The 60,948-nt window shown below is 33.7% G+C and overlaps 1 protein-coding gene and 1 pseudogene across 1 annotated transcript; one reads left to right on the top strand and one right to left on the bottom strand.

Annotated features, from left to right (window-relative positions):
- Nucleotides 1-464: 464 nt before the first annotated feature.
- LOC108487769 (phenylacetaldehyde oxime monooxygenase CYP71AN24-like) lies at nt 465-9,312 on the bottom strand (annotated as a pseudogene).
- Nucleotides 9,313-16,689: 7,377 nt separating this feature from the next.
- LOC108487770 (cytochrome P450 71A1-like) lies at nt 16,690-25,528 on the top strand. The gene is made up of 5 exons (XM_017792131.1): nt 16,690-17,327; nt 17,382-17,598; nt 17,691-18,275; nt 25,096-25,159; nt 25,449-25,528. The coding sequence occupies exons 1-5, from the start codon at nt 16,690-16,692 to the stop codon at nt 25,526-25,528; spliced, it is 1,584 nt and encodes a 527-aa protein (XP_017647620.1).
- The last annotated feature ends 35,420 nt before the right edge of the window (nt 25,529-60,948 follow it).

Genomic DNA, 60,948 nt, shown 5'->3' with positions numbered 1-60,948 from the left:
GGTTGTTATTAACCCTTTTTAAATCCTTTTTGCATGAAACTGATCTCTACGTATTAATAATATTTGTCTTGCACTTCCTATGTTGATACATCCCTTCATACGGGAAACTCGTTACCTTAAATATGCAACGTATGTTCAAGCGTGTAAACATCATCAATATATTATTCGGCATTCAAATTGTAGGTAATACAATGCAACCACATGCGCACACGGGTACCACATAAACTAAACCCTGAAAAGTTTAAATCACACCCAAGTATCCCAACACCATATTGATAAGAGTTTGGTTGGTCAGCACACAGACAACATAAATCCTCTCTAAAACCAAATCATGTTTCAACCAAAGGATTCTAGTGACATATTTATTGAGTACTTGCACGATCTAGATTTCTTGAGCATTATTGAAGTAACAAGAACCAACAATAACATATATATAATATCTAAAGGGAGAAATGAGATATAGGTTAAACATGAAGAGGAGTTTTCTTGATGACTGTGAGGCCGTAGAGTTCAGCAATGTCCATGTTCTCAGTAGTTTCACCAGCAGGCAACTTCCAATCAAACCAATAGAGAAGGTTGGCCATCACAAACTCAATGGAAGCAACTCCAAATGCTATCCCAGGACATCTTCTTTTTTCGAAACCAAATGGGTTGAGTTGGAAATCTTGACCTTTGAAATCAATGGAACTGTTTTCGAACCTCTCTGGGATGAACTCTTCTGGGTTTTCCCACCATTTGGGATCTTTCTGAATGGCCCATGCATTAATCAGAACTTTGGTATTGGAAGGAATGTCATAACCTTCCAATTTAACACTTGAAGATGTTTGTCAATGGAGCAAAAGAGGACCAGCCGGATGTAGTCTTAAAGTTTCTTTGAGTACACACTTTAAGTATTTCATTTTACTAACATCTTCTGCATCCACCTTTATCTTGTTTCCCACCACATTTTTCACCTTTTCTTGGACCTTTTTCATTGCATTTGGATGCTTTAAAAGCTCAGCCATCATCCACTCATTTGTGGTTGTAGAGTTATCAATTCCTACTACAAACATATATGTCCTGAGATTATCAAAAGTGAAAACTTCAGGCCAAGGCACCAAAAAGGGGGAAAAAAAGTAAAAGAAAGGAAACAGTATTAAAATTTTTTCTTTTTTTTTTGCTTCAATCAAACTATTTTGTTTAAAAGTAACAGAACAATAGTTCCAGTTAAACAATACAATTGCCACAAAAGCTAATATAACATGAAAACAAAACATTCCAATCACCAATCTAACATTCACCACCACGCCTTGAACATAACTCTACGATTAATACCTACTGAAGCTAATGTTTCTGCCATTTCATTGCTATGTTGCTTTGCTTTTGAAAATGCTACCTCACCCACACAGCTTAGTCTCCTTTCCAAATCTGTGAATGTAATTTGTTGTGACCAAGGTCCTGTCTTTGTTCAATAACTAATTATACACCACCAGTGACCCAATTTCAACAATAATCAGACCAGTTCCCCTCCACCCTATATGAATTATTACATCCAACGTAGTAATTATTGCTCCTAATTCAGCTGAATATGCATTAATGGCATCACATGGTCCTGAGAATAAAGCTATTACATTTCCTTCCTTATTTCTAAGAACATCTCCATAGCCCATAGCTTCCTTAGTTGTCATTCCGCTTACGTTAAACTTCAGCCACCCATAAGAATGATAATGCCAACCCAATGTAACAGGTTTGGAATCGAACCTGCACTTAGATGGACTTAACCACCATAATCTCTTTTGTACCATACACTCATCAAAAGCAGCTTCTACCCATAACAATGCTCTCATCTTAGAATGAAATATCAACGTATCCATATACAATACCTTTCTTTCAAACACCATCTCGGTTCTTGCGAGCCAAACAGACCAATATGATGCCGCTATTACTATTAACCAAAGACTTTTGCTAGTACCATGTAACTTCACATTAAAACATCACTACAGGAAAACAGGGCTTTAGCGGCATTTTTAGCGACGTTTTATCAAAAAACGCCACAAAAATTGTAAAACATAGAGCAATAGCGGCTTTTTACCAAAAACGCCGCTAAAAACTAGAACAATAGCGGCGTTTTCAGTAAAACGCCGCTAAAAACCAGAGTATTAGCGTCGCTTTCTGTAAAACGCCGCTAAAAGTCATATAACCCCAAACCCTAAAAAATCATAGACATTAATCTATAACCCTTAAAACACTAAACCCTAAACACTAAACTATAACCTCTAAAACTTTAAACCCCAAAAAACATCACGTGGATGTTGATGTATATCATATGTTAAATATTTTCTTATATAATTGTAAAAGAGATAGTATTAATTTTAAAATATTTAAATAATTATTATTATAGTTTAGGGTTTTACGATTTAGGGCATATGTTGAGGGTTTAAGGTTTATGAGTTACTATTTTAAGTCTTATGGATTATGGGTTTAGGGATTATGGTTTAAAGGTTGGGGTTTAAGGTTTAGGGGTTAGGGGTTAGGGGTCTAGGATTAAGAGTTTATATTTTAAGATTTAGGGTTTATGGGTTAAGGGTTAAGGGTTAGGAGTTTAAGGTTTAGTTAATTAGTGTTTTTAATTTATATGATAAATATTTTCTTATATAATTGTAAAAGATATAATATTAATTTAAAAATATTGAATCAATTAATCATTATAGTTTAGGGTTTACGATTTAGGGTGTATAGTTAAGGGTTTAAGGTTTATGAATTACTATTTTAAGGTTTATGTATTATGGTTTAAGGGTTGGGGTTTAAGGTTTAAGGGTTATGGGTTATGGGTTATGGGTTATGGGTTCAGGGTTAATGATTTATATTTTAAGATTTTAGGCTTAAGAGTTTAGGGATTTAGGGTTTAGATTAATGCTTTTATTTTGAAAAATATTTAATCTAAACCATTTGATATATTTAAATATTAGATTTAAAAAATTGATAAATAAATAAAACATTGATAATAAATAAAAACATTGATAACAAATAAAATGAAATACAAAAATAAAAATGAAATATGGGTTTATGGATTATGGGTTTAGGGATTATGATTTATGGTTTAAGGGTTGGGGTTTAAGGCTTAGGGGGGGGTTAAGTGTTAGGTTTTAGGGTTTATAGATTATGCTTATGATTTAGGGTTTAGATTAATTAGTGTTTTTAATTTATAAATTAAATAATTTTTATATAATTGTAAAAGATATAATATTAATTTTAATATATTAAAATTATGACTATCGTTTAAATTATTTAGCGATAATAGATAAATTTTATAAATATTAAATGATTTAGAATTTAAGGTTTACTTAAGATTAATTTGTTAAATGATGAAATTTTAGACAATCAATTAATGCTTTTATATTTAAAATATTTAATCTAAACCATTTCATATATTGAGTATATGATTGATTATTTTGAATTTTAAAATATTTAATCAATTAAAAACTATTATTTAAAATAATTTTAAAGTTTTATTATTTAAAATTTAAAATTTTATCTAATTCTTTTAAATATTACTTGAATTGTTAAAAATATTTATTTAAAATTGATATGAAAGAGATAATAATTTAATATAAAATTATAAAAAGTCAAATATTATTGGTGTTTATGGTAAAAACGTTACAAAAAGTAAACAATAGCAGCGTTTATGATAAAAAACGCCACAAAAAATTAATTTATTATAAAGAAAACGGTGCCTAAAGTAATATCTTTTTTCTTGTATGTTCTATGCCTAAAGTAATATCTAATTTTGCCTTTGTTCTATCTTTCCTGAATCTCTAGGTTTAAAAAAAACAACAAGAACAAAATTCTTTCCCTAGTTCATTTAATTGCTCAGTGATACTTACAACAACCAGTCTTTTTTTTCATTGAAGCCATTGTCCTATTCTTTTTTTTTTTTCATTGAAGGTTCCCATCTCAGGGTTTTATGTTGCTTATTGTTGCCTGCTGTACAACTTCTTATTGGAATTAGTCATCCCTCTTGGGCATCTTTACCATTTTTTATTTGTAGTAGTATTGGACTTATTGATTGGTCTTTAACAAGCGACTTTCTTGGCCTTTTCAGGCAAGCATCTTATAATTCCTACGGCTAGAGATCAGATTACAATTACAGTTTATTAGCATTTAATGTTATCTCGGTTTCTTGATTGATTTATATTTTTGGTCCGGTTTCAAAGATCTTGACGGTACCTTTTGTTGTATCTTTGGCTTGAACATTGTCTTACTCTACATATACCAACTCCCGTCGAGTATTCGGGATCTTTAAGTGGCTAGCTGATTTTATTGGACTCTATAAGATATCGCTAAATCGGATGGTCGTAAATTTGTTCGGTCTTTCTCTTATAGTCTTTTACATCATTGTGAGTATAACTTATCGCTAAACTTCAAAGTCGTTGTTTCCTTCATTTTTTATTATCGCTAGCCTTTCTGTAACTCTTAATTCTTTTTCAGCTATCTTGGATTAGATGTGATCTTATGGAAATGGATTTCATCATGTCGGCAAGTGCAAGCAGCTTGACTAGGCAACTTCTTCCTTCAAAGCATTCATTATTTATTCGTGAATCAAGGTATTTAATTGGGGAGGTTTTCCAAATTGACTAACTTGTAGTTTATTTTGATTTTTTCAGCACATTTTAGTTGGTTTTGGTATTGAAAATTTAATGGAACAGCAAAACATGGAACCATGCACACCTTGTATTTATAAGTTTGGTATTCAACATGATATAAGGTTGTTTTTATATTTATCATTGCATAACATGATAGGATTTGCATTGATATCTACAATTTTAACATCTCTCTCTCTCTCCCTGTGGAAAATGCTTTGCAGATCTGGTGTTAGGCACACTAATATTTTGTTAAGAGGACCTATTTTGTTAAGAGGACCAATCTTACTGACTTTCGGCATTAACTATTTTACTTATGGTTTTCCGGTAAGTATACTACATTTCTTTTACTTTATAGAACTCTCATCCCTTGTGTATTAATTGTGTTTACAATCATAATGTCTCTGGAACTACATACAGATGTGAACTAATGCAAATTCTATGCCATAAAATAGTAATAATAAGAGTAATAAAACCATAAAAAATTATAGATATGTCCCATGAGAACTATTTTTTTTTTCCAATCATTACTGGCTATAGTAGGGACATCAATGGATCATAGGGTCAGTAGTCATGTTTTCCTTTTAATCTATCTTGTATGTCCAACAGGAACCAAAGGGTTGGAGTGAACCTTTAGGTAATTTCTTTTCTTCAGACATATGGATCGAATTTGTCTTACCTTCATAGAAGTTGTTTTGTGTTCTTAAGATTATTTCCTATTGAATATGTCAGATTTCCTTGCTTGCTCTTTCCTTTTGGAGTTTCCACTTTGCGAGTCTCTATGCATTTGGACTTCTTGCGTATGTTCGCTATATTCTGTATGTCTTTCCCTCAATGTATCACTTGCATCGATTGAATGGCTTGCTTCTCATTTTAATTGCTCAATGTATCTCAATGTATCACTTGCATCGATTGAACTTGCTCAGGTGACAATTGAGCTAATTGCTGTAAGTATCCTTACCTGCTACTTGAGACTGGTTGCATTTTGCAATCTGTTAAAGGGTATTTTCTTCTACTGCAATGTCATGCCCGTTGCCTAGATGATTAGAATAGCATATTTTAAACGCTGTTCTTATCATCTTCTCGTCTCGATTCGTAAATGATAGTGGCACAGAGTTGCTGGTTTCCAACCTGGTTTACTTCAATAGGAGGTTAAAACTTAACGAAAGGATTGCTAAATTGCTTGGGTTTCTTTGCAATACATTAAGTAATATTTTCTTTCTTGGAACTGAATTTGATTCTTAGATAATAGTATGTTTCTTCTTAATAAATATTAGAAATCATCCCCTAAGAACTATTTTTCCTTTAATTTGTCTTGCTATGGAGATGAAGACAGGATGTTTGGCCCTAGTTTTATGTTTAAATATTAGTGTTGATCCACGATGTAATAAAAATATCTCCTTGCAAGAATGGAGTCTTGATGGTATGTTTTTGAGTCAATTCTCTCTTATTTTTGCATTTTTGCTGTTTAATAGTTATTGAAGCTTTAATGCTCATGATTATTCCTCAAGAAATCTTTAATAAGTTTCGTGTTATTTTAATATATGACTGAACTAAATGCTTGTTGATTTGTTGAGCATGCATGAAATAGTTTGTGCTTATATTTTGTTTGAAGTGTTGAATTCTGAAATAGTTCATGTATAATATATATACAGTTTAAGTATTGGTCTCAGGTCAGGATCTTTATTTTGTTTTTAATTCATTTTTTACCCTTTAGTGTCACTTGGTTGGTTTTGCTAGTTTACAGATTTTCTTCAGGGAAACTATTAGGGATTGAAACACAGTGTTTCAAGCCTTTCTTGGTCTTTGTCACATAAAATGCTAGTGTGAGGATCTCGGTTCTTTGAACAGATCTTTTGGTGAGCTTTTCGTGGTCTTTGTCACATAAAATGCTCAATCCTTGGTGGTTTAATCTTGCTGTTTCGGGTTGGAAGAACTGTATGAAAGAAATCAGTTAAACTGCTGCTGTTAATGAGGTCCGAAAGTGAGTAAATTGATGTTTGAAATATCTTTGTGTGGTGGATTGAATGCTGCAATATATTTTTGCTCATTACCGAATTAATGCTGAAACTAAGCTAATTAAATGGTGGATAATTTGCTGTCGATTATGATGGAAATGGCTATTAAATGTTTAAAATTCCTCTTATTTAATTGATGGTTGCTGCTGTTTAAATGCTGTAAATAGAAGTGTTTAAATGCTGTAAATTGAAGTGTTTAAATGTTGTAAACTAAAGTATTTAAATGCTGTAAATTAAAGTGTTTAAATGTTCTTTGTGTAGCATTTTAAGAACTTCAAAGCTCACAGATGATTTCTTATACTCTATATGAGTTCATTGATTCTATGTTTTTGCAATTTTAGATATGATCATGGGTGCAGCAGCTTCAACCGACAAGACTTGTGCAGGTCTGGAGCAGGTCAATCAAGAAGCTCTGCTGGAATTAAACTGACAAGTAATTGTAGTATGCTTGTAGTTGAAGTTTCTTATAGTGAACATCATGTTGTTTATTCGGCAGAAGTTTCAAAGATTTTACTTTTTAGAAGAAAGTGTATTGTAGTCATTAGATTGGGTTTTCAAAGATTGATTATGTTAACATTTTGATCAAATGAAAAGTTCTCTTATTAATGTTTTTGAACTCAAAAACAATTTAAAAATGTTTCCATTGTTAGGTTATTTAAAATTTGTATGATCATTTAAGGTAAGAATGTAAATGAGATGATTAAAAAGTAAGTTGAAATATATATGGTCTTTAGCGGCGTTTTTGGGGAAAGCGTTGATAAAGGTTATATTTTTAGCGGCGTTCTTGGGGAAAGTGCCGTTAAAGGTCACGTTTTTAGCAGCGTTTTTGGGGAAAGCGCCGCTAAAGGTCACAATCTCTAGCGGCGTTTTTGAAAAAAATCCATAAAATCTTGTAGCTTGCTATAGCGACGTTTTTTGCGGCGTTTGTGAAAATACAGATAATAGTTCTAGCGGCGCCTTTAAGCGCCGCTAAAGGTAAAAAAAAAAACGCCGCTAAAAATCTGTTCTCCGCAGAATAAAATTCTTCAAAACTGCTCACCATTTTCCAGCCAACTTCCCACCAATTAAATATCATTCTCCAAAAACCCACAATAAAATTGCATTTAAAGAACAAATGGTCCGCTCTCTCTTGTTCACGTTGACAACATGTGCATACATCCATTATGTTTTGCAGATGCACCCCTCTTCACTAAGAAATCCTTTGTTGGAATTCTATTGATTGCTATCATCCATAGGAAGTTTCACACCTTAGGAGGGACTTTTAATTTCCAGATTTTATGAAAAGCAAAATTGATGTCATCCCCTTCTCCCTCGATTAGTAAATTAGTTAACTTCTTCACCAAAACTCTTCCGTATTATCGTGCGCCTAATCCTCCAAATCTGGGACCAGGACCACACTTTTCACCCTTTCAGTAAGTCAGCTAAGAATTCCCAATTCTCTATCCAACAATGGCTTTATAAATAGATCTTCCCATTTAACTTTACTAAAACTACTATTGTTTGAATAATCAAATACCATCCCATTTTTGAGTTTTGCTAATCGAAACAGTATAGGAAATTCCAATTTTAATGGACTATTTCCACACCATATATCCACCCAAAACATCATCGACTTTCCATTTCCAGTCTTCCGTCTAAAATCCTTATTCCCCATTGAATAACCAGTAAGCTTTGATGTTTTCTTGTGCGAGGTCCATCTCAAAGGTGCCATTCTTTTGGAGTTGCATGATGATAGAAAGGAAGCTCTTTTTAACGTGGCTTTCAAGAGCTTTATGCTCCTGAATTACTTGATCAAGGAATGCATCCAATTCCGCAGATACTGCTTTCATACTTGGAATAAGTCCAGTAAGCACATCAACCCACCTCAAGTAAGGAAACATATCGCCTACACATAAGCTGTTGAAGAGAATCAATAGCCTTTTACCCAGCTCCCCAAGCTTGCTGCGCCCATCTTCTTCACTTTTGTGACTAAGAACACATCGAGAAACTATGTTACTCAAAACGGACATAAGCATGTCTATTAGATAAATAGACTCTCCTTTCAAACAAACACTGCGGATTTTGTTGATAAGAAGTTCAACTTCTTCGTCTCTGATAAACTGAAATGATTGCACACTTTGGTAGCTGAAATTAATGCTGAACAAAACTCATCTTCTTAACTTGTCTCCAATAGTCATCGTAGGGTGCGCAAGCCATATCCTTGCATTTGTAGAAAAAGATTTTGCAGCAGTGGTCCTTGATCTGTCTATCACGTGACCATTTATGGCTTCTTTTTTATTAATAACAATTTCTCTCGTCATTCCTTGTCTCACCCTTTCTTGGATACATGTATATATAGGCTGAGAAGCTTGATATTAATAACATTTGTAGAAAACGATGTCATGGTTCTTCACAATTTCTCTAACCATGTCAGCTGATGAAACCAATAACGTTGGATTATAGCCTAACTGCAGAAGCAAGAGAGAACCGTATTTCTTAGAGAGGTCTCGGAGAGAACGGTGAGGAAGTTTGCCAAGTTGATGGATGTCGCCAATAAGTGGTAGCTTTGGGGGTGATGGAGGCAAATTCAGGGTTTTCCTTTTTTCTAGTTGAAGCCAAACTAAAAGGGAGAAAAGGAGAATCAGAGATAGAAACAATGGATTGGTGGAAAGTTGAGCTACATTCAGCAGCTCCATTTGCAAAACCTAATGATGAAATACATTCACCACATAAGCTTTTTTATAGCCCTATGCAGGTTCCTTCGTCATGGAATCTTGTATGGTTTGAGTTTTTTCAACAAAAAGTCGAATTCAAAATCTCCAATTATGTTTATTTTTGATGCTGTCCCACGACAATATCATTGAAATTTCATACGCTCAGCCAATCAAGCAAACGGCTTTACGGGTAAGATAACATTATTGAAATATCGATAAGATAATCGAAGCAAAGTACGTAGCAATGACTTTTCTATTGCAGACAGTGCAGATAGTTTTAATTTTACAAATTCTCTAACATTTGACATCAACTGTCCAACATTTAAACATGTAACACAAATTTACTACTGTATTAGAATTTAAAACTACATTTAATACCTACTGTCTAACATTTAAACGTGTGAAACAAATTTAGCACATTATTTTCAATTTTCATGTCTAATTTATTTTATAATATTATTAATTAATTTAAATAGTTAATATTGTTAACTTTTTAATTAAAATGTTACGTAGTTATATATAATTTAAAAAGATGATTTTTAAATAAAAAATAGAGTGATCAAATTCTTGAAAATAAAAGTATGACTAAATTTGTAAATACTTAGAATCATGGTTGTTTGATCCGGATTAGATTTGTTGAGATACTAATTCGGAAAGAGACATCAAATCAGTTGACCTTTGAATCAGTATAATCAATTGAACCAGGCTAAAAAGCCAATTAAAAAAATCTCAACTTATAACATGATGTTATTATATTCAATAATTATTATTTTAAGACTTTATGTAAATAAGTTTTTTTTAGTGGATGTAAATAAGTTTGAGATTGACGATTTAGTAGCTTGATTAACATGGGTATCATTATTGTCAATACAGGAGGATGTAGGTTCGAGTGCGTTGAAGCATATTATCCTCCTATTTATGGATTGGGGAGGGCTTATAACTAATTTTAAACTTTATGCATTGAAGCATATTAACATGGACATGGATTTTAACTTGACCGGTGAGTAAATATATAAACCAATGCTTTTAAATACACAATCTATAATCATATATTAAAATTTAATGAAATAAAAAATAAGTAGTAAATTTTTTTCTTTAAATCAAATTATTATAAAAATAATTAATTAAATTTAAATTAAATAATTATGGACTATGAATTTAAATGTAATTTTATTTTTCAAAATGAATTACGGTACAACCATTCAAGAAATTGGCAGATAACACAAACATAACATAGATAAGTAATTAAAATATAATATCAAACAATAAATTAAAATAGTACATAATGATGTGTTATTACTAGAAACATACGTATGAAATTTAAAATAGATTAAAATGTAAATTTGCCACTATATTATTATGGTGAATATTGAAAGCATAAGTTTTTTTTTGTATGATTTAATTTTATCACTAAATTTTGAATTTTACTGAATGTATTGTTAATTTTGATTTTTAATTAAATTTTAAGGAATAATTTACTTTAAGATTATTCTAAAATTGAATTTTTAGGCACTAATAAAATTTTGCCACATCATCAAATTTTGAAGAAATTAAATTATTATTATTACACTCATCTATAGAGAAATTATTTTATGAATCCTTTCCACCATATTATTCATGGCCCCTTTTAATAATTTTTTACTCTAAATCCTAAATATAAAATCTTGAACCTTAAACCCTAAACTCAAATTCATAACTCCAAATCCTTAAACCCTAAACTCAAACCTCAAGCCCTTAAACTTTAAACTCAACCCTAAATCTAAAATCCTTAAACCCTCGACCTAAACCTTAAAACCCAAACCTTAAACCTTAAATTTAGAACCTAAACCTTGAGGTTCAAGGTAAAATGATTACTAAAATTATATGCCAATGACATGGGAAATTGCACAAAATTACTAATTTTTTAAAAATTGGTTGCACAAAAATAAAAAATATTAACTTATGAAATAAAAACAAAAAATTAAAATTTGTAAAAAAGAAAAGATGTTTGTTTATAATTTAAAAATTAATCATTTTAAGTAATTTAATTAAATTTAAATTAAATTGGAGAATATATTAGATATACATGAGTGTCTAATAATACTTTATTATCTTTAAAATTTAATAACGTGAGACTATTTTATTGGTGCCTAAAAGGTTAAATTTTATTTCTTAATTTTACATGATGCTAATATAAATTATTCCTTAATTTTTATTGCTTAATATTGATTTTGGTGGTTGGAAAATAAATTTCAATAGGAATACTAGAATTTCAAAATTTTATTTTAATATTTAACAATAAATAAATTTATAAAATATTAAAATTGATAAATTAACATAAATTTTTATTTAATAAAAGAAAGACTTGAAATTAAAAGGTTAAATTTACTTTTTTATAAATAAATATTTTTATTAATTGTTGATATTATATTAATTTGTTATTTTTACTTATTAAATTAAAATATTAAAATTTTACTAAATTTTTATTCAAATTATTTTAAATTAACCAATTGAATTTGGCTTACTAAGCTCTTTGTAGCTTACTCTGTGTGATTTCATTTATTTTACAGTTATCGTAGCTACTGAAGGCTCGGGGATAATCGAGGATTGTCACCATACTATCGAACTCATTTTGGTACTTTTGAAAGTGTAAATATTTTTAAGTATGGCATGTATAGGCTAGAATGTTTATGTTTTAAGCTTTGATATGTATATATGTTATGCCATGAGAGTTGGCCAGCATATGATATGTTTGTGTACAGTTTTGGTATTTGGTTGGTGATGCCAAATGGTGTATGCTTGTAATGTTTTGTGATCTAATATGATTTGATCATTTTAAGCATGGAATTGGCTGGAAATTTTGGTATAAATGTTGTTTAATATTGCTTGTAGGAATGACTCAAAATAGGGTGGCAAGTTGGCTTAAACCAAGCTTGCATTGTGCCACACGGTCAGGGAACACGGGCGTGCCTTGTGGCCGTGTATGCAAAGCAGTAACCTCTTAAGACCACACGGTTAAGACACTTAGGCGTGTCATATGGCCGTGGGTTAAAGTCAGTAGCTAGCTAAGTATCACACGGCCATAGCACACGACCGTGTCTGTTGGCTGTGTGTAAAAGTCAATATATATACTCTGTTCTGGCACGACTGGATCACATGGGCGTGTCTGATGCTCGTGTGAGGCACACGGCCTGGTCACACGGGCGTGTGACCTCAACAGAATTGAAAAATTTTTTGAGTTCTGAAATTTATGAATGTGTTCGGTTTAGTCACGATTGTCTTTAAAAGTATGTTTTAGGTCTCGTAGACCATTATGAGGGATAAATTGTTGATAATTGCGTATGTATTAATGCTATGTGATATCTGTTATTCTGAATTAGTTTGAAATGTTCTGTCTGTCTGGTAATGCCCCTTACCTATTTCGGCAACGGTTACGAGATAGGGGTGTTACATGTATAGGTAATCCCTAGTCTTAGACGGATCGGTGTGGCAGAGTACTCGATGGTGACCACCACTATTTCGTACTACTTTGATTCAGTTTGAATTTACATTATTTCGGGTTTTTGTTGTGTAATTTTGGGACTTTGGACTGTTTGGTTTTGAATTTTGGATTTTTAACTGCTTTACGGCTTTAGTACGACTAGACAATAAAAACTCAATTTTTGCTAAAAACAAATGTTTCTTGCAACAAGAACGGTTTTCCAAAAATAAACGTTTTCAAAGCTTCTGCTAAAAAGATACGATTTTAGTTATAAAAAAGAAAACCTATTTTACTTTGAATTAAGATAAAAGCTAATTAACTGGAATGGTTTTAACTCGACAAACTCATTTTCGATTCCCATTCCATGTGACATCGCCAAATTCGGCCATAACTTCTAGGCCGGGTTTGGAGTGTTACAAGATGGCTCATGGCGTTTGAAGATCTATCTCTTAGCTTCGAAATGCATTTTGAATCACTCAATTTTGAGTTCGAGAGTTGAAGTTATGATCGTTTTATTGAATACTGCACTAGTAGAATTTCTGAACGAGATTATGATGGGAATTACGAGTTTCGGGCTTTTAATTCGAGTTTAAATCATACTGGGTTCAAGTTTTGGGCTTAATTTTTATTATATATGAGCCATATATTGTATTTATCAACTCTTATTATTTTATTCCAAATTTTTATAATTATTAAATATTCTAAGTTATTTAGGAGTTTTATGTTAACAAGAAAGTTTAGTTTAAAACTACTTATTGTTTAGATTAAATTAGAGTTCTAGTGTACTTAAGAGTTTTATTTAGACTTATTTAGCTAGCTTTTATGTAGGCCTTTGCATTGTACACAATTTAGACAATTGATTATTATTCTATTTCTCTTTTGAGTTAATAAATTCTCTTTGAGTTTTTCTTTTCAAGAATTTCTCTTGAGTTTCTTTTAGAAGAGTTTTTAACAATCTTTTTAGATTGTGAGGATCATCTTCAAACTTTTTCTTGCCAAGGTTTCTATCTGGAAGGGGAAATTAGAGCCGCTTGAAGGGGGTTGCGGATTTTTCGTGTTTCCAAGGCTTCTTAGGACTTTTACCTACCATGTTTTTTCTTTCCATCTATCTTATTTATTTTCTTCCTTATTGTTTTAATCTTTGATTTATTTTATTTATCTTATTTGATTTGGATTTGATTGCTTTTTAGGTTGAAATCCAAATTTATTTCTGAACGTCTAGAGCCCTAAGTCAAATTCATGACTTAAATAAACTTTACGATCTGCTTCCGCATTCATCCGCCTCATTATTTTTCAATGGTTGATAGCTTAAATGATAACTAGGTAATGTGTTATAAAATAGATTGTGTAAAAGTGACTCATATGCTTATATTATGCTTGAAATGGTTTGGAAGCTTTAGTGCATAAGATATGAATTTGAATAGGAGTCAATTTGAAATTGTTTTGAATGGTTAGTTTGGTGTTAGATTGATGTGTTTGTTTGAGGTGCCTTAGAAGGCATATTGGTATGGTTGAATGAGATAACTTGGGTGATTTTGAATTGTGAACTGAGATGCCAAATGTGGCATATTGGTTAGGCATTTAAGATGGCTGTTTTAAATGATGTTTTTTTTTGGTTGATTTTGATGCTATTAAATTAGTTGAATGTGGTTTAAAAGGGTTGCTTGTTGCCTGAGTGAGTTAAGATAGAAATCCTATATTGAAAGGTAATTCTAGGTACACACTGCCTGACGCACGACTGTATGCTATACACGGGCATAGGGTAGGACCATGTGGTCTGTAAGTTTTTAGGTGATTTTGGTGCACATGGTCATAGTTTGTTACATGGCCTAGCAACACGACCATGTGACATATTTTTGAACATTTACACTTTAGACCCACACGACCTTGAAGAGTGTACACGGTTGTTCGCACGGCCGTGTGACTCCAACACCACACAACATCAGTCTATTGCACGGTTTGTCTACACAGTCGTGTGTCCTATTCCACACGACTTTAGCTTTTCCACATGGTCAGGGAACACGGCCGTGTGACCCTTTTTTTCCCAGCTTTTTGTTTTAGTTTCAAACTGATCATTGTTTGCTATCGGGTTGGTATTAAGCTTTCGTAATCTCAATATTAACTCAAAATTGATTGAATCACATGTTAACACGATTATTTATGAATTGTTTGATAATTAATTGATATTTTGAATTGTAATTTGTATGTAAAAAATTCGTATTTGTCTGTAACATTCTATTACTCGGGTTCAACGACCGGACCGAGTAAGGGATGTTATATTTAGTACATTAACTCTTTTAAAATTCAAAATGACATGATTATTTAGGGACTTATTTACATTAGAATGATCCTAAAATTCATAAGTTTTAGGCACAAAAAAAATAGTACCACATACTCAATTTTGAAATACATTCAAATATTATTATACATTCGTTCATATATAATAACTTCTCTAATTTAATTAAAATATTTAAATATAATTAATTTTTTTAAAATAAACAAGTAGATTTTCTTTCTTTATAATTTAAATTATTTTTAATTTTTCTTTTAAAATTCTAATCCACTTTATTTATTTTATAAGTTATTTTTTCAATTTCTTCTAGCGCATTTTTTTCAATTTTAAATTATTATTATTTTTGAAGTATTTAAAAGTTTTTAAATTAATACAATACTTAAAATTACTCGTAATTCATTTCAATCCTTTAATAAAGGGTAAATGCGTTTTAATACCTAAAACTATTGATTTTAAGATATGATGAGATAAATTATTTTTATTATTTAATGCATTGATAATACAATTAAGTTATTTATATCAATTCTTTTTATGGAGATCAAAACAATAAAATTAATAATAAAAGTTACTATCTTTAAACATCCTAAAGGTATAAACTTTTAATATTACAATTAATTTAATTATAATTATAATTATAATTTTTAAAAATAAATTATATATTTTAATTATCTTTAATATATAATGATTGCTTAAATTAATTATATAAAATAACAAATCACTTAAATAATAAAATAATTTTTTGAAAGAAATAAAAATAATATAACATAGGCATTAGAGGATATATGTATAGAGAAAGGGGTGTCCATGGCAGGGTTGGGTTTAGGCCGGACCCAACTAATATATTAGGCCCGTTTGTTAGGCTTGGGCCCAATCTGAAAAATGGACTTAAAATTTTACTTAAGCTTAGTTCGAATAAAATGTTAAAATCTGAGTCTAGCCTAGTTTACTCAGATTGAATTTTTTATATTATTTTTTTTAAAAATATAATACATCAAAAGTACTAAAAATATTAAAATAAATGTTTCCCAACAACTTGAAAATAAAATAAAAATTTTATACTTAAATAACACTAAGATAAGTGCAATTTAATAAGCAAATATCTTTCAAATAGTAACAAAATTAACAATAAAACAAGAGTTATATAATATCCAAACAATAACAACACAATAGTAGCAACATAATAGTGAAATGGTAGCAAAATAGTGAGAAAACAACAATAGAATAACAGTAAAAATAGCAAGAAGAAGATTTGCAAATTCAAGTCAAGCTTGAGCAAAAAAGCCTTGCCTGAGGCCTAACCTAGTTTCTAAACGGGTCTTATTTTTGTCCAAATCTAATTTTTGGATCTATATTTTTATTCAAATCTTCTCACTTTTTGGGCGAGTCTATGGGTCAGGTCGGACTCATGGACAGGTGTATATATATATATATCAACCATGTGAATTCGATTTTTAAAGATCGTGGCATTGTTTTATTTAATTTAATAAAAAAAGATGCCAAGGCTAGGGAATCATGCAGGGGAGAAAATAAATTTACCCGAGATCTAAGCGTCTTTAGTCTATAAAAAGGGCAAAGTAGTGAAGAAATTTCAATATTAGCTTTGCAAATGGAGCTGTTGAATGTTGCTATACTTTCCAGCAAACCATTGCTTCTATCTATGATTCTCCTTTTCTCGCTTTTGATTTGGCTTAAACTAGCAAAAAGGAAAACACTTAATTTGCCTCCATCACCCCCAAGGCTACCAATTATTGGCAACATCCATCAACTTGGCAAACTTCCCCACCGCTCTCTCCGAGACCTCTCTAGGAAATATGGTTCTCTCTTGCTTCTACAGTTGGGGTATAACCCGACTGTAGTGGTTTCATCAGCTGACATCGTTAGCGAAATTGTGAAGAACCATGACATTGTTTTCTCCAACCGACCAAGGACCACAGCTGTAGATATCTTGTTCTACGGATGCAAGGATATGGCTTTTGCACCCTACGGTGAGAACTGGAGACAAGTTAAGAAGATCAGTGTTGTTGAGCTTTTCAGCCATCGAAGAGTGCACTCCTTTCAGTTTGTTAGAGACGAAGAAGTTGAACTTCTTATCAACAAAATCCGTAGTGCTTCTCTTAAAGGACAGTCTATTAATTTGTCAGAGATGCTTACGTCCGTTTTAAGTAACATAGTGTCTCGATGTGTTCTTAGTCACAAAAGTGAAGATGAAGATGGGTGCAGCAAGTTTGGGAAGTTGGCCAAAAGGTTGATGATTCTCTTCACAAGTTTCTGAATTGGCGATATGTTTCCTTACTTGAGGTGGCTAGATGTGGTTACTGGATATATTCCAAGTTTGAAAGCAGTAAACGCGGAATTTGATGCATTCTTTGACCAGGTAATTCGGGAGCATAGAGCTCTTGAAAGCGATGATCAAGTTTCCGATAGAAAGGACTTCGTTTCTATCATTATGCAACTCCAAAAGGATGGCATGTATGAGATGGACCTCACTCAAGACAACATCAAAGCAATCTTACTGGTTATTATTCAACATTGTTTCCATTATTCTTTTTTCTTTTTCTTTTTCTGGGCCTTGGTTTGATTTGAAATGTTTAATTTTGATAAACTCAGGACATGTTTGTAGGAGGAACTGATACCTCTACAACCACAACCGAATGGATGATGGCTGAGCTTTTAAAGCATCCAAATGCAATGAAAAAGGTCCAAGAAGAAGTGAGAAATGTGGTGGGAAACAAGTCGAAGGTGGATATGGAAGATATCAGTAAAATGGAATACTTAAAATGTGTAATCAAAGAAACTTTAAGATTGCATCCGGTAGCTCCTCTTCTAGCTCCTCGACGAACATCTGCGAGTATCAAATTGGGAGATTACCACATTCCTTCAGATACCACGGTCTTGATTAATGCATGGGCCATTCAGAGAGATCCCAAATGGTGGGAAAAACCAGAAGAGTTCATACCAGAGAGGTTCGAGAATAGCTCCATTGATTTCAAAGGTCAAGATTTTCACCTTATCCCCTTTGGTTTCGGAAGAAAGAGGTGCCCTGGGATGCCATTTGGAGTTGCTTCTGTCGAGTATGTGATGGCCAACCTCCTATATTGGTTTGATTGGAAGTTGCCTGCTGGTCAAATTGCTAACAACTTGGATATGACTGAGCTCTACGGCCTCACAGTTAACAAGAAAATCCCTCTTCATGTTTTTCCTATATCTCACACATCATTTTAGATATTGTGTGTATATACATATACATATATATATATATATGTACACACTATGGTTTTAGGCTTTTTAGCTCTTTCTTTTTGTTGATGAATAATACAGTATTGTCGGTGCCTTTTGTTGTGTTGGTCTTCAAGGTTTTACTTGCATAAAGCTTTTAAATTTTTTTGTACGAACATATAATTAGCATCAGACAAGTGAAAGTAATTTCTTTTTTTTAATTTTCTTGTAAATCGAACCAATTATAAGTACTGTTTTAAGTAAGAAGTTTATAATTACGAGTATAGATATAATCACAAAAAGTATATGTTGGAATATCTAAAATTAAAATTAAATTGATACAAGAGGGATAAAAATTAAAATATATTTAAATCTAAATTAAGTTAAAAAATATACGAAATTTATACCTAAAATATCAAAATTAGTAAGATATCAACTTTGTTATTTTATTGGCGAGGTACAAATAAATAACTTTTAGGGAAGTAAAATAAATATTTAAATAAAATGATACATAAAATTATATGTATCTATTTAAAATAAAGTTAATATATTAACCATGATGATGGATGTCTATAATTTTGTCTCGTTTTTATGAAATCAAATAATCGTTTATATTCATGGTATATAAAAATTTAATCTTTTCAAAATTTATGGTTAAATCTTCTTTTTAAAAATACTATAATATAACTTACTATCGCAGCTAACACATGATTTATTGGGTTAATACATCAAAGACAAGTAACACTTTTAGCTTTAATTATATTCGTTCGCTAATTATACAAGGGTTTTCAAATTACCAAAAAAAAAAAAAAAAGCTAGGGTTTTTCACATCTTAATATTTTTTTTAATAAAGATTGATTTTTTTCTTCAAAAGTAAAGACAAAATTATTATTAAAAAGGCAAAGGAGAAGGACACTAGGAATGCACTGGCATAACATGAGCAGGTCAGCGCGAGCCAGCTCAAATATCAGCAACATTAGACTGCACTAAATTCAACACATGGCTCCATAAGACTTCAAAAACTTTGCTGCAAGCCATCAAAATTGCCCCAACACCTCGAGACTAGGATAGTTCACGACCCATTTGCCTGTTCGTTAACAAAAATAAAAGGACTTGGCCTGTTGTTGACCCCAGTTTTTGGTAGAGCTAGCATCAGCTTCCAAGTTAGCAAATATAAACCTTTTGGTTTGATCTGATATTTTTTTAGATCAACATTCAAATGATGTTTTTACAATTTGCAAGTACACTTGAGAACTAAATAAATCTTTATTTATATATTACGAATTATTCACGTGGGAGACCTAAGAAAAATATAGTTAATTGTATTGTTTATTAATGTTAGTAATGATAATAAATAGTACAAATACAGATATCAGTAAATATTCTATTCATCTTTTGCAGATTCAGAACGTTATAGATTTAGGATTGGAATTTTATAATTAGTGTTCGTACAAATTTGAAGGAGAAGCAGATGCTATTCTTAAGAAGTACTTTTAAATAGTTAATTTAGTGTGTGTCTTGCCCCATCGCATCACTTGCATGTGAGTAACTATTATTTCTATTATTTAAGAAGTTTCTTCTATGGTGTGTAAATTTCGAGTAAAATCGAATTAATACAGTTAATTGATTAAATTCGGTTAATCAGCCAGTTAATCAAATTAATTCGGTATATAAATTAATCGGTTGGTTAAGTCGGTTAATTTTAACGAAAAATAAAAAAATATATAAATTTCGGTTAATTCGGTGTTAATCGACAAGATTAACTGAAAAAGTTCGGTTCGGTTAAATTTTTTTGAAAAAAATTTTGTTTAGTTAACAGTTAAGAGTTTAAAAGGATCGGTTAATTCGGTTAATGGTAATTCGGTCGGTTAATTAATTGAACACCCTAATTTCTTCAACGTTGTTTCAGCCATGAATTGATTGGATAAAAAATTAATTGGGTATCAATTTGACGAGAGGTAAAAAGTTAATTAACTTATGAATTTATATCATCTAGTTTAATATTTTTATATTTTGAATTTTTTAATAATTTTACCAACTTAACCGATTGAATCGAAATTGATAATTTAACCGATTTGACAACTCCACTTATAAAAATTTTAAATTTAATAAGAAATTTATCTCTTAAGTTGAAATTATATTGATAATGTCTTTAAGTGTAATGATAAAAGTTTTAATATTTAATTTTTTCTAATCTATAAAAATATTAACTTAATCTTTTAATTTAAAAAAAGTATTTAACTAGGAAAACAAAAAAAATTTAATGACAGAGAAAGAAATAAGTTGATTGAAAATTCAAATTGGCCTCCCACAGTCAATTAAGTTGCTATTACCCTCCCAGAATTCCATACTTTAATATTCTTTAACTTGAAAATGTATACTAAAATTAGTATTGTAAGTTATAGGTTTATTTGAATTTTATATTCATTCATTTCTCATTTTTTTTTACTTCATTCGTTTGTCAAGTTAACAATAATGAAATAAATTGAACGGGAAATTAGAATTAAGAAATAAAAATTTTCTTTGTTTTCCTAAATTTTATTGGTTTTCTTTTTAAGATTAGATTTGAATTTTCTCATGTCAAACAATTTAAATATAATCTTTATTGGATTTTGGTGTTTTAAAATTGTTTCTTTATGTTAAATAAACTATTTTCACCTATTTTGGTTAAACAACCTCTAAAAAACTTGTTTTTACCCTAAAAATTTCGAAAAACATTGATTTCGTTGGATAAACGAATTCAAATTCATCTGAATATTTGTATACTATTTCTTAACACTTTGGTACATTAAAAAATATTTTTCAAAAAAAAGAAAAAAAATTGCAAAATCAAGGAAAGAGAAAAAAAAATTAAAAAATATTTTGTGGATTGAATTTCGTGTCCAAAATTTGTAGATCTTATATTTATCATATAAAGAAACTTTAGTTTAATTTTCATGATTTTAGCACATCAGGAGCACTTTAAACAAAAAATTCAAGTTGTTTTTTTTATTGTTTCGGGTTTTCTACTAGGTAGTTTATTTTCTTTGATTTCGTTTGTTTTTAGCTTTTCTTATTCTATTACGCATTCTAACACATTTTCCTTGTAGGTACAAAAAGACTTCTCTCATTTCTCCGCGCAAATTACTATCAAATAGTAATTAAATTATTTATTACAAAGACAAATGACTTGTGGCTATGTTTACTTTTTATCTATCATGTAATACTAATGAGAAGATATCATTTATCTTTTTTTGGGCTATGAATTCCACTGTTGTGTAATGATGCTACATACTGCAGAAGTCGTATAATCAATGTGCCAACTTTTTGTTTCTTATCTTTTTTAACTCAGACTATCATTTACATCAAAGTAAACGAGTCATGCATATATAGCCCGTCATTCACTCAAGATTAAGGTATGCCACACTATGAATATCAAAAGTGAATAAATCTATAAACGAATCTAGGATCTATTCTACTTGGGTCTTGTCAAATGTACTGTCTATCCAGTCAATCACATCTATGTCTCTATCTTCTGGGAGTCATCCACTCTAATACCCAAGACAATGTATTTCCCTAATAGGACTTGATAGACGACATATTAGTCTTTCAATCAATTTACTCGTTTCTGAGTAGATTAATGACATGTTTAGATTATATACTAATACAAATTGTCTTTTTGTATTACGACCTGACCATATAATATTGTTTAGTATTAGTTCAAAGTTAGATAATTTGTGAGTCAATATTTGCTTTCACTTTTTTTTGCGTGCAAAAACCATTGAGGTTAATATACAAAAGGATATTAATTTAATTAATGAATATTTTATTAAACTAATTTATTTGAAAAATACAAGTATACATTGATGAAAATACTATACTAAGGGTACCAGATCCAACAGGCACCTCTAGGCATTTCTTGCAATTTAAGAAATACAATAACAAAAAGAACCAAGGTGTCCTTGATAACTATCCAAAGGAAACATGGTATAATTGAAATATCCTTACAAACCAATTGTAGCGACATAAAAAATTTTGCTTTGGTCGCTAATTGAGGCGATTTCTTGAAAATTTGAAAACCAACTTTCAATTTTATAAACAAGGGAGTTGCCACCGATCTTTTTCTAGGTGTGATCGGACACCTAATGAATCATCATTTTAGAGAAGAAAATTTATTCTTGAACAAAATGAAGGCCGAATTTAGGTCTACGTCAAAAACCAAAGTAAAGTTGGGTTCGTGAGTCGGTTACGTGCAAGGAAGATATTAGCACCCTCACGACGCCCAAAATTGGCATCTTTATTAAATAGGTGTTGTCTTGATTTTCAAAAATATGAATTCAATTTGACATTTAATCGTGATCCGATTGAAAAATGAGAATTTTTAGTTTTCGATTTTTTTTAGAAGGGGTGTCCCGTTTTTAACACGAGCCGACGAATAATTTAATTTCACCCAACATAGCGATGAAATCGATGACTTAATGTTAAACCGGTTCATTGCCTTATTTATTGAAATTAGTAAAAAAACATGGATAAAAATCTTTAAAATAGTGAACAGCAAAATGATATAAAATGGGCGGAAACAAAAAATAAGAGAGTTAGAAATACATTGAAGCGAATAATAAATATGACAATAATATTGAAAACAATGACAATATATGCCATATTAAACATGATAATAATAGTATTAAACACGAAATAGAGACGAACATATATATAAACATATAATAATAATGAGTGAAGTGACGTAAACATAATATTAAAAATACTAATAGTACTATATATATATTAAAGTATATACGTAATAATAGGAATGAAAAGTGTATACATAATAATACTAAATATATATATATACATAATATATATAAAATGAACATATTAGAAATACTAATAACATAAAAATATATATATTAATAATACTACATAAATATGTACATATATATTAAAATAAATACATAATAATATTAAAAGTATATACATAAAATAGTGTTAAAAATACATACATAATATAGTTATTAATATATATATATATATATATATATACATACATATTAGAAATAATAATAATGTTACAAAACAATTATTAATAATCTGCATAAACATATACATATATATGTTAAAGATATATACATATATAATAAACATATACTACTACTACTACTACTACTACTACTACTACTAATAATAATAATAATAATAATAATAATAATAATAATAATAATAATAATAAGATGTATGTACACCAAATAACACATAATAATATTAAAATAAAATAATAAGTGACAATAGTGAAAATAGTAGGTTTAATAATAAATATAACGATATATGAAAATAATACTATGTATAAAAAGTATATATATACCCATATAATAAGATATATGTACTAATATTAATAATAAATATAATAGGGATAAAATAGATATAATAATATATACATAATATGGTATTAATATATATATATATATATATATATATATATAACATAGTATTCAAGAATATGTACATGAGATGATATAAAAATATATGCATGGAATAGTAAAAGAAATATATAACAAATAACATTAAAATATATATAATATATATAAAATATATACAATATATACATATATTTAGAAATGATAATAATATTTATAAAAAACTATTCATACGCTACATAAATACGTATATATATATATAAATAATAATGGTGTTAGAAATATACAATATAGTATTAGAAATATACATACAATAGTATAAAAGATATATAACTAATAATATTAAAATATATACATAATATATGCATATTAGAAATAAAAAAGACTATTAATAATACTTCATGAATATATACATAATATATAATAAAACATATACTAATAATAATAATAATAATAATAATAATAATAATAATAATAATAATAAAAGTAATTAATTCAATAATAAAGTAATGAAAATAAACAAAAAGGACTAAAATCGAATTAAAAACAAATTTGGGGAGAAATCTAAAATAAAAAAGAAGAGAAAATGACCTATTTCAACGCATACAAATAGTGGAGGGACTAACAACGAAAAAAACCCCTCCAACTAAAACGCGCAGCAGCATTGAGGACCAAATTAGAAAGCGCAACAAATTATAGGGCCAAATTAAAAGCACAATAAATCTAATTACAAAACCATAAAAAGGCGGAGGGGCTAAAAGTGCAATTAGCCCCTCCAAAGAAAAACACGTGGATCCTAGGTTGGGGCGGGTAGGATCGGGTCGACCTCCCCAAAACGACGTCGTTTTGGCGTTTGGGGAGGCAAGTGAAAACAACACCGTTTTATCTTTGTATATAAGCCACTTTTCACTCCAAAAAAATTCATTTTCAGGGTTTTTAGAAAAAAAAACTGGGCTCTCCTTCATTTTCTCTCTGGCACATGCCAGAATCCGGCGAGGAGACACCGTGACATTGCTGCCGGCCACCACGCGGAAGGTATTTTTTTTTTATATTTTTATGTGCTTATGATATATGTGTACATGTGATATACAAATTCGAAAACAGAAAAGAAAAAAATAAATAAAGAGAAAGAAAATAATAAAAATGTAATATCACCCTTTGTTTTAGGTTTCGATTCTTGGTATTTCAACTTTTATCTTCCTGTTTCTTTTTGTATATTGCTAGGATCTCTGCTTTTCCTATATTTAAAATAGAATGTTCTTCTCTACAACTGCCGAATGTGTTTTTTTCTAAGAAAAAAAAGTCCCGAAAAAAAAATCCTTTACATTGAAATTGGCTTCGCTTTTTAAAGCCTATTTTACATGACTTTTATGTTGTCTTTTCTCCCTTTTTTTTGATCCTTGTAGGGGATGGGTGGTTCTGACATGGGCAGTGGAGTAGGTGGCCGTGGCAGACGTTGGCGGCGCTGGGGTAGGTTAGGGTTTTCTGATTTTGTTTTATTTTTTGTTTTAGGTATTGGGCTGGTTTTGGGTTGTGATTTGGGCTTAGTGGGTTTAGGTTTGGATTGGGTTTGAGGATGGGTTAAATGGGTAGTTGGGTTTGGAATTTAGGTTAAAATGGGCCCGGGGAATTTGGGCATTCTACAGCTGCCCCTCTTTGCTCGTTGTCGTGTAACGATAATAGAGCAAAGACATTTAAGAAAAACCAAATTTTCCCGATTTCACTGAGTCTTAACTTCATTGGTGCTCCTCTTCTTCAGGTAACTTCATTCCAGTCTACCACCGCAACTTCAGAGATATGATTCGTAGCTTCACTTTGCTCACTTCTTCAGAGGTCTGAGGTTCCTAGCTTCGATCTACTTCGCTGCTCCATTGCAACTTCAGGGAGGTCTAATATCTTCGGAGATAGGACTTGTAATTTCAACTTGCTCCACTGCAACTTCAAGGAGGCAAAATCTGTATCTTCAATCAGCTCCAATATTTATTCTTTATTGAGAAACAATCATCGAAAATAGATCGGCCTGCGAACTTAGTGTGACCTAGGACTCAACTCACCTCTCATAATATGAGTTGATTTTTTTTTTGAAAAACTGAAATTGGAAATACCTCGGCGTGTGACCCGAGGCTCAACTCACCTCTCGCAATATGAGTTGATTTTTTTGAAACACATAAGCAGAAATTGAAAAGCAGAAATTAAAAACAGAATTTGGAGAGACCTCAGCATGTGGCCTGAGACTCAACTCACCTCTCGCAATATGAGTTGATTTTTGACGAATAGAAATTGAAAATACCTCAGCGTATGAGCCAAGGCTCAACTCACCTCTCGCAATATGAGTTGATTTTTTTTATGAACAGAAATTAAAATTACCTCAGCGTGTCCTGAGGCTCAACTCATCTCTCGCAATATGAGTTGATTTTTTGAAAGATAGAAATTGAAAATACCTCAACGCGTCTTGAGGCTCAACTCACCTCTCGCAATATGAGTTGATTTTTGAAAACAGAAATAAGAACATCAAAATACCAAAAGATGTCATCTAACTCAGGTGTCTTTTCCTTTGATTCAGTATCGCTATCATCACATCCTCTTGCTCTACTGGAGTACCTGTATATGTCATGCATGATGTTATCATGATATGCACATGTTTGTCTTAAATGCCTTTATGTCTACATGATTATGCTATGCGCCTGAGGCATGTTTGTCGTATGTCCTTTTTTGTCATGATTTTTGTGATGATCTACATTCATTACTTCGGCTCTTGACTTTCTCTTTAGGTCATGTACCCATCCTCAAGCTTCACGAGTAATCAACGTTTCTCAGATATCACTCTTTTGCCTCTGGTTGAACTTTGTCCTTACTTTAAGACTCTTGTACTTATCAAATTCTTATCCGGGTAATGCTCAACATTTCTTTTGTCTAGAGTGTGTCATTTCACTATTTATCATTTAAATAAACCACATAATGAAATGCATGAAAATGGTCATGTAGGTACAAAAGGGATACCTCTATTTATTTATTTCAAAGGTGACAAACAAAAGAAGTTAACCAAGAATAGTAACAAGTGTAATAAAAAGAAAGGGGATCGCATTCAGCGGATACAAATGCTTAGATTTTCAACGGATGAACTCTTCCACGTTTCTTGATCAAGAATCTTTTCAAGCATGGCTTCTTGCGTAGAAGATCTCGAGTTTTCAGAAATACTTCAAATACTGTAGTCTCACTGTTTGACCCAACGTTCAAAACGCCATGCTTTTCAAGCCCAGTGTTTGCTTTATTAGAACGCCCTTTCGGGTTTTCATCCTAATCTTTTGTGTTAATCAAGATGCCCTTTTCGAGTTTTCACCTTGATCTTTTTTTTTAGGCATAATATTTCTTCACAGCATCTGAATTCACTGGATGAGGTAACTCCTTCCCATCCATCTCAGTGAGAATCAAAGCTCTACCCGAGAATGCATTCTTTACGACGTATGGTCCTTCCCAATTTGGTGCTCATTTTCATCGCAGGTCTTTTTGTATTGGGAGAATCTTTCTCAGCACGAGTTCTCCTTCGTGAAATTTTCTTGGTGTAACACCCCAAACCCGGCCTGGATGTTATGACCGGATATGGTGTGCCACATTGATGCGTTCAAAACACTTAGTTTGGAAAAGCTGAGTTGGTGTTGTAAAAGACACTTTTAAAAGTAAGTTAAAGTGAATGGAAGCTGCGCACCAGGTAGGAAGCCAGAAAAGAGGTGGTGAGTCTATTGGACTGCTTAAGTACCAAGCTCTTCATGGATCCAATCCTAGACATGCACACATCCATTGCCACACTTAAAGCATATTGCTTGTCCACGAACAACAAATTAAGTTTAAGTCTATTTAAAATATTTATTTCCATTGATAACATTTACGTTATGAAAGCTTTGCTCGTGTCGTGATATTTTGAAAATAAGTAACTTTTATAAAATGCGCCTAGAGCTAACCAATTTAATAACCCAAAATATTAAAAATAATAAAAGAGAGGCCTTATTACAACTTAAACCGAAAATAATCAAAATAATAAATGCGAAACTTATTTTAAAGAAAGCGAAACTTAATCTTCGTGGCCACTCTGAATCCCTTGACTCCAAGTCCATCGATCTAAGGCTCACCGCAAAGATGGGAAAAAGGGGGTGAGTTTGGAAAACTCGATGTGTAAAGTATCCCAACCGAGCCCAAATCGGTTCAAGCTTTCTTGGGCCTAAGCCCTATTTAGAAATCGGTGTTAACTAGGCCTTAGCCCATATCAAGATTAATGGGCCATAGCCCTTACGATAAGAGTATCTTGGGCCTAGCCCATATCAAGATCAATCGGGCCGTAGCCCTATTACAAGTCGAGATATATTGGGCCTTGCCCATATTAACATAGTTGGGCCCTTTTAATACTGATTGGCCCTTAATAAAAGCAGATCACATATGATTAATGCATGATAACCCCATCCAACCTCGCACTTCCTCCGTCCATCCCTACACTTCATGTGGGAATAAATCACCCACGCCATCCCTACACTTACGGTGTTAGCACCGATTGCGGCACTAACTATAATCCATGACAAAAGTCGCTTATATCGAATATGTGGCACGACCACCGAAGCAGGTTCTTCCTCCATAACAAAACCCAACCCATGCAGCAGATATACATGTCATGGCATATAACAAATGAATCGAATATCATGTATTTGGTCAAAATTAACCTAGGGGTATAATGGTCATTTAGCACCTAGGGGTAAAACGGTAATTTTCATACTTAGGGGTAGTTTAATAAAATTTACTATTCTAGAGTTTACATACATATTCTAACCATTAACACAATAATAGAAGCACTTACCGAGCGTTTTTACCGAATCGGGCCCGTTGGCCCACTAACCTATTTTCGGCCCATTAAGCCCAAATATACCGAAGTGCATGAAATTACGCACTCTGTAATCATTCTGCTTGCGATTATCAAAATTAACCAAACTACCTCACAAGCACTCACACGCTCGCAAGTTCATAAATGTCGGCTTTTCGGCTTTTCGGCTTTTACCGATCTAGTCTATGAGTAGGTGTCGTTTACACACTTGATTCGCGACGATTGCTTCTGAGATCCCTTTCGATGTCCTACAATTTATTAGCACAGTTCTTATTTACAAACCATAATCACTAAACCCCAAAACTTACTTATCCATGATCGAACCATATCCCTAAAACCTTTGAAACCTTACCTTTTGCCAAAATCGATAGCTAGCTCTCGAATCGATTGCTCCAATGAACCACGCCTTTAATTCAATGCTTAAGAAGACTCTAGTCACCGAAAGAAAACATCGTTAAAGACCCTTAGAGCCATATGCCTAAATCGATGACCTCCCTAGATTTTAGGGACTTGACTTTTTGAAGTTGTAAAATAAAACTAGATCCGAAGTGATGAGCACTTACCACTTGTTCCTCTTTGATTTCTACGCAGATCGATCTGATTTATCCTCTAGCGATGGTAGAACTCGAATCTAGAATATCTGAAGTTTCGCTAAAAGTCCCTAAATCTATGGTATTTGGCTTTTTAGGTGATGAAAAGATGGTGGTTTGAGGCTATAACCTTGGAGTAACGTTGCCGAAGCGAGATATTAAGGGTTTAGAGAAGATGAATGTTGATCACAAGGAACAAAAATACTGAAGGATTTGGATTTGGAGAAATCGGCACAAGTAGTGAGTTTTCAGGATTTCGGCCTTTTAATGGCGATTGGTGATGAATGTTTAATGGAAGATGGGATCGACAAAGAAGGTGAATAAGATGGTCAGAAAGTTTCGGCTAGAAGGAGAAGCATAAAGGAAGAGAAAACATGGAGGAAAAGAGAAGAAGAAAATTCGGCACAATGAGAAATAGACTTGTGTTTTCGGCTTTTGTGAGAATTCAGAAAAGATGAAAGAAAGCTTTCAGGTGGCTAACCCTAATTCTCCAAGATAGAAAAGAAAAGAACCTAACCCTAATATTAAATTAGAGCAATCGACCCATCTCTCTAAGGCTCTTGTCAAAATTTACTTGTGTGATCACATGCCTAGTACATGCCTAAAAATTAAAAGAAAAACAATATGCCTACCTTACAACTTGAATCCTGGACCTCCAATTCCTTCCCAGGCGCCACTTTTTTAGGAACTTAGTGGCGTCACCTTGCCACTTTACCAAGGCCTTATTTGTGTCATAACTTACGCAGTTCTTCTTAAAAGCCCACTTAACCAAATCTCCTATTCACTTAAAAATCCCACATTGATATTTTACCGTGTTTAGCTTAGTCTTGGGCCTTCTAAAGGTCTACTAACACATTTAAACATAATTCCAATATTTAGAACATGAAAATTTCAAGATTTACTAAAATCACAAAACCCAAAAAATCCCAAAATCGTATGCGTTACAACTAATATTTTTTTCCTTTCCAATAATAATAATAATTTTATAAATATATCTAATAATAAAATTTCAAATATCAATAATACAAGTAAATAATAATAATTTTAGTAAAAATTTTCAAACATACATACTGATAATATTTTTCTAATAATAATAATTTTATCTCATAATACTAATTAAAATTTCATAAAAATTTAAAATATCCGTAATAATAAATACAGTAAAAATTTCCTAGTAGTAAAAATTCTTTCTTAAGCGATAATAATTAAAACTTCTTAATTATTCAGGTTTTCTTCTATCCGAATCCTAGACTCAAAGCCCAACTCTTCTAGGCCCAATTTTTGGGGCATTACAACTCTATCCCCCTAAAAAAAAAATTTCGTCCTCGAAATTTCCAACTATCAATTAACTGTATAAGTTAAACCACTATGCTACTATGATACACAAGACTCGATCTAAATAATTTTAATACGACCCAGAACATCCAATTACCGAAATAAAGAAACGTTTATCAGGCACGCATACAACTCGTAACATATATTTAAATAAAATAAACTTGGCAATCCCGAGCTCGATGCTCCTTGGACCCACATCTACGACATGCTCCTGTCTTCCTATGGCATTCACCCGAATGACGTCCGTTGCAGTCTTTGCAGATTGGATACTTTGGTCGTGCCTTAACATGTTTCACGAGCGAGGCTTGGTTTTCTGAGAACTAGAATCCTTCCTTTTCTTACACTCCAAGCACCCTGCTTGAAGCGCTTCCCTAATTTCCTTAATTTTTGTATCCAATACTTCCTCTACCACTTTCCTTACTAACTCGGCCAGTGCCTCAGTACCAAGCTCTGAGTTACCGCTACCCGAAGTTGGCAGACTTTGCTTACCCGCAGAATCCATATCAATGCTTTACATTACCAGTACACATATCAAATAACTACAAAGGTCTCAAATATTTTTACTATTTTTTCATATGTCTTATGCAGAGAGAGTATTTTAAAGTTTTTGTTTTTATAGAATCATATCGTAACCACGGTTTCAATCTTTTAGGGTTTTTAGTTCTACCCTATCTACAGTTTCATATCAAAAGGCTCGATTCTAACTACAGTATTATTTCAGTACATTACAGTATAGGAAAAAGAAGTACTTACAAACTTGGTGCCGGGGATTCAGTGTGCCACCTCCTACGTTTTCAGATGAACTCAAAAGATTTAAACTTTTTGAAATCCATTTTTCAATCATTTGATTAAAAGAAAACAAGTTCGGAGATTATCTCCTTTAAAAAAAAAATTGTTTTCAAAAGTCAGTTTTTTTTCCAAAAATACCCTTTTTGGCATAAAGTTTTGAAAATCCTTTTTGGACCCGATCCACAGCCGAGTTGTTACAACCGGGCTCTGATACCACTAAATGTAACACCCTAAACCCGGCCTGGATGTTATGACCGGATATGATGCGCCACATTGATGCGTTAAAAACACTTAGTTTGGAAAAGATGAGTTGGTGTTGTAAAAGACACTTTTAAAAGTAAGTTAAAGTGAATGGAAGCTGCGCACCAGGTAGGAAGCCAGAAAAGAGGTGGTGAGTCTATTGGACTGCTTAAGTACCAAGCTCTTCATGGATCCAATCCTAGACATGCACACATCCATTGCCACACTTAAAGCATATTGCTTGTCCACGAACAACAAATTAAGTTTAAGTCTATTTAAAATATTTATTTCCTTTGATAACATTTACGTTGCGGAAGCTTTGCTCGGTAATCATGATATTTTAAAAATAAGTAACTTTTATAAAACGCGCCCTAGAGCTAACCAATTTAATAACCCAAAATATTAAAAATAATAAAAAGAGAGGCCTTATTACAACTTAAACCAGAAAATAATCAAAATAATAAATGCGAAACTTATTTTAAAGAAAGCGAAACTTAATCTTCGTGGCCACTCTGAATCCCTTGACTCCAAGTCCATCGATCTAAGGCTCACGCAAAGATGGGAAAAAGGGGGTGAGTTTGGAAAACTCGATGTGTAAAGTATCCCAACCGAGCCCAAATCGGTTCAAGCTTTTTGGGCCTAAGCCTATTTAGAAATCGGTGTTAACTAGGCCTTAGCCCATATCAAGATTGTGTCTGGGCCATAGCCCCTTACGAGAATAGAGTATCTGGGCCTAGCCCATATCAATATCAATCTGGGCGTAGCCCTATTACAAGTCGAGATATATTGGGCCTTGCCCATATTAACATAGTTGGGCCCCTTTTAATCTGATTGGCCCTTAATAAAACAATCTCATATGATTAATGCATGATAACCCCATCCAACCCCGCACTTCCTCCGTCCATCCCTACACTTCCGTGGGAATAAATCACCCACGCCATCCCTACACTTACGGTGTTAGCACCGATGCATGCACTAACTATAATCCGCAAAGAAAGTCGCTTATATCGAATATGTGGCACGACCACCGAACAGGTTCTTCCTCTATAACAAAACCCAACCCCATGCAATGAGATATACATGTCATGGCATATAACAAATGTAATCGAATATCATGTATTTCAGGTCAAAATTAACCCTAGGGGTATAACGGTCATTTAGCACCTAGGGGTAAAACAAGAATTTTCATACTTAGGGTAGTTTAATAAAATTTACTATTCTAGAGTTTACATACATATTCTAACCATTAACACAATAATGAAGCACTTACCGAAAGCGTTTTTTCGAATCGGGCCCGTTGGCCCACTAACCTATTTTCGCCCATTAAGCCCAAATATACCAAAGTGCACGAATTATGCACTCGCAATCATTCGCTTGCGATTATCAAAATTAACAACCAAACTACCTCTGGCGCCGTGACGTCAGCAAGTTCATAAATGTCACTTTTCGACTTTTCGGCTTTTACCGATCTAGTCTATGAGTGGGTGTCGTTTACACACAGTTCATGACGATTATTCGAGATCCCTTTCGATGTCCTACAATTTATTAGCACGTTCTTATTTACAAACCATAATCACTAAACCCCAAAACTTACTTATCCATGATCGAACCATATCCCTAAAAACCTTTGAAACCTTACCTTTTGCCAAAATCGATAGTTAGCTCGAATCGATTGCTCCAATGAACCACGCCTTTAATTCAACGCTTAAGAAGACTCTAGTCACCGAAAGAAAACATCGATTAAAGACCCTTAGAGCCATATGCCCAAATCGACACCTCCCTAGATTTTAGGGACTTGACTTTTTGAAGTTGTAAAATAAAACTAGATCTAAAGTGATGAGCACTTACCACTTGTTCCTCTTTGATTTCTACGCAGATCGTCTGATTTATCCTCTAAACGATGGTAGAACTCGAATCTAGAAGATCTGAAGTTTCGCTAAAAGTCCCTAAATCTATGGTATTTGGCTTTTTAGGTGATGAAAAGATGGTGGTTTGAGGCTATAACCTTGGAGTAACGTTGTCGAGCAGATATTAAGGGTTTAGAGAAGATGAATGTTGATCACAAGGAACAAAAATATGAAGGATTTGGATTTGGAGAAATCGGCACAAGTAGTGAGTTTTCGAGATTTCGACCTTTTAATGGCGATTGGTGATGAAGGTTTAATGGAAGATGGGATCGACAAAGAAGGTGAATAAGATGGTCGAAGGTTTTGACTAGAAGGAGAAGCATAAAGGAAGAGAAAACATAGAGGAAAAAGAAGAAGAAAATTGGCACAATGAGAAATAGACTTGTGTTTTCGGCTTTTGTGAGAATTGAGAAAAGATGAAAGAAAGCTTTGGTGGCTAACCCTAATTCTCCAAGATAGAAAAGAAAAGAACCTAACCCTAATATTAAATTAGAGCAATCGACCCATCTCTAAGGCCCTTGTCAAAATTTACTTGTGTGATCACATGCCTAGTACATGCCTAAAAATTAAAAGAAAAACAATATGCCTACCTTACAACTTGAACCCTAGACCTCCAATTCCTTCCCAGCGCCACTTTTTAGGAACTTAGTGGCGTCACCTTGCCACTTTACCAAGGCCTTATTTGTGTCATAACTTACGCAGTTCTTCTTAAAAGCCCACTTAACCAAATCTCCTATTCACTTAAAAATCCCACCTTGATATTTTACCGTGTTTAGCTTAGTCTTGGGCCTTCTAAAGGTCTACTAACACATTTAAACATAATTCTAATATTTAGAACATGAAAATTTCAAGATTTACTAAAATCACAAAACCCAAAAAAATCCCGAAAATCGTATGTTACAACTAATATTTTTTTTCCTTTCCAATAATAATAATAATTTTAAAATATATCTAATAATAAAATTTCAAATATCAATAATACAGTAAATAATAATAATTTTCGTAAAATTTTCAAACATACATACTGATAATATTTTTCTAATAATAATAATTTTATCTCATAATACTAATTAAAATTTCATAAAATTTAAAATATCCGTAATAATAAATACGAAAAAATTTCCTAGTAGTAAAATTCTTTCTTAAACGATAATAATTAAAACTTCTTAATTATTCAGGTTTTCTTCTATCCGAATCCCAGACTCAAGCCCAACTCTTCTAGGCCCAATTTTTGGGGCGTTACACTTGGCCGTACTTTCTTGTCATGGGCCACGATCATTCTTTTCTGGTACATCTGTCCGTGACAAATTGCCTTTAAACGTTTTTCTTTAATGAGGTTTAACTGGTCATATCGAGCTCGAACCCATTCTGCTTCCTCTAATTTCAACTCTATTAAGACTCATAGAGAAGGGATCTCAACTTCGATGGGTAATACAGCTTCCATTCCATAGACCAGAGAGAAAGGAGTTGCTCCCATAGATGTCCGCACAGATGTACGATATGCGTACAAAGCAAATGGTAGCTTCTCGTGCTAGTCTTTATATGTCTCAGTCATTTTCCCAATAATCTTCTTAATATTCTTGTTGGCCGCTTCAACAGCTCCATTCATTTTCGGGCGATAGGGTGAGTAGTTATGATGCTTTATTTGAAATTGTTCACACACCTCCTTCATCATCTTGTTGTTCAGATTCAAGGCGTTATCTGAAATGATTCTTTCAGGAAAACCATACCGACAAATGATTTCTTTTTTCAAAAACCTGCAAACTGCAGTCTTTGTCACATTGGCAAACGAAGCGGCTTCTATCCATTTTGTGAAGTAATCAATGACCACAAAAATGAATCGGTGTCCATTAGAAGCTTTTGGGGAAATTGGCCCTATAACATCCATGCCCCATATAGAAAAAGGCCATGGAGAAGTCATGACATGGAGGGGAGAAGGGGCTGCATGAATTTTATCGCCGTAAATTTGACATTTGTGGCACTTTCGTGCATAACTAATACAGTTGCTTTCCATCGTCAGCCAGTAGTAACCAAGTCTTATAATCTTCCTGGCCATAGTGAAACCATTGGCATGCGTCCCACAAATTCCTTCATAGACATCTTCAAGTATTTTTCTAGCTTCAATATCATCCACACATCTCAAGAGCACTTGGTTTTTTTCCTCTTTTGTACAGGATGTCCCCATCAAGAATAAATCCTACTGCCATTCTTCTGATTGTTCTTTTATCGTTCTCATTTGCTTGTTCGGGATACTTTTGATTCTTGACATATTCTAAGATATCATGGAACCATGGTCGTCCATCTGGTTCTTTCTCAATGCTGAAACAATGTGCAGGGACTTCATATATGCTCATTTGAAGAGGCATTATTTCTGTTTCTCTGTTCGTTTTGAACATTGAAGCCAAAGTGGCCAGGGCATCAGCCAATTGGTTTTCTTCTCGTGGGAAGTAATGAAAAGTTATTTCTTTGAATCTTTTAATCAGTCCTGCCACTAGATCACTGTATTTAACTAATTTCGAATCTTTCACTTCTCAATCTCCACGAATTTGGTAAATCACCAACATTGAGTCTCCGTACACATCTAGAATTTTGAAATTTCATTCAATAGCTGCGCGAAGTCCTATGATACAAGCCTCATATTCTGCTATGTTATTAGTACAGAAGAAGTTCAATCTGGCGGTGAATGGATAATGGTTCCCTTCTGGTGATATCAAGGCTGCTCCAATCCCATGCCCTAATATATTCGATGCACCATCAAAGCTCATCTTCCATGACTTCTCTTTCAATGACTCACATTCTTTTCTCGTAATGCACATCAAGTCTTCATCTGGGAAATCAAATCTCAATGGCTTGTATTCCTCCGTTGTTCAAGTTGCTAAGAAATCAGCTATTGCACTCCCTTTTATCGACTTTTGGCTCACATAGACAATGTCGTATTCTGATAGTAGGATCTGCCATCGTGCCATTCTTCCTGAGAGTGCAGGTGATTCCATCATGTACTTTATTGGGTCCAACTTTGAAATTAACCACGTCGTATGATACAACATATATTGCCTGAGCCTCCGAACTACCCAAACCAAAGCGCAACAGAATTTTTCAATTGACGAGTACTTTGCTTCATACCCTGTGAACTTTTTACTGAGATAGTAAATCACCTTTTCTCTCTTTCCTGACTCATCATGTTTCCCCAGTACGCAACCCATTGAATTTTCGAACACAGTCAGATACAATATTAACGGTTTTCCTGGATTTGGCGATACTAGCACCGGAGGATTAGACAAATACTGTTTTATCTTGTCAAAAGCCACTTGGCACTCCTCATTCCATTCTCCCGGATTATGTTTTCGAACATGTCAAAAAATTGGGTCACGCTGATTGGTAAGTTGAGCAATGAACCAAGCGATGTAGTTTAACCTCCCTAAAAATCCTCTTACTTCTTTTTGCGTGTGCGGAGGTGGTAGTTCTTGTATGGCCTTTATCTTATCTGGATCAACTTCAATGCCTCTCTCGCTGACGATGAAGCCTAGCAATTTTCCTGAGGTAACCCCAAATGTACACTTGGCTGGATTAAGCTTTAGCTGGAATTTTCTCAATCTTTCGAACAACTTCCTGAGGTTCCCAACATGCTCTCTTTCCCCATTGGATTTGGCGATCATATCATCGACGTAGACTTCTATTTCTTTGTGCATCATGTCATGAAACAACATCACCATGGCCCTTTGATATGTTACCCCAGCGTTCTTTAATCCGAACGACATCACTTTATAGCAGAATGTTCTCTACATTGTTACGAAAGTAGTTTTCTCCATATCCTCAGGAGCCATCTTTATCTGATTATAACCCCAGAATCTATCCATGAACGAAAACAATGAATGTTTGGCTGTGTTATCCACCAATGTATCGATGTATGGCAAAGGAAAATTATCTTTAGGACTTGCTTAATTCAAATCGCGATAATCCACACGCATTCGTACCTTGCCGTCTTTCTTCGGTACTGGGACTATGTTAGCTACCCATTGTGGATACTTGGAGACTTGTAGGAAGCCAGCATCGAATTGTTTCTTGACTTCTTCTTTTATCTTTAACAGTATTTCAGGTCTCATTTGTCTTAGCTTCTGTTGAATGGGTTTGCATTCTAGTTTCAGTGGGAGTCTATGGACCACTACATCCTCATTCAATCCTGACATGTCTTGATACGACCATACAAATACATCTTTGTACTCATGAAGCAAAGTGATCAAATCATGTTTGGTGTTATTTGAAATGGAGGTCCCAATCTTCACTTCTTGCCTCTTTTCTTCATTTCCCAAGTTTACTATCTCAATAGATTCTTGATGAGGTAGAATCTGTTTATCTTCTTGTTCTATCATTCTTAGTAAGCCAGGAGGCGAGACACAGTTTTTAACATTTTCCTCAGTTTCGAACTCTCCTAAACAAATAGCTTTCTCGAAATCGATTTCAAGATTTGTAACGGGTTTGTTCATATCGTTGATATCTGAGCACCTGAAAGTTGAATGGAAAAGAAAACTATAGAAGAGCATCAAAGTATTGGGACCAACAAGCATAATGGCATGATGTGAGATATATGCAATGACAGGCTGTGAGAAGAGGGAAAAAGTATGAAGTTAATGAGAATGAAAAGACTATGACAAAATGCATCTCCATTAATGTTCATTTAAATGATAAAGAGCAAATCATAAGCTCTTACAAAATAATCCCTACTATTACTGAGGGACACATAAAAAGAAGAGTGTTAACATTGAGCATTACTCTGGTGAAGACTTAGAAACTATAAGGAGATCCACAGCAGTCCAATTGTTCAAAACGAATCTAGGAGGACAAGGGCGTATCATTGAAACATCTTTAATTGCGTCATTTCCTTTGTCAATGACATTTATACTGACATTCTAAAGACCCTTTTCAATTAATAACAGCGTGCTTCATGGATTATCTTGCCCGGGGTATATCATTCCTGCAGATGTAAATTTTTTTGAAAAAGGAGGGTACGTTATGGGTTCCCATTCTAATTCTCGGCCTAAGGCTCTAGCAATCCGCCTTTCTTGATCTTTCTTCTTTGTCGCATATCCGGTTTAAACCCTAAACCATATCGAGCCTTATGGGGCACTGGTCTTAGAGCTCTAACTATCCCTTGCTGATATCTTCCCAAACCTTTCCTTGCTCGGGCTTCCTTTCCCACAATCAGCTTAATTTCCATCTCGGTATTCCTTGATAGCTTAGGCATAAGAATCTTATTTCCTTTAGTAACGAATGTAGCATTAATGAATTCGAAGGAGCGAAAGGAACATTCTACTGCATCTTTGCTTACTTCGAGGTATGGTGTGTCCGTAGAGATAGATGCGACAATGTCTTCCTCACCCACGACAGTGACCAAAAGACCATCCATGATAAACTTCTAGAGGAATTTTAATTTTTCCCATGACTTCTCGTCTTGTCCCATCGAATGCTCTTACTGTGGAGTGACAAGGTCTTAGATAAGACAGATCAATTGGAATTCTAGAAAGTGTGGCCAAAGGCATGACATTGAGTGCAGACCCATTATCAATGAGAGCATTTGGTATTATGTAACCCTTACAACGGGTTGTGATGTGCAATGCTTTTACGGAACCCTTACCATTTGGTAGTATTTCGTCATTACTGAAAGAAATAAAATTATCCGCGTTCAGGTTATTCACCCACCTATCAAGCTTTTCGATAGATATATTGCTTGCCACGTAAGCTTGATTTAACACTTTTAGCAAAGTATTCTGATGTGGTTCTGAATTTAACAGTAAGGATAATACCGAGATTCGTGCCGATTGTTTGCTTAACTGTTCCACGATGTTATATTCACTATGCTTGATGAACTTCAAGAATTCATGTGCTTCCTCTTCATTCACAGGCCTTTTAACTTCTTGTTCAGACGGAGTTTTAAGTTTGACCTCGGCCTCATGCATCGGTACCTTTCCTTTCTGGTTCAAGTCACTCGTCTTTTTCGTTGGCTCAACCATTTTAGAATAACATCTCCCGCTACGAGTAAAATGTCCTACTTCACCAACACTTCCAGTCATGGCTTTGGATTTTCACCTTCAGGTGTGATAATGTTGACACCGTATTTCCATGGTACCGCATTGTTACCTTTGTAAGGGAAAGGAGATGGTACTTCAATTATCATTTTCTGTTTCACTTGTTCCTTTTTTGCACCGTAATAAATCACCAATGGTCGATCGGCGCTATAAGGGAAACTTGATGATTGATTGTCAAAAGCGCATACTTCTCCCTCATCGGCCTCTTTGTTAAAGATCCCAATTTCCTTATTGTCCATCATGTCTTGAAGTAACTTTCTAAATTCCTCACAAGACTGAATGTCATGCCCTTCAATACCATGGAAGTCACAAAAACATTGACTTTTTATACTTCCTTCTTTAAAAATTCTGTAGGGGCGACAGAACAGCCCCTTTTCAACCATCACCTTCCATATCTTCTGTAAAGGTGTCTTTATTTTAGAAACGCAGCTTTTGGTTTGCCACTTATCTTCCTCAGTCACCGCGCTCACATTCCCTTCAGTATGGTTAGGGAGATGATTTCCAGTTGTATTGCTAGTACCATCAAATCGTAAGATGCCTGCATCAATGAGGCCTTGAACCTTCCTTTTAAATGCCAGACAATTTTCTGTAGAATGCCTCTCGTTTCCAGCGTGGTACATGCAACTGGCATTAGGATTGTACCATTTTAGGTATGAAGGCTTCAGGGGTGCTATATAATGTGGGGATATTATTTGTTTTTCCAATAGTTTTGGGTACAGCTCTCCATATGACACGGGAATTGGGTTGAACTGGGGTTTTTCAGGATTGGATCTTGTCGGTCTTTGTTCATCTTTAGGTTGGCTTTGAGCTGGCATGGTATTCTGTGGGAACGTAGTGACTGGTCTTTGGTTATTTATGGCGTAGAGGGGGTAAGAAGGGTAATGAGGTGGTGCTTGATAGTAAGGGCTTTGGGGAGGATAATAGAAGTTCAGAGGTGGGCGATATCGAGCTCGTGACTGGGTTGGATACGGATTATAAGTGTAATGATTCTCAATTCCCACCATATAGGCTTCTGCCTCTTTTTTCTTTACAGGTGCTGTCCTTTTCGAGCTCTCGGAACCTTCCATCCTTCCACTTTTGATGGCATTTTCTATAAGTTCTGTAACGCCCCAATTTTCGGGAATCTTATGAATGTTGGCATAGGTTTAATTATGTTAGTGGGCCTCTAGAAAGCCCAAGCTTAAGATAGAACCCGGTAATTTTAGTTAATTTTTGTTCCATAAGAAAAAGGGAGTGAAATTGTGAAATAGGACCTATGTGAAAATGTTTGAAAATGCTATAGATTAAATTGAAGTGGCCAAATAAATAGGAGTGCAAAATAGGAGGATTTGCATGACAAACCTCCCATTTTACATGAAGTGGCCAGCCATCATGTTGTTGTAGACAAAATGTATACTTGATATCCATAATTTATGGTACAAATTGATACAAATTGATAATAGGTTAGGTAAATGTTTCATGATAATAGGTTAGGTAAATGTTCCATGATAATAGGTTAGGTAAATGTTCCATGATAATGGGTTTTTAGGTAAATGTTCCATGATAATAGGTTAGGTAAATGTTCCAAGATAATGGGTTAGGTAAATGTTTCATGATAATGGGTTAGGTAAATGTTTCATGATAAGAATTTCATGTCTTTTGTATTAAAGAATTAAATGGATGAAATATGAAGTTTTATTAAAAGAAAAAGGGGTGAAAAGAACAAAGTTTTGTCCATCTTTGTTCATCATAGCTGAAAGTTAGAGAAGAGAAAGGAGAGGAGAAAACTCTTGAGTATTCGGTCATTAGGAGGAGGAAAATTGAAGGTAAGTTCTTGGTACCTTGCTTCTATTTTGAGGTTCATGAGTTCTTCTTGATTCTACCTTAACTCTTGAAGTATATTTTGATTTTTAGTTGTGTTGTGAGCATTTGGTCATGAATTAAAATGAAGGAAATGGTTGTTGTTTCATGTTCTTTTGATGAAAAATGGAAGATATGTGAAGTTGAGCCAAACAAATGAGCATGCATGTGCCTTAGATGCTAAAGGGAAAAATCGGCTAACATGTGGTGCTTTAAAATGATGAAATGGAGATTATGCTTAAGTAAAAATCATAGATATGTGATGATTGATTGGTGATATACATGTTTAAATAACATGCATGCAAGATAGGTGTATGAAAGAGTGATTTGGTAATAAATCTGCTTGGGACAGCAGCAGTAATGTGATTTCGGAAAATCACCATAAATTGTGGGAGATGAATTAAAAGCTGAATAAATTATGTAATTAAAGCTTATTGAGTCTAGTTTCTAATGAAATAAATAAGAACATATTTTGAATTCTGTACAATGAGAAATTTGATTCGTAATGAAGGGTGGTCAGATTAGTCAAACAGTGAAACATGGGAAACTTTGAGAAAAATCTGGTATTGATCGGCTAAACCAAAAATTCTGAAAATTTTATGGATAGAATATATATGAGTCTATTTTCAAGGAAAATTAACGGCACTTGATTTGGAGTTTCGTAGATCCAGTTATAAATAATTTAGTGACTGTTGCTCAGGAAGACAGCTTGCAGTGAAATTATGATTATGTGGTAAATATTGACAAAAATTTGTTAATAAGTTGCTTATTGATTTCTTATAAGCTTACTATGATCTGTAGGTGTGGTTGGCCTAATATTGTAAGGGGTTAATCGTAGTTTGTATTTGAATAGTTAGATTAACGTGTTAGTAATCCAATTGTAGGCGGTTCGTGTGTGGATCTCGTCGAAGATATCGTCATAAGCAGTGTATAACTAACACCCTCTTTCTTAGTCTAGATCGACAAAAGCGAAAAGCGAAATGCGAAAACCGGTATTTTGTAGATTTTGAGTGTGCGAATGCTCGTGAGGTAAATCGATTAATGTTTTTGGTAAGCTGCAATGTTTGGACTGCAAAATGCATGATTTACGTGCCTCGATATTTTTGGGCTTAATGGGCCAAAATTGGAATGATGGGCCAGCAGCCCAATCTGTAAGAACCCTCGGTACATGATTCTGTTAGTACGTGAAAAGTAGGAATATGCATGAAAACCCTAAAATAGATAAATTCTGAAATACCTTTAAAAGTGGAAAATTTACGATTTTACCCTAGGAGATAAATTAAAATACCCCTAGGGTTAAATTGACCTAAATGCATGTTTGATTGTTGTTATTTTGCATGCCATGTTGTTATTATTTGATGCATGGGATTGGGATATTGACGGAGGAAGTCTTGAAAGTGGCTTGTCCACGTCTTGGAGGCTTTGCCTCAATTCTTTGATAAGCGAGCGCAAGGTGCAAGCTGTGGAGTGTTAAATTTGGGTGGGTTGAGCTATTCCCACATGGAGTGTATGGTTGAATGCAGGTGGAGTGTAGTGGTTGGTGGGTTGAGTAGTCTCCCCAAATGGGCTTGCATATGTTCTTGATGTTGCATGTATTTTGAAATGGGCCTATGGGCCATATCATTATCTGAATAAGGGCTAAGGCCCGGTTTATTATGTCTGAAAAGGGCTCGCCCAATATCTTTATTACTGAATGGGCTTAGGCCCAATGGGCTTGACGACTTGGGCTTTGAATGGGTTTTCTTTACATCGAGTTTCCCCAAACTCACCCTTTTATTTTCATCCACGCAGAAATCCACAACCATAGTGGGCTTGGAGTCATGAGGGAATTCGGAGTGGCCACCCGTTCTGAAAGTTTGATTTTCTTCTGGTGAACTGGACATCCTTTTATTTACGTTTGAAGTTTTGGGTTTTTAAATGTAATAAGGCCGCTTAATTATTTTTAATGGTTTTAATATGTATTACTAAGATAGGTATTACTTATTTTAACTGTTGAAATTGGATAGCTTTAGGGCGCGTTTTCAAAAACAACAGTTGATTTCAAAATAACACGACAACAAGCAAAGCTTCCGCAATGAAAGTATTTTCTAAAATTAATCACTTTTCCTGAAAATGACTTAATCGAATCGGTTTTCTAGAAATATCCATGACGTTAAGGTGTGGCAATGGCGGTATGCATGTCTAGGATTGGATCCGAAGGAGCTTGGTATAGCGATCGATGGACTCACCACCTCTTCCGGTTTCCTACCGGTGCACACCTTCCATTCACTTCAACCCTTAATGAATTAATCTTTTGAACATCAAGTACGATTTTACGGACTTAGAATGGAATTTTTACGTTTTGATGTGGCATGCGGATCCTAGCCATAACTTCGGGTCGGGTTTGGGGTGCTACATTTAGTGATATCGAGCCTAGTTGCAACAACTTCGGTGTGGAATGGCTTTACAAAACAAAGATTTTGAAAGCGAAAATTTTAGAAAGAATGCGAAAAACTTGATTTTCAAAATTTAGATCTTTAGAAGGTGGCATTCTGAATCTCCGGCTCAAGTCTGTAAGTATTCTGAATTTTTCTGAATATTTTCCTGAATTATCTGTCTGTACTAAAATCCTACTAGGATACTCTAGATAGGATGATACTTGATTTGGAGATGTTACTTGTACGGAGAAAGGTGTATTATATACACTGACCATAAGAGTCTTAAGTATTTGTTGACTCAGAAGGAGCTGAACCTTAGGCAAAGGAGATGGATTGAGTTGCTTAAGGATTATGACTGTTCGATCGAATATCACCCAAGCAAGGCTAATGTGGTAGCCGATGCTCTAAGTCATAGAGCTATATCTGATCTGAGAGCAATGTTTGCTCGTCTGAGTCATATGATGATGGAAGTCATTGGTGAGTTACAAGTGAGGCCAACACAGGTGGATCGATTAAGGAAAAATAGTTGAACGATGAGTCTTTGGTCGCTCGTTTTCAACAAGTTAAGGAAGGGGAAACTTCTGAGTTTGGGAGCCAGAAGAGACGATGCAACAGCAATACCTTCATCTGTTCGGATTAGGTAAATTTCGAGGACGAAATTTCTTTAAGGAGGGTAGAGTTGTAACGCCCTAATTTTCGGGAATCCTATGAATGTTGGCATAGGTTTAATTATGTTAGTGGGCCTCTAGAAAGCCCAAGCTTAAGATAGAACCGGTAATTTTAGTTAATTTTGTTCCATAAGAAAAAGGAGTGAAATTGTGAAATAGGACCTATGTGAAAATGTTTGAAAATGCTATAGATTAAATTGAAGTGGCCAAATAAATAGGAGTGCAAAATAGGAGGATTTGCATGACAAACCTCCCATTTTACATGAAGTGGCCAGCCATCATGTTGTTGTAGACAAAATGTACACTTGATATCCATAATTTATGGTACAAATTGATACAAATTGATAATAGGTTAGGTAAATGTTTCATGATAATAGGTTAGGTAAATGTTCCATGATAATAGGTTAGGTAAATGTTCCATGATAATGGGTTTTTAGGTAAATGTTTCATGATAATAGGTTAGGTAAATGTTCCATGATAATGGGTTAGGTAAATGTTTCATGATAATGGGTTAGGTAAAAGTTCCCCAGATATTACAATATCTACGAAGTCTTTCGTTGCACTTCCTACCAATTTATCATAAAACTGTGCTTTCAAAGTGTTGATAAAGAGGACCATTATTTCAGTTTTAGTCAATGGGGGTTCTACTTGGGCCGAGATATCCTTCCATCTTTACGCGTATTGCCTAAAAGTCTCTGTTGGCTTCTTTTCTATCATCTGCAGAGTTAGTTGGTCAGGCACCATGTCGGATACATGCTTGTATTGCTCGCAAAATGCTGATGCCAAGTCTTTCCATGATCGGATCCTTTCTCTACTAAGTTGATTATACCATTAAAGGCCCGATCCGACCAAGCTGTCTTAGAAACAGTGTATTAACAATTTATCTTCATTCACGTAACCAGTCATCTTCCAGCAAGACATGACAAGATGCGCCTTTGGACATCTCGTGCCATCGTATTTCTCGAAATCTAGTACTTTGAATTTTAGAGGCAAAACCAGATCGGGCACCAAACTGAGCTCTTTGGCACTCAATGCAGAGAAGGCTTTAGTACCTTCTATCGCTTTGTGTCTTTCTTCCAAACTCCTATACTTATCCTGAACATCATGATCATCCATTTTCAACCTGGTTATTTCTAGCGAATCATCCAAATCTGGAACATTGGGATCAGCAAGATTAGCTCCAGGGTTCGATACGAATATACCTTGCCCTAGATGAACAGGGGGTACGGGTCGTTGCTCCACGCTTGCAGGTTCTCCTTGAGGACGTTCTCTTTGCATTATATGTACGTTAAGTGGAGTGAATCCTGGGGGATAGAGCGGATCCTGATCATGATTAGTTCTTGGCTGAGGCTTCATAATGTCAGGGCTCTGCATAGGTCCCTTTCCTTTGACCAAAGCTGTCATCATCTCCATCATTTTGGCCATCTGATCTTTTTGCTCGAGTGATTCTTCTTGAGATCTTAACATCATATCTCTTGCTTCTTGTTGTGCCTTGGTCAACTGCTCTTGCAATTCTCTTTGGGTCCTTTCTATCCTTTCAATTCTCTCATTAAACTTGGCTTCCATAATTTTAGCTTTTCGGCGCGTCCTACAAGAATGGCGTGATTCCAGACTTGTAGTGTCGCAACTGCAGATTATATGATTTTAACCTCAGTGAATGATTATGGGACATATACATGCAATGAATGGATGAATGAACAAATGACAAATGAATGTTGAATAAATGACGAATAAATGTTAGTCATGAATAAATATGCAAGAATTTGGTGTTGATTTCAAGATAGGCCCATACTTAGGCATTTCATTTATCAAAAGAGTCTATTACAAAACGTTTCGCCATTTTTTATTCAACAGTTACACAAATTTCCTAGCCACATCGCCTTGTTTCTTCACTCATTCTAAGAATTCTGATATGCTTGATCTTTGACTCGGAGGGAATTGGTAACTGAGAGCTTCGGTTTCATCTGATAACTGCACAACTTGCATAGCCGCCTTACGAATTTCATTGATCAAAAAGTCAAGTTGCATTTCTTTTTCTTGGAGAGCTCTTTCATAAGTGTGAGTGTCTCTGTCGTACTGATTATTCTTTTCTTCTAGAGCTTTTAGAAGAGTATCTAACTGTTACTGACGGGATTGCAGTATATTTTCTAGATTTTGTATTTTCCTTCTTAGCTCTTGACGTTCGGACTGACTAGTCACAAATTCTGCAGTCACAGTTTCATACTCAGCATTCTTCTTTCTTAACTCTATCATAGCACGTGCAGCTTTTTCCTCTTCTTTCTTTGCTTTCCCTTTCCAGAATTCCATCCCTCCTATGATGTTTCTAATTTCTTCCTTCCATTCTGCTAACGACTTGGCCAAACCACTATTTTTTATAGTGCTTCTTAATTTCTTATTTTCCAAATGAAGGTCCCTTAAGTCATTTCTCACGATCTCAACTTCTCTTTGGATTTTCACGATTTGGGACTTTTCAATCTGAACATCGATCTTTAGCTGGTAGTTTTCCTCTTGAAGAGAACTAATATCCCGTAACAACTTAACCTTTTTACGTTCAAATTCGTGTCTTGTTACTTCCAGCTCGGATGACATTTCTTCTGAGAAAGGATTCTGGAAAGTGTAATTTGTCGATGAGACTTCTTGACTATTCATTTGTCGTTTTCTCCATATGTCATAATCTTGAGTGATAGTATCAGCATAGAGAGCTAATTCTATTAGGTGAACTTCTTTCCAAGCCTTTGCAGTATCCCAGACTTTTTTCATGTAACCTTCATTTGTAAAGGCAAACTCTGACTATGCTAACCCTCCGGTGGCGGGTATGAATTGTTGTGAAGCAAACTGCCTTTGAACCATTAATGGAGCATATCCAACTCCTCCCCATAATCTGAGTAGAGGCACCCAATCTTGGCTTCCGTATTTATATATTAGAATCGAAGGACGGATCCATGGTGCTCTCCAGGTTATCTCTTCAGCGCGTAGGTTTTGAAAAATCGAAATCCAGTGCTGCTCGGTAACATCTTTCGGCCAATCTTTCTCAAAGTAAGCCTTTAATGGGGAAAATGTTTTTGAGAACATGTGGAAAAGTATGCACTCTACTTTCCAGAAATGGCTCAGAATCCAAACATTGAGTAATTGCGCGCATCTGATAAAACGTCCTTCCCCTTTTCTCCTGTAACTACTCAGGGATCTAAAAGTCTCGGCCAAGATAGTTGGGACGGGGTTGATCCTTTGCCCCAACCTTTCGAAGAAATCCACTACCGTGACTTTTATATGCCCCAAGACCTTTGGGAAGACTATCAATCCATAAATGGCCAAAGCAAACAGATCCATTCTCTTCGCAATATCTGGATGGTTTTGAACTAAGTCTCACAGAGAAAACCACGGAACACAACTAACTTCATTCTTTTTCTTTATCTGTTTTTCAGCCCATATATCGGTCATTCCGGTTAACCTCACTAGCTTTTTCTTGAAGGTCATTGGCTTAAGCTCTTTCATATATATCTTGTTGAATTGCACATTGTCAACACGAAGCAAAGCGGCATATTCTTCTATGGTCGGAGTCATATCTTCCTGATTGAAAGTAAAGTACTGATAAGCTGGGTCCCAGAATCGAACCATGGCTTAAATCAACTGTTCGACTATATTGATGGCGATCAAGTGAACTATATCCCCGTATTTTTCAATGAAGATGCCCCTAGTATTTGAGTCCCACTGTTTCCAAATCTGGGTCAAATCTTTGAGGTTATTCTGACGAGCATTCGAAGTTACATGTTCGGGAAGATTAGAGATATATCCTTCCGTTAAACTGTCCCCTTTTACTTTCTGGGTTTTCAAAGACCAATCTCGAACCACGACATTTTTCTCGGTTACTTGCATAATTGACTCCTCCATCAGAAACTCGTTTTTGGCAACCAATCACTAATCAACACCTTCCTAATCAAGATGCCTATGATGCGTGATGAAAAATAAAAATAAAGACAAACAACCTTGGTTAGTAATCACAACAAATATAAACTGAGAAAAACTATGGAAACTTTAACAAATTAAGCTACCCGGTTCAATTTCTTTGCATAAACAGTGTAAATGTAAAGGAAATGAAAGGCAAGAGGCGTTTCTCCCATGTACTTATTTTGGTGACTATTAACGGACAGAGGGTCAGCATGGCTCTAATTAGGTGGCTCATATGGTTTACTATATGCGATTTTGGTTCTAGATAGGTACTCGAATTGTTCGTACTATCGTCTACTAAAACTAGTACGAAGCTTCGGTCGTAGCCCATCACAGACTCACGAGTTCAATTTGAGGAATTACATTTACTTATGCCTATGCGGAGGGACAAGTTAACTCACGAAAGCATAAGTCATATGTAACCCAGAAGTATTCACTAGCCTGTACGGAGGGACGAGTTAACTCACGAAGGCATAGCATTTACTTCCACTTAAATGGACGGAGCTCGGGTAGAGAGCTCATGTTATGCAAAAATGCAAGTGCTCGGTGTATGGGGAGAAACTCACAAACCTTTTCGTTTGAAGTCCTCAAAAATGCAAGTGCTCGTTAAACTTAGAGCTGAAAAGCAAAAGGATAAAACAAGTTAGAAAAAATATTTACAACATGATGCAAATGCATGATTTTTTTTTTAAAACAAAATTTGAGGATTACGACTAAATATTAATTTGAACAAGGAAATTTGAAAATTTTGACAACACGTGTTTAATTCAACTCGACTCTCAAAAATAAGTCCCCAGCGGAGTCGCCAGCTGTAGCGACGTAAAAATTTTGCTTTGGTCGCTAATTGAGGCGATTTCTTGAAAATTTGAAAACCAGCTTTCGATTTTATAAACAAGGGAGTCTCCACTGATCTTTTTCTAGGTGTGATCGGGCACCTAATGAATCATCTTTTTAGACAAGAAAATTTATTCTTGAACAAAATGAAGGTTGAATTTAGGTCAATGTCAAAAACCAAAGTAAAGTTAGGTTTGGGAGTCGGTTACGTGCGAGGAAGGTATTAACATCCTCGCGACGCCCAAAATTGGTATCTTTATTAAACAGGTGTTGTCTTGATTTTCAAAAATACGAATTTATTTAAAAATTTAATTGTGATCCGATTGAAAAATGAGAATTTTTAGTTTTCAAATTTTTTTTAGAAGGGGTGTCCCGTTTTTAACACGAGCCAACGAATTTCACCCAACATAGCGATGAAATCGATGACTTAATGTTAAATCGGTTCATTGCCTTATTTATTGAAATTAGTAAAAAAACATGGATAAAAATCTTTGAAGTAGTGAACAGTAAAATGACATAAAATGGGCGGGAAACAAAAAAATAAGAGAGTTAGAAATACATCGAAGCAAATAATAAATATAAATCAAGCAAATAATAAATATACATCAAGCAAATAATAAATATGACAATAATATTAAAAACAATGACAATATATGTGATATTAAACATGATAATAATAGTATTAAACACGAAATAGAGACGAACATATATATAAACATATAATAATAATGAGTGAAGTGAGCGTAAACATAATATTAAAAATACTAATAGTGCTATATATATATTAAAGTATATACGTAATAATAGGAATGAAAAGTGTATACATAATAATACTAAATATATAATACTAAATATATATATACATAATATATATAAAATGAACATATTAGAAATACTAATAACATAAAAAAATATATTAATAATACTACATAAATATGTACATATATATTAAAATAAATACATAATAATATTAAAAGTATACACATAAAATAGTGTTAAAAATACATGCATAATATAGTTATTAAAATATATATATATATGCATATTAGCAATAATAATAATGTTACAAAACAATTATTAATAATCTGCATAAACATATACATATTTATGTTAAAGATATATACATATATAATAAACATATACTAATAATAATAATAATAATAATAATAATAATAATAATAATAATAAGATGTATGTACACCAAATAACACATAATAATATTAAAATAAAATAATAAGTGACAATAGTGAAAATAGTAGGTATAATAATAAATATAACGATATATGAAAATAATACTACATTATAAAAAGTATATATATACCTATATAATAAGATATATGTACTAATATTAATAATAAATATAACAGGATAAAATAGATATAATAATATATACATAATATGGTATTAGAAATATATATATATATATATATATATATATATAACATAGTATTCAAGAATATGTACATGAGATGATATAAAAATATACACATGGAATAGTAAAAGAAATATATAAAAATAACATTAAAATATATATAATATATATAAAATATATACAATATATACATATATTTAGAAATGAGAATAATATATATAAAAAACTATTCATACGCTACATAAATACATACATATATATATATAAATAATAATGGTGTTAGAAATATACAATATAGTATTAGAAATATACATATAATAGTATAAAAGATATATAACTAATAATATTAAAATATATACATAATATATGCATATTAGAAATAAAAACGACTATTAATAATACTTCATGAATATATACATATATATATTAAAGATATATACATATATAATAAAACATATACTAATAATAATAATAATAATATTAAAAGTAATTAATTCAATAATAAAGTAATGAAAATAAACAAAAAGGACTAAAATCGAATTAAAAATGAATTTGGGGGGAAATCTGAAATAAAAAAGAAGAGAAAATGACCTGTTTCAACGCGCACAAATAGTGGAGGGGCTAAAAACGAAAAAAACCCCTCCAACCAAAACGCTCAGTAGCATTGAGGACCAAATTGGAAAGCGCTAAAAATTATATGGCTAAATTAAAAGCACAATAAATCTAATTACAAAACCATAAAAAGGAGGAGGGGCTAAAAGTGCAATTATCCCCTCTAAAGAAAAACACGCAGATCCTAGGTTGGGGTGGGTCGGATCGGGTCGACCTCCCCAAAATGACGTCGTTTTGGCGTTTGGGGAGGCAAGTGAAAATGGCGCCGTTTTATCTTTGTATATAAGCCACTTTCACTCAAAAAAATTCATTTTTAGGGTTTTTAGAAAAAAAAAATGGACTCTCCTTCATTTTCTTTCTGGCACATGCTAGAATCCCGTGAGAGGCAGTGACATAGCCAAAGCCATGGCAGTCGGCCACCCATGTGAGTGGCGGAACTCAAAGGTATATTTTTTTATATTTTTTTATATTTTTATGTGCTTATGATATATGTGTACATGTGGTATACAGATTCGAAAATAGAAAAGAAAATAATAAATAAAGAGAAAGAAAATAATAAAAATGTAATATCACCTTTTGTTTTAGGTTTCGATTCTTGTTATTTCAACTTTTATCTTCCTGTTTCTTTTTGTATATTGCTAGGATCTCTGCTTTGCCTGTATTTAAAATAAAATGTTCTTCTCTACAACTGTCGAATGTGTTTTTTTTCTAAGAAAAAAAAGTCCCAAAAAAAAAATCCTTTACATTGAAATTGGCTTTGCTTTTTAAAGCCTATTTTACATGACTTTTATGTTGTGTTTTCTCCCTTTTTTTTTGATCCTTGCAGGGGATGGGTGGTTCTGACATGGGCGGTGGAGCAGGTGGAGTAGGTGGCCGTGGCAAACGTTGGCTGCGCTGGGGTAGGTTAGGGTTTTCTGATTTTGTTTTATTTTTTGTTTTAAGTATTGGGCTGGTTTTGGGTTGTGATTTGGGCTTAGTGGGTTTAGGTTTGGATTGGGTTTGAGGATGAGTTAAATGGGTAGTTGGGTTTGGAATTTAGGTTAAAATGGGCCCGGGCAATTTGGGTATTCTACACCAAGGATGGAGGGGAACATGAAAATTCATGTCAAATAGATAAGAGGGGAGACAAAAGTCTCTCATCGGTCATCACCTACTGATGGCACTATGAAGTCATATATATATAATGATATGGTTTCAAACACTGCAATAACAACATCTTTGTAATCTCCTTCACAATGGTGGTACACAACAATTCTTCACCCTTTATCGAAACATCATTAGTTACAGACCTTTTAGGCTGACGATCATGTTGGAAGAAAAGACAATGACAATAGAAAGACAAGGGAAAGAAAAGGCAATTTTTTGGCAAAAAAGAATGAAAGGGGTGTTGAAATCAAAAGGAACACAAAAGGACACTGACCTTGAAGTTTTGAAAATGACTTATTTATAAGAACTCGAGCGAAAAAAATGAAACAACACCTCAAAAAAATGACAGGAAGGAAAATATGACACATTTTAGAAGACCTCCAATCAAAGGTTTAAAGCTCTACGCAAGTCTTGCTAAGGATCTCCAATAAGCCTTGCCAACGAGTCGACTCAAGCCAGGTCACATCATAACCTATATTTTGTGTAGGGAAAAAATGTTATACCTTGCCTATGACCCCTTTGTCGGATCAGACAACAACTAAGTCAACATGGTGAAGCTTAGCCTTATCACCTCGCCAAGAAAACAATACACCTCATGTAACCATCCCTTCATACCAAGTATGCCTAAACCGTCATTAAGAGATATATGGGGAAGAGTTTTTTATGGCACCTAATCCGTCACATCCTGACTTGATGATCACGTTGCCTTGTCCCTTCACATCGACTCTAGCAATACCTTAATTGACATCCACCATTGCACTTTTAATATAAGGAATTTAATGGATGGGACACATGCCTAACTAGTTTCCTTTAATAAATACCTCTCATAACACATTGGGGCAAGAACATGTATCATACATAGTCTACACTCTACAAATAAACCTTAACCTTTTCAAACCATCATTCTAGCTAATCTATGCACTATTTATGGTGTGAACTAGAGGTGTTCATGGCCCGGGCCGGGCCCAAAAAATGGGCCTAAAATTTTGTCCAAGCCCGACCCGAATAAAAATACTAAAACCCGGGCCCGACCCGGCCCACTTGCATTAAATTTTTATATTATTTTTAAATATATATAATACATCAAAAATACAAAAATATCAAAATAAATATTTTCCAACAAATTAAAAATAAATTTTAAAAATATGTAGACTTAAATAACACTAAGATAAATGCAACTTAACAAGCAAATGCTTCTAAAATAATAAAAAATTAACAAATGCCTTTAAAATAATAAGAAAATTAACAATAAAATAAATTTTATACAATATCCAAACAATAACAACAAAATAATAGCAACATAATAGTAAAATGGTAGCAAAATAGGAGAAAATAACAAGAAAATAACATTCAAAAATAAAAAATATGCAGATTTTTTTGTCCTTTAGTGATTCGGGCGGGCGAGCAGGCCCGGATAAAATACTTACCGAGGCCGGCCCATTTTTAAATGGGCCTTATTTTTTGTCCAAGCCCATTTTTCGGGCCTATATTTTTTCCCAAACCCTCCCACATTTCGAGTGAGTCTTCGGGCCGGGCCGGGTAGCCCGGCCCATGCACACCTCTAGTGTGAACTACTTCCGTTGTATTGTTGTAACTTCTTGTATAACTTATTGTTATAATAATAAACTTATCAGATCATTAAAAATTAACTATTTAATATATTGATTGAGAGTGAAATCACAACCTAAAATTATTTTTTATAATCTATAAGACTATATTCCCATATCAAAAGAGAATTCAAACTATTGTGTTTAAATTTCTTTCACAATTTGAGTGGAACTTTTTATTCAAATTTCTATTGTGCAAAAATTGTCGCATAAAATTTTATTCTTCTAATTAACTGGTATGTCTCCTTTTTTTTTTTCATGTTCACCAATCACAAAAATAATTATGCATACATCGTGCAATAATTGCCTTGACAATTTTTTATTTTGCATGTGAAATTGTTAAACTAAATAATTACTCTTAAAACGCTAACTTAATCACTCCCTCATCCACTCTCTCTTGGTTCTCTCCGTTATTGATAAAAAACCTAATTATAATGATATTTATTATCTGAGATAACTACAATTTAACCTTTGTGACAAAATCTTGTTGCTATGACAACTTTTGGTTGTACACCGATTTGGTGTATTTAAATCTTGACATTATTTTTTTCTAAATTCAACTTAGCTGACGACTTAATTGAGATACATATACATAAAATATTAAAATAAAACTTATAAATCTAAATAAATTACACTAAATACACGAAAATTTTGTTTGATAAACGAAACAAAAACAAATTACTTTAATCAAATTATATCATTGTCAAAATATAACACTTTTGTAACCCCTCAAATTGGGCCTAAACATTACGACCCAATCTAAGCAATTACATGGGCGATAGATATGGCGAAAATATTAATTGGATTGATTTCGTTCATATGTGAAAATAAGTGTTATTATTTCTTTTAAAAATGATGAGTTTAAGTTTAAAAAGTTTTGATAGAAATCCTTTGACTTTATTTGAAAAAAAAAAACAACTTTAGTGATTTTTAAATTCAAATTCGATAAAGTGAGTTTGCAAAAGAAACGATTTTTCTTTAATTTTTCAAAAATTTAATTAATAGGGAAAGTCCAATTTATTCCATCCATAAGTAGAATCCATGCAAAATATCCAAATGTCCAAAGTTAAAAATCTCATGCCATGGTACCATAATTTAACATAAAAAGTCCCCAAATAACAATAAAATCCATAAAAATCTAAATCATAAATAAAATCCCATATGTTTATTTAAAAACATTTCTAAAAGCATCACCGATGACCGCATCTGAGTCTTAACTACGAGGATTATCTGAAACACACAAGTAAAGTGGGTGAGCTTTAAAGGGCCCAGTGTGAGATCAACACAAATATATATATTTGCATAAATATAAAAATATAAATCTCAACATATCGGTTGTCGAAACTATTTTTTTGAAAAAGAGTCGACTTGGTTTGAAAGCGAAAATTAAAACGGGAGTCGTCACCAATCACTTTTTTTTATGTGTGATCGGATCACCTTGTAATTTAATTGTTTTAAATGAACGGTTTGATTTGCTAAAACAAAGATTTTGGTTTACGAAAATTGAGAAAATGGGGTCGGGAGTCGGTTACGTACAAGGAAGGATTAGCACCCTCGACATGCCCAAAATTGGTACCTAATTGATTAATTAATGTCTTAATGTCGATAGTTGAAATTTTGGATAGGTTTTAAAATACGATCCCTTTTTATTGATGTTTATTTAAAAATGCTTAAATTGAACTCAAACGAGCATCAAAGCCCTACTCGTCCTGAGATAACAAAATGCCACATCCCGTAAGTTAGGATACGGCATTTTAATCTTCGGGAACAAGTTTACGTTTAAATTCTTTATCGAAACTTTTTGAAATCCAAAAGGGTATATGGCTATTTAGGTTTAACAAGAAAATCGAAACCCCGTAAGTTAGGGTATGATTTTTGAATTCCCGAAACGCGAAATATTGCCTTATTTTGAAGATTTTTCTTTTTGAAAAATAACGAGCGCAACACTTAGCAATGTGAGTTTATTTGATTTGAAATAAAATAAAACGGCCTATATTGAATAGATACACTTGAGCTTAATACACAATGGGATGTAAATGAAACGGGAAGGAATGATGATATCGAACATGGAATAATAATTTGCAAATAAAAATATTACGATAATGAATCACAACGACATGAAGATATGAATAAGCGAATATTATAAAAAAACATAATGGCAATAATCACATGTTATCTTATATTTCTACATTTTAATCAAAGAAAAATAAAATGAATGACATCAAACAATTTAAAATAAACAAAGACAATTTTAAAATGAATAATACATGGAAAAATAAATTTAAAATAGATACCATACAAATTTTTTTTTAGGTAAATAGTATAAATCAAGTTAAAATCATTGATATATATATATATATATAACGATAAAATAATATATATAGCAAACTCAAAACAAATAATTTATAAAACATTTCAAAATCACATGAAGGAGTTTAACATATATAATGTATGAAGAGTAGATTTAGAATAAATGATATATATAAAATATACATATATATAAACAATTTAATATAAGTAATACGAAATCTTAAAATAAATAATAATAATAAAGAGGTTTACTATACAAAATAAAAGACTTTAAAATAATTAGCATGTGAAATAGTGTGACTAAATGACATATAGGAAACTTAAAATAAGTATTATATATGTATAAAATAGTGTAAGATAAAAGGTATATAAATCTCCAAAATAATAATATGTATGATAGTTTAAAATAAATAATACATAAAAAAAAGTAGTTTAGAATACAAAATATGTGGAAGAACTTAAAATGAATAACAATAGAACGATTTAAGACAAACAATAGAAAAGTCTAATGATATATAGAAAATTTAACAAATAAAATATAAAACAGTTTAGAATAAATAATGTATATATCAAAGGAATAAATATAGAAAAAAAATAAAAGGATTAAAACCAAACTGATTAAGGATAAAATCGGAACAAAAATGAAATTAGAAGTAAAACCTATAACAAAATAAAAACACAGGGTCAGAAATAAACAAGCGCGCAAGGTTTGAGGACTGATCGAGAAATTATCCCCGAAGTTCTCTGCGCACCGTTTCACGCAGGACTGAAATGAATCAAACGCAAAACCCTGGGGAAAAATTAAAAGAAAAACAAAATAAAAGAACGAAAAGGATCGAATCGAACAACGCAAAGAAACGGAAGGATTAAAGTGGCAAATAGCCCAATGGTCTGAAAACACGCAGACCCCTCTAGAGCGGGTCGGGTCGCGCGCGTGTGGCCCAATACGACACCGTTTCAAAGAAACCGTACGTGACACTCTCGCGTCATACGGCTCCGTCCCGGAAGAAGGACCTCCCCCTTCCTTTGACCAACGGGTCCTCGAACCAACCTGTCCTCCCTTTCTATTCCTTGGCAGGCGTTTTCATTCATTCATTGATTGATTCAAGGTAGCTGTAGCTTGCTTCCAAGTCCAAGCGCTAGCGGTAGAAGCTAGTCGCCGGAAGCGAACTTCCGGGCCGGGAAGGAGCCAAAAAACGTGAGCGCCCCTGCAATCTTTCTAAAGCAACAAGCGAGAAACTTGACTTTGAGAAAGAAGCGCCAACTATTCTAATATTAGTAAAGGCGCGTTAGCCTATCTATAGTAAGGGGTCTTTTCTTGCTCGTTAGCGCTTTAGTTTTCAATAAGGACGTTTAGGCTTTACTAATAGAATATATAGGGCTTTTCTCGCTTGTTTAGTATTGCTTTGGCTTCGCTGTCCGTATCTTGCTGGCGCGGAAGCTACCGCAACTAAAAGAAAATGAATGAAGGAAGAAGGCATTAGCATTAGAAAGACTACAGAGGCATTCCGGGCCGACTACAAGACTACGACTACAATACAAGTCATGAGCGATAGCGAAGCCAAGCCCAGCCTATGGAATTAGATGTCGAATGAGTATGATTTCGAGCAAAAAGAGAGAAGAGGAAGAAAGGTTGGACATATATCGCTGCCGTGATGACGCAGTTGAGTATTCATTCGATCCACCACCCGAGGCCAGGCCGATCAAACCTCTTATTTTTAGGGTTCGATCCAGCAAGTGATCCATAAGCACCAGTAGAAGCAAAAGCATATCCAGAAGCTGATACCAACAACAGTAGAGAAAGACCCCCGCTAATAGAAAAAGAGGCATCAATGGTAGCAAAAGAGGACCATTCCTATCTACCTACCCCATAGAAGATAAGATGGACGCGGTCAGCGCCGATAGCTTTGGCGCATTGATTCTCTACGCTAGCAGGTTCCCCGATCTTTCTTCTGTCCCAGCCGTTAGGTTAGGTCTCCGGGACTAGGTGAGGAAACGTCTCTTGGAGAGTATAGATTTCCCACCCCACCAATGAGGGTTTGACATCGAGGATATCGCTCTTAATCCTAGGCTACGGCCGGGGAAGATTCAAGAACCGAATCTAAGAGATTCTTAGCGGAGGACGTGAATTGATCTCTTTGTTCTAAGGCTTTTTAAATCGAGTCTTGCGATCATGACAGGACTCGAGGAAGAAGCCCGGCTAACTCCGTGCGGCTGACGCTTGATGAAGCAGGGGGCAAGTGTTCTTGAATGATTGGGCGTAAAGGGCATGTAAGCGATGAATCGGGTTGAAAGTGAAAGTCGCCAAAAGCGGCGGAATGCTCTCGAAACCAATTTACTTGAGTGAGACAGAGGAGAGTGGAATTTCGTGTGTCTTTTAGAGAAGGGTGAAATCTCGAAATCCACGAAGGATAAAAAAAGCGGCTCTCGCCTATTCCTATGGAAAGGTTCGATAATTGTTTGATCTTGGTTAGAGTGATCATGGGTTTGGGTGGCCGGCACTGCTCGAAGGCCCGCTCGAAAAATGAGAGGGTTTGGGTAAAAATATAGGCCGAAAAATGGGCTTGGGCAAAAAACGAGGCCGTTTAGAAAATGGGCAGACCTCGAGTAAGAGTTTTTGGCCCAGGCCTACCAATTATATATTAATATATTTTTATTTTATTTTTAACCATTTTAAATTTTAATATAACCATTTTTATTATATTGTTAATTTGTGTATTGTTTTAATAATTGTTTTAGCATCATTTTTATTTGTTTTAATATTTGTTTTATGTTTTTAAATATATTTGATTTATTATATTTTTAAATTTTTTATTTAATGAAATAAGCAAAAAAATTAATATGGGCGAAAGTGGGCTCGGGCTTAGCAATTTATTTCGGTAGAGCTTGGACAAATTTTAGGCCCATATTTTGGGTAAAGGTGGGCAGGTCTAATCTTGGTGGCCTTCGTGCAAAATGGCACCGTTTTGCCTTCTATTTAAACCAGTTTTTTATTTTTTTATTTTTACCATTTACTTTTTTTTCTAAAAAAAAACAGAAACACCCCCATCCCCATTTCTTTTCTCTGCTAGGGTTTGAAACCCATCATTGTCGCCGCCATCGCGACGCCACCATGGGTGGTGGTTGAGGTCGCGCGAAAAGGGGGTTTTTTAACCCTTGTTTAAAGCTCCCGAAGACTGTGTTTTCTCAACCCAAAAGCCTAAAAGAAAGGCCCCCTCTTTCCCCTAGGGATTCGGCTTTGACGATGGAGCGGGGACTCCGACGACGCGACCCCGAGGTTCAGGTAAGTCCTCTTTTCTCTTTTAGTTTATCCCTTTTAAAAAAAAGATTCGAAATAAAAAAATAAGAACAAGAAATCGAAAAAAATAAGAAAAGAAGATTACACTCAACCTTTTCTATTTCTGTTTTTGCTTTTGATTGCTTAATATTCGTGTGAAAAACTACATTTCTAGTTTTGGGGGCTTTATAGCTGAAAGATAATACAGACATTAGTTCTTTTATTTTGTTTCCTTTGCGTGCTGCTTCTGTTCTATTTGCTTTCTCCTTTTTTGCATGTTTGCAAGTCCATGGAGGGTCAACGAATGAGGGAGTTTCCACTTCCATGCAAGAAGAGTCGACCCTCGGGCGGAGTGCGCGCTGAGGCACGTGGGTGGTAGCTGCGGCGCGAGGGTGGCTCACAAACCCTAGAGCTTTTGAGTTGGTTTAGTGTTTTGGGCCTGTTGGGCCGATAGGAATTGGGTTAGGGATTTTGGGTTATGTTTGGGCCATTTGTAAATTGGGCCTGTGGGGTTGTAGTTGGGTAATGGGTCATTTGTTTAGGTTGTTTAGGGCCCGAGTTTGGACTGTAATAACTTTGGACTGTTATTTGTTTTAAGTATTTTGGTTTTCTACTTTGGGCTTAGGCCGGGCAATTTTGGCCTGTTGCATTGGTCATTATAACTTTTATAGATTTAATACTATCACTTATGCATGAACTTATCAATGCATATTTTAAAAACGATGCACATTTTTATAAAATTTCCTACACATTTCCGCTACATACCAATATCGAGTTCCCCCTACCTTGTCCATCCGAAACACCATTTGTGGACAAGCCACCACTGATTTGCAGATAAACTGCCACTGATAACACTTTGTGGACTAGCCACCACATATGCAGATATACTGCCATTGAAACACTTTATGGACAAGCCACCACTGATTTGTAGATAAACTGCCACTACTTCCACCTTCCATAAAACCCACCCCATGCATGTGATATGACAATTTCGCTTTTTAATACTTATGGATGACTTTTACACTTAGGCATGTGAACATATTCACATGCTCACATATCACTTAATAATCATTTTTAATCACTTTCACATGCTTTGACATGCTTTTCATATTAGATAATAGATCTCAATATTAATATACACATATATAGATATCACATATTTATATCATCGAACGTACCACATAACCCATGCATCACTTATCATGAGGATGAGATTTACACATACATCAGTGTCAAAGTTATAATCACATCATATATCATGCATTTCATAGAATTACTCAGCTAGATTCACTTACTTGGGTTCCCTGTAATAGCCTAATTTTCAATGGTGTCGGAATAGTGATTCGAGATCACTAAATCAGACAAATGAGTAGGAAATATTATTAATTTAGTGAGTATAAGTTAAATGTGAAGTTAGGAAA

Source organism: Gossypium arboreum, chromosome 10 (assembly GCF_025698485.1).
Source record: "Gossypium arboreum isolate Shixiya-1 chromosome 10, ASM2569848v2, whole genome shotgun sequence".
Classification (NCBI taxonomy): domain Eukaryota; kingdom Viridiplantae; phylum Streptophyta; class Magnoliopsida; order Malvales; family Malvaceae; genus Gossypium; species Gossypium arboreum.
The sequence above is the reverse complement of the archived record's forward strand: the minus strand, read 5'-3'. Positions and strand labels throughout refer to the sequence as shown.

Bases quoted from the DNA above. Each gene is read 5' to 3' on its own strand.
- LOC108487770 (XM_017792131.1), top strand. From the start codon at position 16,690: ATGGAGCTGTTGAATGTTGCTATACTTTCCAGCAAACCATTGCTTCTA. The intron at 17,328-17,381 runs GTTGATGATTCT...TCCTTACTTGAG, and splicing joins TTTGGGAAGTTGGCCAAAAG to GTGGCTAGATGTGGTTACTG. The intron at 18,276-25,095 runs GTTTTTCCTATA...TGATCCTTGTAG, and splicing joins ACAAGAAAATCCCTCTTCAT to GGGATGGGTGGTTCTGACAT.